This window comes from Mustela putorius, unplaced genomic scaffold (genome assembly GCF_011764305.1).
Source record: "Mustela putorius furo isolate JIRA1106 unplaced genomic scaffold, ASM1176430v1.1 tig00003845_pilon_pilon_pilon, whole genome shotgun sequence".
Taxonomy (NCBI): Eukaryota; Metazoa; Chordata; class Mammalia; order Carnivora; family Mustelidae; genus Mustela; species Mustela putorius.
Window position 1 is genome coordinate 36,928,210 of NW_025421998.1, and position 71,860 is coordinate 37,000,069.

At 38.4% G+C, this 71,860-nt stretch overlaps 3 protein-coding genes, 1 long non-coding RNA gene and 1 pseudogene across 7 annotated transcripts; 3 read left to right on the plus strand and 2 right to left on the minus strand.

Moving 5' to 3' along the window:
• Positions 1-4,863: 4,863 nt before the first annotated feature.
• LOC123387008 lies at positions 4,864-8,224 on the minus strand (annotated as a pseudogene).
• A 3,553-nt stretch (positions 8,225-11,777) lies between these two features.
• GNGT1 (G protein subunit gamma transducin 1) lies at positions 11,778-32,214 on the plus strand. Of its 3 annotated transcripts, none has more exons than XM_045062706.1 (3): positions 11,778-11,852; positions 27,971-28,076; positions 31,701-32,214. In XM_045062706.1, exons 2-3 carry the CDS (start codon positions 27,981-27,983, stop codon positions 31,827-31,829), a joined length of 225 nt encoding a protein of 74 aa, XP_044918641.1. In that variant the 5' UTR covers positions 11,778-11,852; positions 27,971-27,980; the 3' UTR covers positions 31,830-32,214. The 3 variants fall into 3 exon arrangements, with proteins under 3 accessions (XP_044918641.1, XP_044918642.1, XP_004767922.1); XM_045062707.1 differs by having other exon boundaries at positions 27,974-28,076; XM_004767865.3 differs by lacking the exon at positions 11,778-11,852 and adding an exon at positions 27,712-27,880.
• LOC123386962 (tissue factor pathway inhibitor 2-like) lies at positions 11,854-16,237 on the minus strand. 2 transcript variants are annotated; one of them, XM_045062705.1, is made up of 5 exons: positions 15,943-16,237; positions 15,451-15,636; positions 14,307-14,486; positions 12,556-12,726; positions 11,854-12,194 (listed from the first exon to the last, which is right to left on the minus strand). In XM_045062705.1, exons 1-5 carry the CDS (start codon positions 16,220-16,222, stop codon positions 12,133-12,135), a joined length of 879 nt encoding a protein of 292 aa, XP_044918640.1. In that variant the 5' UTR covers positions 16,223-16,237; the 3' UTR covers positions 11,854-12,132. The 2 variants fall into 2 exon arrangements, with proteins under 2 accessions (XP_044918640.1, XP_044918639.1); XM_045062704.1 differs by having other exon boundaries at positions 15,451-15,657.
• A 5,772-nt stretch (positions 32,215-37,986) lies between the features above and the next one.
• On the plus strand, positions 37,987-42,670 carry GNG11 (G protein subunit gamma 11). Its single transcript, XM_004767864.3, has 2 exons — positions 37,987-38,521; positions 42,246-42,670. Exons 1-2 carry the CDS (start codon positions 38,426-38,428, stop codon positions 42,369-42,371), a joined length of 222 nt encoding a protein of 73 aa, XP_004767921.1. The 5' UTR covers positions 37,987-38,425; the 3' UTR covers positions 42,372-42,670.
• Positions 42,671-42,707: 37 nt separating this feature from the next.
• On the plus strand, positions 42,708-44,510 carry LOC106007341. Its single transcript, XR_001182049.1, has 2 exons — positions 42,708-44,043; positions 44,235-44,510. It is a non-coding gene; the product is annotated as an uncharacterized LOC106007341 (long non-coding RNA).
• Positions 44,511-71,860: the final 27,350 nt, after the last annotated feature.

Here is a 71,860-nt window from a genome sequence, read left to right on the forward strand (position 1 = left end):
AGCCCTTGGAATCGGTTCTAACTTCTCATCTTGCAAATCTCAAGTTTGAATGCTTTTTGAAACTGAGTTTTAACACACAGTGAAGTACAAAAAAGTCATTTTTTACTAATTTATTTCCCTACATAACCACCATCCAGATTGAGATATAGACTATTATCACCAGCCCAGAAGTCTACCTCATTTCTTTTTAAGGTCAATACACTTTCTTCTGACCTTTATCAAAATAAAGAGTAACTACACTTCTGATCTTTATCACAATAGATTCGTTTAGCCTATTCTTGACCATGAATAAATGAAACTAGACAATATATATTTTTTTTTGCCTCAATATTATATCTGCTAGATATAATGTGTTTAGTAGTTGTGTTGGGGTTTTTTTTCCCCCATTACTAGGTACCATCTATATACCATTAGACAGTTTGGTATTATTTATTCACTATCAAGTTGGACAATTGAAATGTTTCTAGATTCGTACTATTATGAATAAATGTAAAATGACCACTTTTTACACAGCTTTTGATAGGCATATGCAATATTTCTGTTGCATGCATACTTAGAAGTATAATTGCTGGGTAATATGGGTACACACATGAGCAGCATTAGTAGATTCTGCCAAAGAATTGCCCAAAATGATTCTATCAGTTTACACTCCTTCCAGCAATATATGATAGCCAGAGTTCCAATACATCCTTGCCAACACTAGATATTCTTAGTTCTTTTAATTTTAGTCAGGCTTGTGGGTGTGTAGTAGTATTTTATTATGGCTTTCAAATGTATTCCTGATGGCTAATTCTGTTGATCGCCTTTTCATATGCTTACCTGCAATTTGTACATTCTTTTTTATACAGAGTCTGTTGATATTTCTGTCCCATTATTTTTTTATTGCTTTTTCCCTATTGATATGTTAGAATTTTTTTATAGCTTGCATATGTGTTGTTTGTGCGATATATGCACTAAAAATAACTTTTTCCAGTGTTCGGTTTACTTTTTATTTGTAAAATCTCTTTTGATGAATAGAACATCTTAATTTTTATAAAGTTCACCAATTCACCACTTATCTTTTATAGTGTGTTTTCATTCCTATATCCTTTAACTACCCCAAGGTCCTGATGGTATTCTCCTACATTTTTTCCTGAGAGCTTTATAGCTTACCATTCACATTTCAGTGTATGCCCTATTTCCAGTTGATTTTTGTTTACAGCATAAGATAGGGGTTCAGATTCATTTTTCCCCCCAATGGGTATCCAATTGATTCATCACTGTTTATTTAGGTCTTCTTTAATTTTTCTTAGCAATGGCTGTAGTTTTCAGTCGTGTTACATTTATTCCTAAGCATCTAATTTCTTGGAAACTCCTATATGTAACTCTATATCTCATTTTCTAATTCCTTATTCCTGGAATGTAGAAATACAATTTATTTTTAATATTGATCTTGTATCCAGTGACCTTGTTAACTTCACTTATAAATTCTAATCATTTGTAGGCTCCTTTATATTTTCTAGATACTCAAATATGTTACTGAAAATTATGATGGTTTTACTTTTTTCTATCCAGTCTTTATAGAATTTATGTTCTTCTCTTGAGTTTTTACAGTGTTTGGGAGTTCCAATAAAACTTGAATAGACTTGATGGCATTGGACCAATTTGTCTTATTCCACCCTCATAGGGAAAATGTTCAATATTTCGTTATTAGTTACCATGTTAACCATAGGTTTTTGTAGACATGCTTTGCAGATGAAAGAGGATCTCTTCTATTCCTATTTGTTGAGATTATTTTTTTTCATCATTGTCATTGAATTGACATTCAATTTTATCAAATGCCTTCTCTGCATCTCTTTAGATGATTGTATGATTTTCGTCACTTATTTTGTTAATGTGGTCAGTTACAATTATTGATTTTTCTTATGTTGAAAACTATCTTATGCCACTGAAATACACTTCACTTAGTCATGTATTATATATTGCTGGATTTGATTTGATAATATATGTTCAAGTTTTGTGCATCTATTCACAAGGAAGAAATTGGCTTGTAATTTTTCTTCTTTGCAATGCAATACCAATTATTACCTATTGAGAAACAAAAAATATGAAGTGTTCTATTTTAATTATTTGCTGGAAGTGATTTTGCTAATTGAGATTATTCCATGTTAAATCTCTGGAAAGCTGAGAATTGTGGCTTTAGTTTCTTTAATGGGTATAGGAATGATCAGAATTTCTATTTTTATGCCAGTTTTGGAAGCAAGGCCAGCTTCATGGGCATAGAGCCTATGAAGTCATATCCACTTATAAATGTCTTACACATAATTTAATGCTTTATTGTCACCATCTTTAAATTTTTTATTAATGTTTGAACAAAGAAACTCCTCATTTTGCCCTGGACTCCTCAAATGATAGAGTTATTCATGTTTTGTCATACGTGGTTTTAAAGGTATTTGCTTATTTTATCTAACTTATAAAATTTATTAGTATTAATTTGTTAATAAACATTAATTCTGTTTTCAGTATCTTTAGGATTTGTAATATCTGGGTTTTATTACTTATGATATTGATAATTTCTATCCTTTATCTTTCTTTACTATCTTGCTATTAACAAAATACTTCATTAATCTTTATTGAGAAAAAATTTTTCCTGTGTTTATTTTCTTTAAAATTATGTCTGCTTTTTGGGGTGCCTTGGTGGCTCAAACAGTTAAGTGTCTGTCTTTAGCTCAGGTTATGACCCCAGGGTCCTGGGATCTAGCCCCGCATCTGCTTTGGGCTCTGCTGCTTCTCCCTCTCCCTCTGCCATTCCCCCTGCTGGTACGTGCTTTCTCTCTCTCTCTCATTCTCTCATTCTTGCTCTTGTTCTCTTTCAAATAAATAAATAAATAAATAGAATATTTTTTTAAAAATTATGTCTGCCTTTTGAAATTTTAATTACTGTCATCTTTATTAACTTCCTTCTACTTTTAAAGGAATATTTAAATATGTTTAATTCATAGTTAATTTTCTAGTTTCTCGAGATAGTAGATTGGAACCTTGATTTTCAACCCTTGTTCTCAATATACTAATTTAGAGCTAAAAATTTCCCTTTGGCCACCATTTTAAATGCATCTCAGAATTTCTGATATGTCAGATTTTTTTCATTCAATTTAAAATATAATTCATTGTGATTTTTTTGACACATCTGTTATATAGTAGTGTGTGTGTTTAATTTCAAAACACTTAGAGACTTTCCAATAATCTTATGTTGATTTCTAGTTTTTCTCTTGTATTCAAAGAATATACTCCTTAGGATTCCAATTCCTTGGAATGTACCTATGTACATTACCTACTTAGATTAGCAAATGGTCCATTTGTTAAATATTTCAAATGCACTTGAAAATGTTTATTCTGATTAGGTTGGGTGTAGTGTTCATTCAGTTGTTTAAATTTCCTAGGTCTTGTATTTTTTCTTGTTCATTTACTAAAAAGTTTTAAAATATCAAATTACAAGATTTGTATTTCTCTTTTTAGTTATGCTTTTTCTTCAAAGTATTAAGCTTTTTAATAGATGTGTAAACATTTATAATTGTTATTTCCTCCTGTTGATTAAGTTAACCTTTTATTACTGTGAAATGTTCCTCATACACTTTGTTTACTCTTGTCAGTCTTCTTTCTCTTCTATTGATAAGCTACAACAGCTTTATTTTGATTTTTCATTGCATGTTACGTGTTTTCACCTTTTTCTGCTTTCAGATATTTGTAACTATATATAAAGTATGTCTCCTGTAAATAGTATTGCATTAGATTTTAAATTTTTATTTGATTTTTTTTGTTTGTTTGTTAATCTAATCTGGCCATTCTCCCTTTAACTGGAGTACTTAGTCATTTACTGTGACTGAGATGTTTGAGATTAAGTCAACCATCTTATCATGGTTTTCTAATTGTTTCATTTTTTGTTTCTTCATTTCTCTTTTCTGGCCTTCCTTTGGATTAATCATCGTTCCGTTTTTTATTCCTTCTTTCCTCTATTGGTTTTTATATATATATATATATATATATATATATATATATATATATACATATATTTGTTATTTCATTGATTACTCTTAATATCACCATATGAATTCTACATGGTGAGTTATAATACTTCCCAAAGCATACAAGAAACTAAAATAGTTTAATTCCATTAACCAAAACACCTTTGGTGCCATCAATTTCCTATATTTTAAATATAAGATTTTATATGCATAAGATATAATAGTTAATGGTTTTAAACAGAATGTTCATTTATAATTTTGTAGGTTTTTGTTTTGTTCTGTTATTTACTGGAAAAAACAAACTACAGGAAACTGAAAAAGGAGTAGAGTAAGAATTCCTTAAAATAAAAATAAAAAGAACATATACGATTGTATCTTTAAGAATTTTATGGAACATTATGAACCATCAGGTTAAGGAATCTCCATTCTCTAACAAAAACAAACTGAGAAAGGGCAGTATGAAAATATTCTAATGCAGTGCTGCCCAACACAACTTTCTGTGATGATGGAAATGTTCAATTAGGTCTGTGTTGTCTAATATAGAATCTACTAACCACATAAGTGGTTAACACTAGCTAATGTAGTTGAAGGACTGAACTTTTAATATAGTTTAAATATGCCATGGGTGGCCAGTGGTTACCAGTTGAACAGCACAGTTAATGCCTCATGGCTCAAAACCAATGGTTTTTCTGGGTGATTTCTCTAATCACGCTGAAGGGTGTAGAGGGTTGGGGGTGGAAAGAGAGGAAAGTTCTTAACAGATCTACTTAGTTACTTAGACAAGTTCTGAAACTCTCCACAGCTTTCAACTTTTTTTTTTTTAAGATTTTATTTATTTATTTGACAGAAAGAGACACAGCAAGAGAAAGAACACAAGCAAGGGGAGTGGGAGAGGGATAAGCAGGCTTCCTGCCACACAGTAGGGAGCCCGATGCAGGTCTCTATCCCAGGACCCTGGGCTCATGCCCTAAGCCAAAGGCAGGCATTTAATGACTAAGCCAACGAGGTGCCCCTCTCCACAGTTTTCAGAGGCAGGGGCTGGGAAAGGATAAGGGAGACCTGACTATGCCCTTGAACTCCTGGCTAATGACAGTGGGAGTAAAAGGCCTAGGATTTGGCTTCACTTATATAGGAAAAGGCCTGTGGTGCCACATGCAGAATCTGAGGCTTGGGCCATCTGTCCATGGAAATCATCACCGTGGGGCTGGTGGGGATGCTCATTTTTGGACAGGGTTTCCAGGGCTAAAAGAGGATTTAGAGGAGGAGGGAGGACCTGAGGGCCCTTTCTGGCCACCTGCAGGCTGGATAAGCCCTTTGTTTTTAGGGAGTAAGGTGTTTTTCTTGCTTTTGAATACTTTTCTGGGATCCAGCTTGTTCGCAAAGGAATTGGTCCCTTCTGCAAGGAGGTTTGGGTTGCAGGTGATAGGTTTATACATGTTGAACCAATTTTTGGCCTGTGAACTAATGCCATAGCTGGGGAAGGCATATTACCACTGCGGCAAGCCCAGGTGCATGATAATAAGGCGAGAGTAAGTGGTAAAGGTATTTGTGAGAAAATGCAGGATAATGCTCTATCCAGGAACCAGATCTCAGGGTCTCATGAATGTTAGTTTTCCTCTTTTGTAGATGAGGCAAACCTCCTCATTCATATTGCAAGGATCCTGCTCAAAAGCCACACTGGGAGAATCAAAGTGAGTTTTTTCTCGCTGGTTCTCACCAGCTTCAGGTGCATCAACTTCCAGGTCTGCCAGAGTTGGTGCACTAGGGGGTTGAATACTCAGAAGACTGGTTGGGTTGAGTCAGGTTTGCGATGCAGTCACTTGCCATGCTGCCCAGTGGAATAGTGTGCTCATCTGGCTTCACATTCCATGTCATGTGCAGGCCACTGGTCATCAGATAAATATGCATCACATTCTCAGGTAGCACATGGTTATTGTTTTTGTTCCCCTGAGGAAATCCTATGACACTTGGCAGGTGGCTTTTCTATAGTAGTGACTTCTGTCACACCTGGGGAAGATTCTAGGCAGCGGGTCATCCCCAAGGTCACCTTCTGGTGCAGCTCACTGCAACCTGGCGGCAGCATACCATCCATGGGTCACGTTCCCACTCCAGGCTCATTTCTAGTTTTCCATGTTTACATCTTCAAGTGCTCTCATTCCATTTTGCAGTTATGTGCTTCCATCTGGGATCATTTTCCTTCAGAACTCCCAGAAATGTTTCTTGTAGTGGAGATCTGCTGGCAACAAGTTCTCTCAGCTGTGTTTAACTGTAAACATCTTTACTTCTCCTTCGATTTTGAGGGATTTTTTACTGGATATAAACTATCAGTTTGCAGGGTTTGTTTGTTTTCCTTTAGTGCTTTCAAATGTTAATCTTTCATTTTCTGACTTCCATAGTTCCTGTTGAAATGTCCATCATTAGTCTTTTTGATGCTTATTTGGAAGTATTATGTCTGTTTTTCTAGGTATACAAAGATTGTCAGTCTGTTTTTAGCTTGCAGAAGATTGCCTATGATGTGCCCAGTTGTGTTTTGTTTGTTTAGCTTTCTGTTCTGTTTGGGATATATAGAGCTTTTTGAATGTATAGTCATATGTATTTTAATGAGTTTGGATAAATTCTTAGCCAATATTTCTTCTAATACTGCTTTTTATATTCAATATAATATTTATTATTGCACATAAAACCTTTCTTACCTCTTTGTTCAAATGTTACTGTGTTTTACTGAGGAAGTATCTCCTGATCTACTGGACTTTGCCACAACTATCATACTCTGAGCTTTCCTGTAACAAGGTCACATAATCAATTTAAGAGTTGAGAAACTACTAAATTAATGCGGCTTTCTCACATTTCATGCAATAATGTAAGATCATAATCCAACAGGCAGAGGAAAAACCAAATAACATCACTTTTTCCACAAACTGGAAGAAAGTATCTGTAAATCATATAACTAACAAGGAATTCTTACTCAGGATGCCTAAAAAAATACGTAAGTTAACAATAAAAGACACAGAGCCAAATGGAAAAGTGAGAAAGGAGTATAAAGTGGCAATTTATATAAGAAGGAGAATAGCCAAGAAAACATTAAAAAAAAAATCTCAATCCCATTACTAATCAAGAAAGTAAAAATGAGAGCAGTAATGAAGTACAAATTCTCACTTATATGAATGGCAATAAAGACCTGAGTAATGCACAATGTTGTGAAAAACTTGAAATATAAATTCTTAGACATTGATGACTACAAATATTTGGAGAGCAATTTGGCAAAATATAGTAGCTCTAATGAATCCGTCTTTAGCAATTTCACTTTCACATACACATATATGTTCAATGAGCAATGTATATAAATATTATTATTTGTTATAACCAAAATTTGGGACTAAATTAAATATCCATCAACAGGGAAATGAACGCACTGTGCTATATTTATGTAATGGAATACCAGAAAATAAATGTGGCAGATCTTCATGAAACAAGATAGATTTATAGAGTATGTCCAAAACTTAAGAGTGAAAAGGCATGATGGCAATGGATACACACGGTTTGACACCATATAAGTAACTTTAAAACACATAGAATAATACTTCATATTGCTCTGGGTTATTATATTTATAATACAAGCATTAAAATATGCACAGAAAGTATACACTCCAACATCAGGAAAGCAGTTGCTTCTCATGAAAGTGAGGGGAAATAAGAAAGAGGTGCATTTTGAGTCTTGAGCTCTGTTAAAATAGAAAAAGCACCTGAAACAGACTTGGGAAACTCCTATCATGTTTTTTTAAAGTAGGTTGATTATATAGTTTTCTGTACTTTTCTGTATATTTGAAAACTTTCATGATTAAAATTAAATTGTATAATGTAAGCTCTATTTTTATGTTAAAAATTTTAAGCTAAGTTTAAAGGGAAGTATTAACATTTAGTGAAAGAAAACATAAAATTTTTAAAGGTTCAACCTTAGCAACAATCCTGGAAATATCAATTACAGTAATGATGAGATACCATTTTATTATGACAAAGAGGGATTTGTTTTTCTGTTCATTTAAAACCCAGTGTGTTGGGCATTTGCATATATTCTTAGATTCTTAGATGGTGATAAACTGATATAATTTTGTAATGTAATTGGTAAGTATATACTGAGACCATTAGCATGTTTATACCTCTTGACTAAGCTACTTCCACTTCAAAGAAACAGAAATGTGGTTGATAATCACCTAGTGCTGAAATTCTGGATCATTAATTTTTATCCTTTTATATACTTTTAATTTTTTATATAGTATACAATATGTATAATGACACATTTTAAAATCAAAATATAATCTACTAATTTTGCATGAAAAACTTGAACATCCTAACAATAAAACTCCTTGGAAAATAACTATATGCTGTATTAGTGCAACCAGGAAGCTGTACTAGATACAGCCAAGCCCACAGGGCAAATGATTAAACCTACTTGAGGTAGGTCCAGAAGATTCAGCTTGTCAAGAGGTTAGGAAGGAAAGATATTTTTTTCAAAGGAAAAGGAAAAAAAAACTTACAAGGGCATAAAATAGTGTTCCTCAAAGTATGACACATGTATACCTCCTCATCAGCTGGAGTCATTGTAATGTACATCTTTGCCAACTCAAACCAACTAAATCAAAACTCCTGGGCATGAGGCATAGTAACCTGCCATATGCCTGACTCCCTGGATTGTTCTCATGCAAAATTTGTTCGCTACGATACAAAAAACAAAAAAAAAAACAACAACAAACAACAACAACAAAAACCCCAAAATAATATGACATACTTTGGAAATTGACCATAATTTAGTTCAACTGAATTGTAGCTTATAGGTGATGGTAGAATGGGGGAGATAAATCTGGAGAGGAATGTCATGGTCCACTTGTAAGAAGTCTTAAATGGCACACTAGGAGCTTGGACAGTTAACATGAAGATTCAGTGGGAACCACTGAAGAGTTTTAAAAGGAGTAACCTGATACTGTGGCATCAGTGTGGATGACTGGATAGGGAGCAAAGAGGCAGAAGGGCAACTTGGGACAATGTTTTAATTTTCCTGGAATAAGATAGCAGCATTACCGTAGACTTGAATACATATACTTGGTGACAAATTGAATACAGAGTGAAGGGAGAAATGCTTTGGGATGATTCCAATTCCTTCATTTGCTTGCCTCCATTCTAGTCTTAAAACAGAATATCTAGACAAAGAATATCTTAAAACTATAAGCTGTACTTTTCTACCTTTGCTTGTTTTCTCACTTTTCTACCTTTGCTTGTTTTCTCACAAGACCTATATTTTACTAGGAATATGAAGCCTATAAAGATAAGCTTGTGCAGCCACTATAATAATACATGGGCAGACACTCTAGAGGACATTCTCTTACTGAATAATATCATTAAATAAATGTCTCCAAGATTGTTGGCAGAGAGCATGTATACTTGGAGATACTGTGATCCAAGCAATCTGAAAGGCTCCATTGCAGTTTCTGGGTTTCAACATGTGACAGTGTGTGTGCCTAGAGGAGGAATGAGTGGTGGTCCAGAGTAATTTTTTTTTCTCAATAAAAGGCTATTTTATTAAAAGCCAGCCCATTTTTGTGTGTCTTTTTTTGTGTCCCACAATGAGACATTCCTTTTAATCAGTCTGTCTGGTGAAACCACAGCAGTGACTTGTCTTCAGACTGGCTGTGGCAAGAAGGAATTTCCCTTAGATGGCAGGATGACCTATGCCAGGTTTATATATTTCCTCATTAAAATAAAATGGCAGACATTTGGGGTATTAAAAAGTTGTTTTCTGAAGGCTCGAATTCCTACCCAACCTGAACAGAGAGCTACAGCTGTACGCTGAATGTAGGGTGAGCAATCCCCCTGAGGGCTTTGGCTGCAGGGAAGTTAAAGGCAGCAAATACCAAATCAAACTTCCCTATAAACCAAGAACCCCCAGAATTCTCAAAGGCTCCGAATCACTCACTGGACAGTCCCCGAGCACATAAGATCCTTCGGCTACGATCATTCTCAAAACCCACCAAAAGTAGTCCAAATGCAGGCCTTACTCAACAAAAACCTTTTAATGTTAATGCTGCTTTTTGGTTACATCCCATATAAAAGCTATAAAAGCATTCCTCCTCCCACTCCTTTTAAAAATGTCAGTAGTTTCTTGGAGAACCTAACGTATCTGTCCTATACAGTGTCCAACATTATGGATTTGGCTGATTGACCTTCCCTGGTTTCTTGTAAATTGTGCCTTCATCCCCAGTATCACCTCATGATCTGGCAATATGATAGTAAGATCTAAAGGTTTGGTTAACTTCATTGTTTTCCTTTTTCTTTCTTCAAGAGTCCTTCATGGGGAGTAGGTGTGTAATACTTACTGCATCATATCAAGAAGTAAATAATATCTGGTGGCACATTTTTATTAATGTTAAAATTATCCATGGATTCAGAGACATAGCCTAATTCCTGCATCAACCTTTCATGTCTTGATTTCAGCATCCAAGGATGATCATTGCCCAGATGTACACTTTCATGAGAGCTCCCTTCTAACATTTCAGTGTGTGTGTGTGATTGAGATTCTCTGTGAATGACTTTCATACACTATTTAGTTTCCTGGCAAAATTTTAAGGATAAACAAAATAGAATAAATGCTTTATTCTTTCTTTTAATTTATCATTTTTCAAAGTAATGAGAGAGTTCCCTAACAACCTCCAAAAGTGACCAAGGAGGTGTGTAATTTGTGTAATTATTAACTCATTCTGTATTCATTTTAATATATTCATATATATTCCAGTCATTATTTGTTTTTATGTTCATATCACCCTATTTTAGATCACTGAAAGGCCCTTAATGTTACTCTCCTGTTTTTGTGACATGATTCAAATAGCTTCCTTATTCTCTGGAATAAGATGGCCCAGGTTCATCTTATGTATTTCCTCTTCCAGACCTGGATTCAGTGATTTCTCCTAAGAACCCTGGTTCCCTGGTTCCTTCTACTGAGAAATCATATTTAGAGACCACCGTGTGAATGGGAGGTACACTTACTGCTACTGAATTGTCATTGCTTCAAGGATATTTCAGTGGGAGGGTGCAAAATACTTTTTTTTTTCCCAAAGAGAAAATAAATTTTGATTTCATGCTAATACTTATATTCCAATTTAAAATCGAAAGAGATTAATTTCTTAATTTCCATACTTTTTCACTTAACACTAAAAATCTTCTAAGGAAATAAATTCTTATATTTTCATACAGAATATATAGTAAAATGTAGCATTCTGTGTTAAGTTCAAAATAAAAATATCAGTGTTAATAACAAGACTACTAAATGCAGGGATGCTTGGGTGGCTCAGTTGGTTAAGTGTCGGTCCTGGGATGGAGCCCCATATCGGGCTCCCTGCTCAGCGGGAAGCCTGCTTCTCCCTCTCCCACTTCCCCTGCTTGTGTTCCCTCTCTCACTGTGTCTCTCTCTGCCAAATAAATAAAATCTTTAAAAAAAAATTACTAAATGCATTTCCAGATTTCTTCAGAATTTACTTGACCCTTAGATTATATCCCTTAAAAGAGAGTCAAAATACTGGCTTTGAAAGTCACCAGAAATAATTACAGATTTCTGCAGTTAGGCCATTATTTGTTATTCATTTGGGTTGAGTTGTTTTGGTTTATTTCCAGTTGTACAAGGAATGCTTTCTATTCTTTATATTTTGTTTTATTTATTTATTAATAATCCAACCTTTAAATGCAGAATAAAATGTATTTGCTGGTCCTTTTTATGATCATATGTGTTAAGAGAACATGACTATATCGTCTTTTTTTTCAGTTATGATCACTGCTGAAATCAGGAAGAACAACTCCAAGAAATGAGTGAGTCATTATTTGCTTTTATATCTTAGGTACAGCAGCAATTCAACTACATTAAAATATAGGTGAATGGTAAATTAAAAATAATCGATTCACATTTGAATAGCAGCTGGTTATGTGTAAAACTACATGAAAAAGTAACCTGTAGCAATAAAAACTGATATATAAATCATTAATGATTCATTTTCCTGTATCACCATATTATTCTTCAGATATAACCACAGAGCCAGTAGCATCCACAAGATGACATACAGGGGAAAAGGTTAAAATTACTCCTTCCAAGTTAGTTATCTTCCATGGGCAAAATAGTGTCCGGTATCTTCTCATTCTTTTCCTTCTTCACAGCTAAAGTCAACAAAATAAAAATATCACATATCTCCAGTCCATAGACTCACTTTAAATCAACATTTCCAATATGCTTACACACTCACCTCAACTATTTTTAATGATTATAAAGTCAGTTTTACTTACTATCCACTCAAGTTAATAACTTTCTACCTTTAAAATGCAAGGATACAGCTACTACCTGTTGAAGCTAGCCACTACAAGTATTTAACAAAACTGACTGGTACTAAAGTGCCATTTACGTAGAAATGGTCTAGAAATGGCAATGTGCTTTTAGGACAACGGATACATAAAAATATAATTTTGCTTATGAATTATTTATAAAGTTAATTTAAAAATTGAATAAGAAAAAATCTACTACCTTTTAGGCAAACACGTGTGCAGTCCTCTATGTTATCAAAGTTATTGTCATTCCCTCCACAGCCAGTATAGGTGAAGGCCTCACAGGCTTTGTGTCTTGGATTAAAATAATAGCGAGTTACATTACCAGAGCATTCGCCCCCATCTTTTGGACTGTAGCAAAATGATGGACCTTGATGAAAGGGAAAACAAAATTAGAAATGTAATAATACCAAAATTAATTACTGAAACTTCATTCTGAATTCAGAATATCATACCAAACCATTTAAAAAGTGTGTCTCAATTTTCAAGAAAGCTTGCATGCTCTAGTTTGTTAATTCTAAAATTTTTATAAACTGGAGAGAATTTCTTCTGAAGTTATGTCCTTGTATCATTGAATGTGTTAAGAAATTAAACCCAAAAAGCAGATACGGTCAAGTAGAAACTGGTTGTGTTTCAAGGGTTGATGTATGACATGCTTTAGTAAACTTCCTTGTGTTGGTAGATTTATTTTAAACATTTTCATCAGTTCTCCTTCCATCATTAATTAAGTATACATTTATGTAATTCCCAAGTAGTCATTGGAACATTTTTCTTTATATAAAACATTTAAGGAAACACAAGCAACAAAACCATCTTCTCATTAACTCGAGATTCTGTGTACAGGACAATTATAGAGCTTCCTCAAATCTCTTCCAGAGCAAGTTTTCCTTGTTTGTTAAATTTATGTGTCTTTCTGTATGTGTGTCTCTGCTATGCCTAGGGAGAATGCCTGTATTGCCTCTCTCTACAGAAATATTGCCCAAGTAACCTGTTATTTCAGGGACTGAGGAGGTGGGGGGGGGGATGTAGGTAAGAAATAGGAGCAGAAAAAAGAAGGATGGAGAGGTCTTTGTCCTACACTTTGCAATTACTAAAGGTTACAGAAATCTAACCAAAAACTTTAGACAGAAATTTTCAAGATTCACCATCTGAGGTCTGGATATGTTCTACTACATCCTATACACAAGTGATTCCATATAAACCTGAATTCATGGCATTCAGAATACTGTGATTTCTTTTTTAAGATTTCTCCTTTTTTTTTTTAAGATTTTATTTGTTTATTTGAGAGAGAGGCATTGAAAGAGAGTATGAGAGGGAAGAAGGTCAGAGGGAGAAGCAGACTCCTTGGGGAGCTGGGAGCCCGATGCAGGATTCTGGGATCAAAACCTGAGCCAAACTGAGCCACCCAGGTTCCCTAACGGTATTATTTATTTTGAGAGAGAGAGCAAGAGAGAGTGAAGAGGGCAGAGGGAAAGGGAGAGAGAAAACTTAATCTCCATGCTTGGGGCTTGATCCCAGGAGCCTGAGATCATGACCTGACCCTAAATCAAGAGTTGAATGCTTAACAGACTGAGCCACCCAGGCGCCCCCAGAATACTGTAATTTTTATATGTAAACTGAGAAGATGAGAAATAATCCTAAAGAAACAATCCCGAACAGGAAGCAAAAACTTAAATCATGCACAGCTTTGTGACTTTCTAGCCCTGAGAACTTGGCAAGTCATTAACTTCTGGCAGTCTGTACTCTCATATATAAATGGGGGAATAATAATAATACTACCTCACAGGAGATATATATATATATATATATATATATATATATAGTAGGTTTGATACCCTACTATATGTGAAATCATCAGAACACAAGGCATGTAATTACACATCAAAGTATTACTTTTCTTCCATCCTAAAATCTTAAATGAAACAGAAACCCCATAAAAATAGTATTTACTTTTCTTTGGTGCACAGTAGGCCATACAAGTATCCTTGTCCGGGAAACTGTTCTTATTGTTGGGACACTCGCCAGATATGAATTTTTCACATGTCATGGAAATTAGGTTGAAGAAGTACTTTCCTGTGCGTACTCCACACTGCCCCTTACTGACTTCCAACCTGCATCTATGAGGAACTTCTAGGAAAAGGAGGGCATAAAAAATGCTAGTCAAAAATTAGCTTTAGTAATACTTAGTATTACTTACTTTCAGTATTACTAATTACTAAGTTACTGAAGTAATTAGTAAGTAATACTTCCTTAGCATTACTTCAGAACTTTACTGCATTTTCAGAAACAACTGGGGAGAAAACGGTATCACATTTAGTACCGGGATAGTAAATCCCCAGAAGACTTTTCTTTCATCCAGTTATTTAGCTCTTTTTTTTTTTTTTTTTTTTTTAAGTAGCAGCCCCAGACCCGAGTCAGCCAAATACAGTGGAAACTCTCTCTGTTCTCTCAGGGTGTTCTGATTTTTCTACATAGGAACTTAATCAGACTCATTCATAGGAATACATACACATTTTTCTTTGGCTTAGTTCCTTGAATGGTGAAGTCCCATGTTTTGTTACTGGCCTTACCAGATATAATAAATATGATTAAAATGAAATAGAAACCATGATCATGGATCTCTACTATATCCCTGTACTAACCCAAAACAAGTTTGGGTGTCAGGGGACAAAAGGAAAAGTTACAGTTAGCTAAATCACACCTTAACAATAAAATCTGCTGAAAAGTTTGTCAGATTGATGGATAACCGACAGGAGGAAACAGGGCTCTCCAGGAGGCATAAAAAAAAACACATGGGTTTAGAACTAAGGAAAAAGAAAAGTACTTATGTGGTACCCAATACATCACACCCCTGCATTATTATGCCCTACGATGAACTCTTGCACTGACTCTGCACAGACCCTGAATTATGATAAATGCCACTTAGGAGAGAAATTTGTTAGCCAGTGTAAACTTGGGATTACTTTCTGGAAATAATAAGCGAGCCTTACTTAATGTTTGAGAAAATAAAGGCTAAAACTTACTGTAGAAAATGGCATCTAGGAAATGAATTTACTAGCAGCCAGGAGATCTGAGCTTGAGCAAGGCCACTTACTTTCTATCCTCCCGCAAGCTTCATCGCAGTCCTCCAAAGTTCTGAAATTGTTGGCATTGCCCTCGCAGCCTCCATAGAAGAACTGGCGGCAGCTCTGTGTGAACCTGTCGTAGTAGTAACGGGGAAGCAGGGCTCGGCAGGGCCCCACATAGGGCATCTGGAGGCAGATGTCAGCATTGTTTCCTTCTGGAGGAGCAGAAGGAGAGCCTGAGAGAGGGAAGGAGGCCTGCCACGTCTCCGGGAAGGTAGAGGCTTCCCGAGGACTTCTGTCCCTCTGCTTCCCCGCACAAGGGGAGTTGCAGAGAGAAAAGTACAAACTTCTGCAGGAGTATATCTTCCCGCGGCTCCCAGACGTCCTGTGCGACAGGGGTCTGGGGAGAGCGGGCAGAGAGAGCGGGTGCAGTCCGGAACCCAACAGTTGCAGCACCACCCCTGCTTACCCCAGGGCAAAAGCCCAGCGCAAAGAGGAGGGGTCCCTGGAACGGGCAGTACCTGGAGAGCTCTGAGCATTGACTCCCCGCCCGCTCATCAACAGGACCAACCACAGAAGTGTAACCCCTATGCCGGTCATAAAGTCCATGCTGTCCCGTTTGAGTGGCCCTCGGGGCGAGGCGTTTCTTGAATGTGCAGGCGGGAAGAGGGTGCACAAGGTCCAGTCTCCAGGCAGCCTGGGTGCCGATGCGGTGGGTGCCTGCTTTATGTAGGGTGATTGTCCTTCAGACCCCAGACAGGGGCGGAGCATGCCTGCGTGAAGCCCGGGAGGCTGATTCATGCCCCACAGGCTGTGACCTATCACAGCCCTGTGTAGGAAAGTGCGGGGGTGGGGGATGGGCGGGGGGAATCCCCACCAGGTTGAACCTGCCTCCCAAACTTTCTCCTAGCTTTGCAGGAGTGACTAGACTGGACATTATGTGAGTGATAGGAAGTTGGCAAGCTAGAGGGAAATGACCTGGGGGTGATTGCACAAGGTTCCAACTTGCAGCATCACAGGGAAGCCTGAATCTCCATGATGAAAGCACAGTGTCCAAGTATTTGAAGGCAGAGAGCAAGTGTGAAATTCAGCTGAGGAGAGCCTAATTCCTTGCAACGAATTATTAGATTAGATTCGATTAGAAAGATTAGAAAGTCAATTATGTGTATTTATTTACATTTATGCATACGTACTTCTTTCAGTCAAGATTTAATTTACATTTAATAAAAGGCTCATGATAGATCTTAAGTGTACAGCACTATTCCAGACAAGAATTAGAACTCTTGCAGCACCCCAGAACATTCTCTCATACCCTCTCCCAGTCAGTCCTTCTGATCCCAGGCAGGGGCAACCACCTACCACCAGAGTCTTGCCTGTTCTTGAAAAATGGAATCATAAAGTGTGTGTTGTTTGTACTTCTTTTGCTCCACTACTGTTTTCAAGACGCACCATGTTATTGAATAGTTCATTTCTTTTAAATGCTGAGTCCAACGTATGAATACTACAAATGTCCTGTTACTGGTCATTGCGTTGTTTCTAGTTGGAGACTGTTATGAATAAAGCTGCTTAGTCCGTACATACTTGTTTAAGCTTTAATTACTTGTGGGTAAAATATATATAAATGTTAAAAAAACTGCCACTTCTCCAAAATGATTGTATCATTTTATATCCTCCCCACCCCTCATCAGCCCTGTGTTAGTATTTGTGGCTGTGTTTTTTGAGCTGGAACTTGAAACTCCATAGGAAGGTGGCTGTAGGGGATCCCTTCCTGCCCATTCCTAATCGTCAGTGCATGAACGTTCATTGCTCCTCTGACATATTAGCCTGGGTCTGATTTTTTCTTCATACAAAACAAACTATTTATGCTTGGATTTCACATGAAATACTGAAGATACTTTTGGTGAACATTTTAATGGATTCTCTTGATGAATGTGTCTTCTTCCCCCTTTTCCTCTTGTTGTATTTAATATTCTCCAGAGAACAATTATTCCTGGCTTCTCCTGAGGACCTGGAAGGAGTTTTCAGGAGTTCCCCGTCAAAGTTTCTGAGAAACCCTATGCTCACAGAGAGTTAATAGTCCGGGACATTTTGCACACTAGATCCCTTGTGCCAGTTTTCAGTTATTCTGATGTCATGCCGTAGAATCCTATTCCTAAGAAAACTAGCCTGTCCCGGAAATATTCAGTGTTCACTGATGCTGTCAGGTTACCAGATATCTATGATTAACAGTCCAAGATGTGAGGACAAATGTTTAACAACCAGCTCTCAGGAGGGGAACTTAGAAGTGTTTGCTGATTTGTATAGTCTACTGATTTCCATGGTTTGTCAGTACTCCCGATACGGCCAATTTCAAACAACCAGAACTGGAAATAGATAGGTACAATCAGTTCACTGGAGCTGGCATGCACTGGCTTTAGCATGTGAGCCACTGCAACAGCCAGCTGTTTTGGAAAGACACATTCATAGGAGAATCAGATGAGCCCTTCCCAAACGTTAAGAGAGAAGGAAAGTTTTACCAAACAGCCAGTATCACTTTCAGGAGAAAAGTTAATTCAGCTTCAAATTTTCATTCTTCTGAATATGATTTTCATTCTTCTGAATATGACTAAATATATCTCCCATGTGGACTAAAATAAATTCAAGGACTGATTCAAACTTGCCATTCAGCATTGACTATTGTCATTTTTGTTCTTTGTTCTCATGTGCTGGTACTTTTTAATCATCTTTAAGCTTCATATAAAAAGAAGAATCTTATATTAGAGGAGGTGATTTTGGAAAATTGCAGGATGCAATGGGAAAATGAATTTTATCCCTTGCTCCTTTGGACAGTCACATAAACTCTCTAAGCCTTGGTTTCCTTATCTGTAAAATGGATAATGAGTGTATTTTTACATGCGTGTTGTGAGGATTAAAGGACAAGGGCCTCAGCACTCAAAAAGATAGGCTTCAGTGCCTTATACACAGGCACAGGATCCAGACAGATTGTCCATGTTTTGAGTCCAATTGAGAGTCTTGGCCCAAAACATTAAGATGGAACTACAGCCAGGAAAGAGCAACATGAACTGGCCTCGTAGGATGAAAGCCTGTGACATTGCTCTCATCAGCTCTCCTCTTTGGCTGAGCTCTGTGGTGCCATCTCTGCCTAGGAAGGTGTCACACAATCATATATAACTTTGGGATGGTTTCTTCTGGGGGAAATGAGCTTAGGGTTCTTTGAATCAGAGCAGAGGCCTTAGTCCTAGTAAGGACACAGGATGCTGCATTCCCATGGAGGGGAAGGAGAATGGGGAAAGGGCCAAAATCAGGCCGTTCACCCCCCAGGTGTAGAGTCTATGGACACAGGGAAAATTCATGTTCAGAGGCACTCAAGAAATGTTAATTACCTTCCTTTATTCTATGCCAAATCAGGTGCATCTTTCACATCCCTGTGACCACTGAGCAGAGACAGGGAAGAAGAATTCAATAAATGGGGCCAGTTAGAAGTTTGAGATGATCAGGCCAAGTTATCAGGAAGGAAATTATGCCTCTTAATTGCAAACCACTTGAGTATCTTTATATCCATGAAAAACATATCTTCCAATGTAAGGGGAATCTAAGTTTTCTGGGATTATTTTAAATTACTGAATTCATCTTTAGCATCATGTGGAAGGAGCCATGTGATCTCAGCAACCAGCCTCCATAAGGATGTCACAGTACTTCCATATCCTTAAACCAGTATCTAGGCCAAAAGTTTACCACATAGCAAAGGAAAAGAAGTCCTTTACCCAAAGTCAACAGGAAGTGGAAGGCTGGAGGGAACCACAAAGAACAGTCACCCAGATTGATTTGTCATTGTTACACCAAGTATTAACTTTAGTGGCTGTGGCTAAAAATAGAGTTTCAAAATAGTTCGGAGTTCTGTGAAATAAGGCATGGAGTTCTTATAATCTGAATGTTGAAGGAACTATAAATATTCTCCATTCCACTATTTTCATTTTACAGAATTCTGTATTGAGATCTTGCCATGTTTCCTTACCTTCGTTGTTGACAGAGCTGAAGACTAGTTCTTGGTATTCAGCCCTGTATTCTTCCTTACATCCCCGTACCTGGACTCCTTTTACTGCACGGAGACCTCAGAGTGGAACGTTAAATATCAGAATGAAAACACACGGAAGCTTCAGGAACACCTGTGCGTGTGTCAGATCCTTGCTTCTAGGTCTTTCTCACCATCTCCCACATGCCCTCCCCCAAAATGGAGACTAAGTTGATTTGGAACACATTAGTTCCTAGAAGTCCCAAGTCTCAAGTAAGATGTTCTATCTTCTGAGAGCCACACAGGCTTGGACGGTGATTATGAGTTTAACAAGAGGATTAAGACAGATGGTCTTCCTCCCTGTCAGACACCTCAGAGAGAAGTGGCATGTCTAGCTCATAAATGAATGAGGTGAATTAACTGAACCGGTGATTTGGGGATATATATTATATATCATAGTCACTTATTGATTAACTCCTCAATAAGCAAAATTCTTGCTGCATGTTAGCGAAGTCCCGTCAAAATAAAATCTGAAGTGAGTCCATCTGGCACGAACAAGAATTTTACACGTTTGATAAGAAAGGCAGTTCATCTCTTCTGAGAGATTAGGGATCACGAGGATTTTGTTCAAGTTTAGGCAACTCTTTCACCTGCAAGGTGTTTTTCTAGCGAGTTGGGTCACGTAGGAAATGTTTACTCTAGTGCGCCCTCTGTCGTATAGAGAGTGCATCTGTGAGCAGTGTATAATAAGGTGGAACAGGTTAAGAGGATGAGACATTCCCTGTGCCTAATTTTATTATTCTTGTTCTCCTTAGGGGAACGAGATAATAGGGTATTTAATGTGTCTCTTACCGTGATCATTTCTTCATCCATATATTTTAAAAATAAGCAGAATTACTATTTAATACGTGCCAAACCTTCTGCTAGGCGTTTTGGAATTCAAAGACAAATACATATAGGGATCTCCTAGTATAATAGAGTAGAAGAGTAGACATCACAACCCAACTGCAATATCGCATTTTCAGTACAATATTAAAGATATGTACTAGGTTTTATGGGATTATAGAGGAGGAAATAAAATTTTGGTAAGAGCTCAGTTCAAAACAAAAGCCAATCCACACAAACATATCTAACATTGTAACTTTTATGCCTGCGGGACAGAGACTCATTCCTTAAAACAGCTGCTTGCTTAGGTCAGTTGTTTTTTTTTTTTTTTTTTTAGGTGTTGTGATTCTAGCAAAGCATTGCCTTCTGTAGAAAGGCAGAATCTCAAAAAAAAACCCCTTTCTCTTCTACCTAGATGTATGTTCATCCAGCTATCATGCCTACTTAAGAGGCAAACCATCTTTTCGCTTACTCACACTGCTGCATACTTAACTATGTAGGGCACCCAAAATGTTGGGACAAAGTTTGGACTATTTTATCCAAGACTTTCCTAGCACAGTATGGCTTCACCACCACCTGCCCAGAATTCTAGCCTGGGCTACTAATCCACCAGAGAGTGGCATGTCAAGAAGGGAGGAGAGACATAGAAAATTGCCCCTAACTCCTGTATATCATGTGGGAATAGCAAGCACTATAATAATGAATATGATGTTTATTGAGAGTTTACATCTCCCACAATCACCACTGAGGGTGATACTTTATGCTTCCCACTCTGCAAATGAGCACCGAAACTTAAGGTGAATATATGATGGCGCCATGTCTATACAGTTAGTTCAGGCCATTGGAATCCTGATCCACTGGTCTCATTCCCTGTACAAATGTATTTCTCTTACATATTAGTGGGGCCCGAAGTCGGGTTTATTATATATAACATGTGCTCATGACCTCAGTTCAGTACCTGGACAGCTAGATTACAGACTTCCTTTTCACTCAAACATGAAGTTTGTAATTGAGAACAAACAGATCACTGCAATTTAAATACATTGCTATAATGCTCTAAGAGAAACACCTGCCAAAGTTAATAATCAGATTAGAGGATTGAGAGAGTTAATCACTAAATCCTTATTTTCAGGGTTATATATAGCAGAAAGTAATGGAGCTTGACCTTTCAAGTATAAAGACACTCTTTCTTACAAAAATATTGTCCTTTCTTTATACCTTAGCCCAAATCTCATGTTAGTTATACAATACTTACTAACGTGTCTGTCATAAACCGTGCATATGCTCGTTTATTCTAGTTTTATATAGAAAAGCGTTCATCTCTTAAGTCAAACAGGAGGGGCGTCCAACCTACCATTTGGGGGCAGGGGGAGGCCATAGTTGCAGTTTGAAAGGGCAATGTATCTCCTAAGACTCTTACTATTTCTTTGGGGGTTCGGTGTATCTCTCTTGGCTACTAGCCAAGGAAGAAACTGAGTCAAACTAAAAGGTGTTATTGGAAGAGAGTTGACTACACTAGCATGGACTAGGTCTACTGAATGAGCCAGAGAAGTGTGAACTTCCTTTTGGTCAGCAGGATGTCTGGCACTCTCTTTCCTTCCCTTACAGTAGAAGGCATGCCCTGGTCGAACCAGACACCTACACTGTAGCTACTGCCCTAGGTCCTTTCACCTCTTGCCTTCTAGAGGACTTGACTCCTCTCACTCCTCTGTAACATCCGTTCTTTCAATAGTTTCCATTTCTATCTCTGATTTTTTTTCCCATCCCAAACTTAAAGTTCATATTTGACTTTCCACCCCTTTCTTGTTAGAGCCTTATTTCATTGCTCCCTTTCCCAGCAGAAATCTTATCTTCACTATCTGCCTCCACTTCCTCATCTCCCCCCACCCCATTGCACTCTGATTCAACTTCCACATTGGGAAGAGGAAGAACAGGAAGTGCTCCCATCAAGGGCACCTCATCCTATTGCCACATCTTACTGGACCTCTCAATTCATACAACATCCAAAGCTGTTGCCACTGAGGTCACCAGGGACCATGTTTTTCCATTTCAGCAGTATTTAACCATTTCAGATTCTTCCTCACTCTTGGAATGCTTTTCTTTTAGTTTTTAGTTTTTCCACATTCTTCTGGTTTCCCCTACTTAGTTGACTATTCCTTCTCAATCTGTCCTTCTCCTCTACCTGCCCATTAAAAGTGGAATGACTCAAAGTTCAACCTTGAGAACTCCTTTCTAACTGAACTTTCTTCTTATGCGATTTTAAGTGTACACACACACACACACACACACACACATATTTGTGTATAGTCTTTACCTCAGCTCTGAATTCCAAATGCTTACATCTTCTAAATATCTCTACCTGGATATCCAATAGACATCTCAAATATTATATTTCTTTTTTTTTAAAGATTTTATTTATTTATTTGATTACAGAGATCACAAGTAGGGAGAGAGGCAAGCAGAAAGAGAGGAGGAAGCAGGCTCCCTGCTGAGCAGAGTGCCCGATGTAGGGCTGGATCCCAGGACACCGGGATCATGACGTGCGCCGAAGGCAGAGGCTTTACCCCACTGAGTCACTCAGGAGCCCCTCAAATATTATATGTCTTAAACTGAAATCTTGACCATATGCCCCAATCTTCCTTCTTTCTGTCAGTGACACTTCTACTTAGACTTTCAAGTCCAAAACTGTGGAATCACTCTTGACATCTCCCATCTTTTCATCACCCAATCCATCAATAGTCCTGTCAATTCTATCTGCAAATCACATTTTTAATCTGCCCTATTTCCTTATATCCGTGGCCACCAATATTGTTCAAATCCACCTGTTCTTAAGGGACTCTTCCGTTACGTTCTTCCATAAAATCCCAGTTTCCGCTGTAGTTACCCTTCAACCCCACACACCTCACTTTTTTCAAAGTAGAATCTGAACCCTTCATTGGCTCCTCACTTTATTCCTTACCACTCCTCTGAGTCACTCTACGTGACTTGGCTACTGTCTCCGTTCCTGACCTCACCCCATCACTCTCCTTCTATCTTACTCTACTTGTTACATAGTGTTTTCTGTTCTTGTACAACAAATTTGTTCCCACATCCTGCCCATTGCATGAGCTGTTCCCTCTGCTTAGCCCTCCTCCTTGCATGAAATGCTTGTCTACTGACCTTTACTGTCTCCTTCTGGACAGTCAGTCCCGCTGACTACTTCTAATCAGTCTAGATGATGTTGCTTCACATCCTAGTCCTCCTTATCACGAACTATAGCATTTATCAGTTTAAATCGCTATGTTTATTCATTTTGTTTCACTTGTCTGATCCTTTGACTATTACGTAAGCTCTGTGACAGCAGGAAGCTTTCCTGTTGTAGTCACCATTGTTTCCCAGTGCTGAGAGCTAGACTTATGGAAAGTAGAATCTTATAAGTGTCTGTGGAATAAACAAATTACTTATTATACCTCCCCTAGTACTTATCACAATTAATATATGTTACATTTTATCTTGTTTATTGCCTTTCCCCTTCATTAGAATGTATGTTCCTCATGAGTAACATTTTCTGTATTTTTTTTCTGTTCTACCCTCAAGCATCTAGAATAGAGTCTAGAACATAATAGTCCTCAGTAAATGTTTGTTGGATGAATGAATATGTTAGCTATTTTTATAGTCCTAAGTATAATGTAAGATGGAAAAGAATAGTACAAGATAAGAAAATTTATAGCCCTATGATTGCAAATTTACTGTAAATAATATAGTGGATTTGTTTCTGAAAACAATGTGTCAAATGGAATGTTTATAAATCAAAATATTTAAAGTGTGTTAGCAACATTTCTATTTCAAAGAATGTGTGATTTATCTTCTGTATAAAACAGGGGACTTCTAAAAATAATTTTAATAATTTCCACTAATACAGATTTTGTAAGTTCAATATTTTGTCGAGTTGCCTTACTTCAAAATATGCTTATCTATATAATGTGTAAAAACAAATAGAAAACAGGTAGCTTTTGATCTTTATACTAGCCCACTTTAATTCTTGAATAGATTAACAAGAAAACTATGGACAATATTAGTGAGACACTTAAGCTACTCTAAATCTTTCTATCTTCTCTACATCCCATACTCGCACCCACAAAACCCCTGAAAACCATAAACAACCTGACATATTTTCAAAAAGCCCTGGGAGGGGCGGTATTGCCTCCCACAGAGAACCCCTGCTCTATGAATGGGGTACAGCTCTGAGGTACTTTTTCCCCCTTCTTATCTCTTTACTTTGTTGGACCTTACCTCCTCTGATAGTAGGCAAGATGGAAGAAGTAAAAGGGCAAATATCTTCTACTTATAGGGGTAGGTAGCACCCCCCCCATGAATTAGCTATAATTGCGCCTTAGCTTGTTGGTCTGAGTCTTCAGTCCTTCTCTTTTATATTCTGGTGGAAGGGGGATAAGGATGCTTGGTAATAGTGCCAGTAATATGATCTAGCCCCTCTGAGAACTTCCCATGTAGAGGAGGCTCAGTTGGAAGCTTTCAGCTGCCCAGAGATTAGGGCCAGGGGTGGGGGGGATAGGACAGAGAGGCTTAGTGCCCCTTTTTTTCAATTCTGTACTTTCTTCCTGTGTAATTCTAAAGTGTGACACAACAAATCTATGCTTTTACACTTATTTGGGAAGGGTAACAGAAGTGTGTTGGATTTGAAAACACCCCAGACCAAAAACCAAGCACCTGTGTTATAGCCCAGCTCTGTTGCCACCCCTTTTATGATTTGGGTCACTTCAACTGTCTGGACTGCCTTTACTTCATCTGTAAAATGGGTTTAAGGATGATTGGATGATGTCATATCTGAATTCATTTAAACCCTTCAATGCAACTCTGAGCCTTGGGACTCCATGCAGACAATATACACTGCCCTTTCTTTGGCTGGCTGTCTTTGAAGGAAGTTAGAGTTTTGATCCTCACTCTTTGAATTTTCTCATGTAAGTCCCATGGCATCAAGTTTGGCAAGCATTCCCTCATCTTCTAAGATTCGCCTCCACCAAATGAAATGTGTTTTGCTTAAAGTATTATTGAATTTTAGAGTTCAGAGATCATTTGTTAGTAAATTGGTGTTACATACTTTGTACTTTTTTCTATGGCTAGGTGAATATTTATGACATAGCTTGCTAGTGACTGTATCTACACCCCATGATTCTCTTTTATATATTGAACAATGGGCAGGAGTAAGGACATAAAAGTTGTGAAAGACTTAGATGCTCTTATAAAAGTCCTTATAACCTTTTGTGTCTTAGATTTGTCAGAATCAGTGCCTAAGACAGGGATCCTTGTCCAAGTGATTTACCAAGGATGAGCTCTCACAAGAAATCTCTGAAGGAAGGTAGAAAGCAAGATGAAGCAGAGGTTAAGCAAAGGTATAGTCTCAGATGTCTAGCATATCCTGACTCCATGGGGAGCTCTGGAAGGTTCTCAATTACAGGATTTTTCAGCCCAGAGGCACCCCCTGAACTGTTACAACCTCACTTCAGCTAGCCCTACACTAAAGGTCACTCACAGGGGCCAATTGAAACCATAATCTCCCAGACATCACCAGTCGAAGTCGTTGCCATCAGCCAAGAACAAATCCATGCAGAAGGCTTGCCCTTGGCAGTCAACATGTGCACCTCTGGGAAAATGAACACCCCACTCTGGAAAGGGAAATCTAGGAAGGGCACCAACAGCATCTGCTACCCATGATATTAAGGGACCCAAATCATGTCCACATGATATCCCTAAAGAGCACTTATAAAGCCACCTATCAGCGAGTGCCATGTAAGATATCCGATTTTGAAAGTCTAGAGGTGCAGAATAAGTGGGTAACCCAACTAACATGTACTGAGCACATATTCCGTGCCACATACCGTTATGTAATATTGATCCCTCCCAAGACATCTGCAACCTACATAATCATATTGCTCTAATTTCCTAGTGAACTGAGGCACAGAGAATTTAAGTAACTTGATCAGGGCCACACCCCTAGCAAGAGTCAAAGAGTGATCATTGTCAATAACATGGTAGGGATTCTCTAAAACAGAGAAAATTAAATTCTAAGCCCTATTCCAAATCAAAACCTCTTCAATTGGGCTCATATTTTAACAAGTTCCTAAAGCGATTCTTATACACACTGAAGTGTGAGAGTCATTGCCAGTGGAATTAGTTTTTCAAGATGGAGAAAAAATGTGCCAAGGATAATCTCAACCACTAAAAATGATCAGCAGATGTAGATTTGCTTGTGAATGGTTACAGATAGTCTGAATGCAGTTAAGAAGGAAGGGGAGAATGAATATCTCCCTCAAATACCAAACAACAATTACACAATTACACAGGTTGAAGAACAATCTTTTTGTGTCATATTGTTTGCTAAATTAAGAACAGAGAAGCAAAAATAAAAAGGTAAGAGAAACATTGACTTTGGGTCCTCATAGAGTGTTCTTTTCTATATCTGTGCTGGCATATTTAGGCATTTGCCCCTAAAAATATGTGAAAATGTCTGTTTCCCAAAGAAGAAGAGTCCATTATAAGATCGAGAAGGGAAATAGTATTTCCTCAAAGGTTTTGGAAATGATAACACTATATCACTATAAGGAAATAAGTTAATTGCTCATAAATTATTAGCAGAGTATTTGTATATAAATATGCAATGTTTTGTTCGCTGAAATAACATGTGACCTAAATATGTCTACTTTCATAAAAATATCTCATTATAAAAACTGGACCAGGGAGACAAAGTAGAAAAAAAGAATACAAAAAAAGGAGAGGTTTTAAGTGCGATGTCACTTAACTACAATGAAATACTTTCCATTTTGCATATGGGTACCACCAGCTACTGCACCATTTTCCCCCGTTGCCCATTGATCTAATTAAGGAAAAGAGATTGCTGAGAGTGCAGAAGATCCTTCTTTTATGATGTCCAACAGTATGCCCACTATGTCACCTTTAACCTGATATGTTTGGTCATGATTGCTTTCCAGTGCATTGTGACGGTTACACAGAACTTCCTGGTATTGTTTAGAGAGAAATTCTAAGTAACATGCTTGTTTCTGATTAATGAGGTTGTTTGCTATATCTCCACTCTATTGTTTCATATTACAACCTGCTATTTGTAAAGAACTTATAGTAACAGTTTGTGTATAGTTCTCTGTTAATACCAGATTACTCTAGCATTTTAGAGGATTAATCCAGTCCTCAGAATGACCTCAGGCTCATTTAAATGGTGTATATCATATAATGGAGAGTTTTGGTGTTGAAGATTGAGTGTTGGAAACACAAATATTTACACTATACAAAAAAAACAACAATAAAACAAAACAGAGAAAAGGAGGAGCTTTGGATGTTTAAGACTGTATGCTGACTAAACTGATCTCTCCCACATCCCTACAAACCTACTAGCAGGTGGTTAGAGTCAAATGCTTGGTTTAATCATATTAGTGAAGATTATAAAGAAGCTTTAAAATTGCAAGGCTAGTGTGCAGTGCTGGAATTGTTCAGAGAGCATTCGTAAGAAATCAGTTATCCTAGAAAGCTGAAACAAAGAAACAGTTCCCTTAGTAAGTTAAGAGCAGAGGGAGGGACTGGCTAATATTGACCTGAACCATGTCCAGAAATTTGGTGTATGTATGAACTGTCTCTTTTTTCAGCAGGCAAAAGATGCCAGTGATCAATATTGAAGACTTGACAGAAAAGGACAAATTGAAGATGGAAGTTGACCAGCTCAAGAAAGAAGTGACCCTGGAAAGAATGCTGGTAAACCATTGCTCCCTTTTGAATTTTATTTTAAACTATAGATATGGTAGGACTGCCAGGTGAGGACCTGTCACAGGGGAGCAGAATTTGCCACCCCAAACAAAATATATTTCCTTAACATAAGTATTGTTTTAGGCTGGTTATTTTTAAGAAATAGCAGGTAGGAGAATATCTGAAAACCAAGTAGAAGTCGTCCTTTTGTAAGAGACATTTACAGTTATAAGAGAAGTCTCCATTTATAAAGTCTCCCTCTCTGTACCAGGAAGAGAAGGATGACTCTAAAACTCTTATTAGGAGAGAAGGCAAGGACTTAAATGCACTTGAATTAAGTGGGCTTTTGATGACTGCTTTTCCTGAAAACCTCCCATAACTGGCCTTTCTGTCCCCAAACCCCAACATTTTTTGTCTTCAGCTGGAGATGGTATTTAAGGGGGTGTCCTGGGCCATTTTGGTTTTCCTGGATCTCTCCCATGTACAAAGGAGGTATACATGCTATTAAATTTTGGTGTGTTTTTCTCCTGTTAATCTGCCTTTTTCATTAGCAGGAGTGTCTCAATTAAGAACCTTAAAGAGTAGAGGGAAAATGATTTGTCCTCCCCCACACCATTCACTAGAGAGTCTCAATGTAGCTAGAAATGAATTGTTCAGGTAAAAATGCATTAGAGAATAAGAAAATTAATAATCATAATTATCTCTTGATTCAGACTTTAAATGGAAGGTTTCGCAAACTATTTTCCATGGGCCAAATCCTTAGACTGTTTTTGTATGACCACAAAACTAAAAATGTTTTTCTGTTTTCATAGAATTGTTTTAAAAAAGAAGGAAAGAGAGGGAAAGAAAAAGGAAACAAAGAAAATGAGACAGAGACCATGTTTTAGTTCAGCAGTAAAATGAAGCAATGCATACATAGGCATTTTATTTTTCTTTTTCTAAATTGATGTTTCTTTTTATTTAATGTAATACTTTGATGTTTAAATACTTTTAGCCAAGACCTCATTTCCGCCAGCACTGTCATGGCTGGTAATGAATGAGTACACGCTATTCCTTCTTTGCAAATAAAAATGAGTTCAAGCACAAGAATTTGCTCATTCCTCCTAAAAACATCTGACAGATCTTGGAAATGGTTACCAAGAGTTCTCTGCCATTAAAAGGAGAGGCGTGGCAAAGGAGTAAAAGTTTCCTCCAAACAAACAGTGACTAAAGCTTGGAAAATGTAGATATGTATTTTAGATTTTTTCATTTTAGGAAAGTAAGTAGAATAAAACTCCTCTATGAGTGATAAGAGTATATTTTATATTTTTTCCAAAACACATTTTATCAAGCCAAAGCAGAAAAGGAATTTGTATTATCTTCATACTTTGCTCAAGACCCTTATTCCCAATAAATATTGGAATTTTGGCTTCTTTGACATTTATAATAGTCTCAAACTTCTCTTTTGCCCTTTCCGTACAGGCAAAACATATTTTTCTATAAAAATAAAATTAAATATATACACAGCACAAAAAGCTTGGAACATACAACAGAACAGTTAAAATCTTTATATTTGGGGGAAAATAAAGGAAATTTATTTTTTCTTCTTGACTTGAAACATCCAAATGCTGTTTCATTATTTATTTCCTTAGAATTGTTGTTTGAAAGGCAGTTGGATCATATTCATGTTTATTATTCGTTTGTGGCCAGCTTATCTGGGATTTTTTATTTTGGGTGAACATCACATACATCACCATCTAGCAGGTTTGGGGGTTCCTTTTCCCTGCTACTCAAAATCTCCTTGCTTTTGGAAGTCAAACTAACATAATACCAGACTGCCAAAACTAAACACACACACACACACACACACACACACACACACACACACACACACATTTTAGATACCAAACCTATAGTTTTGACACAGGCTGGCATAAAGTCCTTCTCAAACGGTTCCAGGGGATAGACACTGGAACCACATCCCTGGTTCAGATTCTGGCTCTACAACTTTCTCCCTGTGGAATACTCACCTGAAATATTGTCTATAAAATGGGAATAGTAACAGCATCTAATTCAGAGGGCAGCTGGGAAGCATAAATGTGATAATGTATTTAAATCTCTGAGAGCAATACCTAGGACATACCAAATGCTTTCTACTAATTTTTATTACTTTTTAAATAATTATTTGATGTCTGTGAATCAGAATAGTTCATACTATTCTGCTATCAAGGTGCTAGTATTGTCAGAAGACACAACTCTTTGCACCCAGTTTTTAAAGCTGACAGATTTGCAATTGAGCACATACACTCACATAGGATTTTTAGGTAATTTATTGCTCTTTATAGCCTCAGATCCTAGTTAGACATTGTCAAAACCAACCCTTCGCTGACTCTAGAATTACAATACCTCTATTCCTGACACCCAGTTGGGGCCAAAATAGCTGGTGTTTGGAGGAACGGGGGGAAAAGTGAACCTAAATCTTAATTTTGAATTTTGAAAAGAAAAAAATGTGAATCTAAATTACTGCATATTTCAGAATTGTGTATAAACTACGAGTATCCTCATATGAAGGAGACATCTGACCAAGGCCTTGCCCCAGTTAGAAATGATGTTTCCTAATATGTAGATAATGAACTTGCAGAGTTATAAAGTAATCTTAAGTCTTATGTTTAGTGTTGCTGGAAATTTGCATACAAAAATGATATAAATATTTTATTTAAAAAAACAGTGAATTAGTTAGAGAAGTTATGGAATGGCCACCTAATGGACTGCCAGAAATGAAGTAGTTTCATGTTAATGTCATGAACAGTAGAATAAGTGAAAAGGAAATAAGTTGAACATTAAAAGAAATATTTTGAGCTTGTGTGGATATGCATGTTTATATGTGTATACACAGATGCACACATTTATATTTCTATGTGTTATAGAACATTGACTCTTTCTAAAAGGTGTATTAAATGGCACATGGACCATTTAAGCTCTGGCTGAATCCATTAAGTTACTAAAGCCTGATTTTTCATAAAGCCATTGCTATAATGGTAGATGAGTGAAGGGCAAGCTCATAAACAAAAATAATGATTTAGTTCAACAAATACATGTTTACTGAGCACCACCTAAATCCAGTCTCTGTTCTGGATGCCAGTGATACACGTGAACAAGTCAGCCAAAGGTCCTTGACTGGAGCTCATGATCAATCATTGTAAATGAGTTTAAAATAAAATTATATGTGTATACTTCTGAGAATTCAGGAGTGGTGATAAGCCTAGAATTTAAAAATTATTCATTCCCTTCCACCTTTACAGGTCACATTTCTGGAATGAGGAAACAGATTTAATCAATCTTTACTCTGGTGACCCTGGTGATCTCTGTGGCCAGCTGTTTTCTGATCCCTGTTCTGATCTCCTTTAGAGAAGCTGGAGGCAGTATCTCCTGAGAACCCTTAGCTGAATCATGGCCAAATGGTTCTCCTTTACCTGAAGATATCCAGGACAGGAAAAAAGAGCAGCTATTTTTTTTCTTCTCTCCTAGAAAATACATATGCAGTGGTGGAAAGCAGAACACATCAAAAAGAACACAGAAATTATAATACATTCTTGGATTCTGCAGTATTCTGTATTAAACAAAATGTGTCATTTCTTTCTCCTTCCCTTTAAGGTCTCCAAATGTTGTGAAGAAGTAAGGGATTATGTTGAAGAAAGATCTGGGGAAGATCCACTAGTAAAGGGTATCCCAGAGGACAAAAACCCCTTCAAGGAACTCAAAGGAGGCTGTGTGATTTCATAAGAAAAAAAAAAAAAATTCCATGGAATAACTTGAGCTTTAATGACAGTACTAATTTTTGGTCATCTATAATAATACTGTTAAGCATGTACATAACCTTTTGATTTGTAAGTACAAACTTTTAATAAAAAGTGGGATGTGATAATGCATAAATCTGTTTTTCTTAAGGTATTTAACACAGAGTTTAGCACATAACTGGCAATAACTATTGATTGACCCCTTTCTTTAACAATGACTGCTATGGAGACAACTGGTTGGCTCAGTCAGTTAAGTGTCTGAATTTTTTATTTTGGCTCAGGGTCATGCTCTCAGGGTCGTGAACTTGAGCCCTACCTTGGGCCCCACTGTGGGCATGGAACCTGCTTGGGATTCTCTCTCTCCTTCTCCCTCTTCCCATTCACACTCTCTCTCTCTCTCTCTTTCAAAAACAAACAAACAAAAACAAAAAACCCAAACAAGCAAAAAACAAACAAACAAAAATACTATGTTTCATGAATGAGTCTATATTATTCTGGTTGCCAATATATAGTTTTCTGTTTCTTAACTTCTCTTTCAACACTACTAATATTTTAACAGGAGGAAATTTTATGCTTAGCCTTATATGCTTTCCAACCTTTCTCTTCCTTTGTAGAGTTAGGAACTCTATTCTTTTGATTCTATCTTGAAGATCTATCTTGACAGAATGTGTACTCTGAAGATTTTCACTGTGGATGTTTCATTTTCTGTTTCTTTTGCTCTCTCAACCCCCAGGCAGCAGTGATGGTTTTAACATAACCTCTTCCTACATTCTTACCATTTTTACTTGTTACCAGTGATGTAACTTTTTACCACAATACCAAATGGATCAAAAGGCATTCTGTGGTCATGGAGACAGCAGATTTAACCAGCACCAGAGTAAAGGTTATAAGAAGACAGAGAGTTCGGACTCTGGCATTTTACTGCCTGACTTTGGATGAATTACTTACTCTTTCTAAATCTCAGTTTCTTCTCCTGTAGGATAGGAATAATATGGTCCTATCACCTTTTTCATGGGGAGCTACATATTACATTTGGGGGATAAGGGCACTCAGCATAGTACCTGGCACATAGTAGCAACATCCAGTAAGTATTAACTAGTCGTGTTGCTGAGAAAGAAACTAGATAAATATCCAGAACCCTTTGAGAGCCAAGCATTCCATTCCATCCTATCTTGAAGAAAACTCTCACCAGTATAGCCCTTTTTTCTATAACAGTCTTAAGAACAAAGTGATAGAAAAATAGCTGTCTTCTGTATCATCTTGCTAATCAGTTTCCTCCTGGCATCTCACCAAGTTGACATAAGCCAAATTTCACTACCTTTGTGCTAAAAACTGAGAGATAATTTGCCTCTCATCTGTAACAAATGATGAGTGCTGATTACTGCAACTTGGAAACTGTTTTTGTTGTGTTTCCTTGTTGCTATCTCACATTTACAGTGCTATTTTTGGGTTTGTCAGTGATCAGAATACAAGGGAATGCTAATTGATTGTCATCCTTTTTAAGAACAAGAATTATCTATTATTTGGTCTGGAAGGGAATCTTAAGGTGGTCCCAAGTTTAGCACCTAGCACTGTCCTTTCCACTCTGGCCGTAGTAAATGCTCAACAAGGATCAAGGTTGCACGCTTGTCCAACCCCTTCATTTTGAAATGGAGGAAATCCAGGCTCAGAGAAGTGAGTTGGCAAGTTTCTCGGGTCCAGACTCTGGATCTCTAGCTGAATGGTTAACACCACACTCTACCACATATCAAATATGCTTTGAGTATTAAGAGATTCCAGGATAAACTATTGGAGTTTATCTTTTTCCTCAGGAGACACTATTTTCCATTTAAAACTGCAGAACTCCTTTCCAGCCACACCCTTAGCCCTTCCTATCTCCCTGTTCCGCTCTCTTGTCTCCCATAGCACCCGTCACCATCTAGCATCCCATACACCTCATTGCATTATTTGTTTAATTGTGGTCTGTCTCAAAGGTATTTCTGTGTGCAATTTAGTGCTTATTACATGGTCCATTTATCTTTTTTCCCCCTGACTAAAAAAAGTATATAACAGAATCTTGGCTATGGCATTTAGTAACATGTATGGTCCTAACTACATCTCTAGTTTTATCTAACACTGGAAATGGATTTGGAAGGCAGGTGATTCTAAGTGAAAACCCTGGCTTGTTTAATTTCTACTTCAACTCTTTGAACATCACTTTTGTTTGTTTATTTGTTTGTTTTTTTGTTTCTTTTCAAAATAAAATGAGAAACTGGAATGGATTCTTATATGAAAATTTAAAGTCACTTAGAACAGATATAGATAAAAACCTAATCAATGTCCTTTATTACAATAGACCTGGAGACTTCCTGTGGTCAACAAACTTAAGTATTAAATGATTCCCAACATGACAACCCATTTCCCCACCTTCTGCAGTTCTATCAGACTGATCTCTCCACCTGAAATGTCCCTCCACTCTAACTCATTTCAGCCCTTGGAAATCCTTCTTCTCTGAGGCTCCCTATAAATTATCTCCTCTGTCCCTCACTCCAGCCCAAGAGAATTCTGCAAAATCTTTTAACTCACTTAACATTCCCTTGCTTTCTTTTAATATAGTCTGTATGGTTGTGTTACTCTCAAATCTGTGTTACAAATTTCCCAAGCCAGAAGCTCTGTTCATCTTTGAAACTGCTATAACAACTCTTAAATTGTCTCTACAATTTAATTGAGTTAATAAGTGTTCAATTAAAAGCAGGAAGGATGGTAGTTTTTATTTTGGAGAATTCAAAATTCTTATTAGCTTAACTAAGGAATGAATCAACAGTAGGGTAACATTTTTGTTGCTTTAAAATACAGACTGTCTGCAGGAGTTGGAATAAGATAAAATTCATAGAAAGGAATACAGAGAAAGATGGTCTAGGAAGAAGATTGTGAAGTCATGACTATCCCACAGGATACACAGTTGCAACAGTGAGTGATTTTTTTTTTCCCCCGGAATTTATTTCGGGGCCACAGATTATTAGGTTAAAATGAATGAGATAAGACTATAGGGAAACAAAAAATGTTCTAGGCATAGCCTTAACATTTGGCTCATCCACAGAATTTCCTGGTACCAGTAATGAGAATAGGTAAAGCATATATTACATACTTACTGTAATATATCATTTGAGATACTTGCACTTTGAAAGTATTTTGTACATATAGGTGAGTTTAAGCTTTAGCAAGGAAAGAAAAATGATTATTTTAATTTGCGTTGATTTGATTTTAGCCAGATTTCAAAACAAAGCTAATACTGAACTTCCTAAATTCCTAAAAGAATGTATTAACATAAGGAAAAGAGTAAACTGAATAATAAGAATGACCACTTACAATGGAAATTAAAGTCTTGTGAAAGCAAAATTGATAAAATAAATCATTTTTATATGAACTATAAGTAGTTAAGATGATCAGAGCATCAGACATAGGCCATCCTGTAACTTTACATTATCTCCATCTAGAAAAGGAAGCTTATGCATATAGTTACATGAAATGGGTGAGTTTATGAAATGTTCCATGTGATTTTTGTAATTAATTGAACTAAAACAAGTTAACTGGGTGGATCAAATATGCGTTAAATATGCTCCTTAGGAACCCATCATTTTAATGGCCTAAACAGTCACCATTAACTTTATAAATTCCAGAGGAGCAGAATTTGGGAAATAACCTAGTTTATTTCCAACAACAAAACAAAGGCAGAGAGTATCTATGTCTTGCCAAAAATCACAAGATAGAGTAAGACAAGAACACTTGTCTTTTTGAGTTCAGCCTAGCATTAAATCAACTCCAATATAACTGCCCTTGATTTTTTTTATACAGTTTCCTTTATATGGATTTTTTAACAACACATTTAATACATCAGAAAAGTAACCAAAGAGTTGTTTTTCCTTTTTTTTTGCAGGTCACAGTAGGTATTTCATGGCCTTTGCTCTTTTATAATTTAAAAGTAGAAATAACCACACAGTTAATTTTCTTAAACAGATATCTTTAAAACATTTGTCAAAAGACAGTGGGATAATAAAAGTTTCTAATTATACCTATTATCTTTCATTGCAGAGTAGTTTGTACATATACTATTTTGTAAAACAAATCTTATTAAAAGTAATATGTAAAATATAAGTAAAAAGCTAATATGACATTTGGCTATAACTCACTTGGATTTTAAACTTTGTTTATCCAATAAGTTTTGTTGATAGAACATTTCTGTGAGAATAGACAAGAAATTGTTTACCATGGTTGCTCTCTGAGAGGTAAATTCCATGCTTAGGGATGGGGGCTACATGCTCTTCTAAAAAGAAGTGTTGTATCCTTTTACCATTTAAAACCAAACAATAACAAGACATTTTTCAGAATGCTATGTCATCATAGGATTTCAGCATTTCCCAATTCACTTTAATCAGTCCACTTAATGTGATTTTAGTATCATGCATTATTCTGTAAGAGTAAAAACTAAATAAAATAAAATAAAAAGACTAATATGCATTTGCTCTCCAATTTAAGTTCTCTTAGTATGGGGAAGAAGTTAAATGGCCACTATGGATTTATATCTATTTATCACTGTCTGCAAGTAGGTGATTTCAAAAAGAAGAAATTTCCAGGCCAAAATAATTCTATTTTTATGATTTGGAAAAGACATGCATTAAGTTACTTAACTAGGTTATTTGATTTGGTGCTGAACTTATTTAATTTGGGCCATATTAACTACTTTCACTAACTTATTTATTTTTAACCAACCTTTTAAATCTGAGCAATGGGGAATCAAAAATCATTAATTGCTTTTGGAGACAGATGTGTTTTTTGTCTTGGCTCACCTTGCATACTAACGGTGGGTGGGGGGCCCTCTAGAAGCTTATTTAACTTCTTTGAGCCTGGGAGATCCTGGAATGTGTGGTAGTTAAAATATAGAAAAGCTCCCAAACAGTTTTCTTCATGAATGTGATTTATCAGATGTAGATACATAAATGCAATTAGAAATGTAACATACCTTAGCTAATTCACTGTTCCCCTGGCCCACTGTCTATTTTATAAATTAGAAAACCAAAATCCAGAAAAAAATAAATGACTTTTCCAGTGATAGCCAGTGGCAGAGCTGGGACTAGACCCAGAGTTCTTACCAAGTAGCTAATTGTTCCTGTCCCTCCAGTGTATTCATTGAGGACAAGGGGGTAGAACCTAGAGAGAAATTAGGAACAAACAAAAGCCTGTGCTTATAAAATAGGGAGTGGCTTGGGGTGTCTAAGCCCAGGTACCCTGAAATTCTCCATTCAGGCCACCACACTTAACTTGAATTTGACTCTCTAGGCAAGGAGGTCATCTCCAAAGAGAGAATTATCTAACTGCTTGGGAAGGTTTCTTATATTCGTGCTTTAGTTTTCTTCTAGGCTCTTGAGCATCTTTAACAAACCAAACATAAAGTTTTAGTTTATAGTCAAAGAGAAACTTTATATTGCAGGTAAACATGTCAGGCCCCACACCTTTCCTGGCTTTACAAAATGGCAGCAAGATGAATACTACTTTCCAGAGAGCGGAGAAGCCCAAGCTGAGTGAATCCGCTGCGGACCTCCAGGAAGTTTGCGGGAGCCAGGAATTCCTAACCCTTGGTGTCGACAGTCACCCAAACCGCGGTTGATGGGGATTGGGGAAACACTTCCTGGTAAGAACTTTCAGATTCCTTCTTCTGTCTTCTCTAGTATCATCCGTGTGTCGTCCATATCATTACAAAACATTCCCCTGAAGAAAGAGTAAGAGCTCTGCTGTGGAAGTTGCAGACAGTTCATTAATGTCCGAAAATGGCCCTGCAAATTGGAAACAATATTCACATCCCAAGGCCCCCTTGACCCCCCCAATGTGTCACTATGTTTCAGGCATTAAACAGACGGGATGGATACGCATCAACAGACATGGTGGGTGTTTCTGAGATTACAGCTCAGTTTTGTTCTCCTCCTGGGCCTTTTCCCACAACACGCATGTAACTGGGGAAAAGTAACACGCTGTATATTTTTGAAACTTGGAGAGGAGAAGGGCCGTTATTTCCTGCAGGCTAGTGTCCTCCTTTTCTGGCTTCGCAAACAAAACCCGGATGTGACTTGGGAACGGAAAAAAAAAAAAAAAAAAGGAACAAAAAGTAACACTTTAGTTGTTTCTCCAGGAGAGCCGGCTAGTGCAACCCCAACTGTCCGGCCACAGCCCTGGCGAGTCCCCCGCGGGCGTGGCAGGCTTGGGAGCCGGCAGGGGGCCAGCATCCCGCCGTGAGCTCCGGCAGCGCCCAGCTTCTCAGGCTCCGTCTCCACTCAACCCTCCGGGGCTCGCTAGAGCAGGCTTCCCGCAGTCGAGGGGGCCTGAGAAAGAGCCGAGGACGCGGGGCAGGGTCGGCTTGTGGGGCCGCCCCGCAGGCAGCCGAGCTCTAGGGGCTCTGGGGAGCACGGCGGGGAGGCGGTCCTGTCCGCCGCCGCCGGCCGGCGGGCGGGGTGCGCGGGCACCGCAGTTATTTTGGGGCGCGTCCTAATTTGCTGCACTTCCAGCCTCTCCGCTTCCAGAGCTATCCCCAGACCCGGTTCTGAGGCGAAAATGCCGGCCCTTCACATCGAAGATTTGCCAGAAAAGGAAAAGCTGAAGATGGAAGTTGAGCAACTTCGCAAAGAAGTGAAGTTGCAGAGGCAACAGGTAAATTGTCCCAGAGCATTTCCTTCTCTGAAATCAACCAAGGGCAGTTTTTCCTGGTTTGTTACAGTAAAGCAGTACTGCTTTTCTGGTTTTTGTTATCTCCCCCCCCCGCCCCCCCAGCTTCTCTTGAAGTAGGGCTTTTTGTTGGTACCTGGGAACTGCCAGTTGGTGTGGGGAAATCATCGGAGGTAAAGGAGAGCAAGGGTCGGCTGAGTAATTTAAAGCCAAATGTCAGAACATCTGAGCCTAGGACTGGGCAAATGGACAAAAAATTCTGCCTGCTGTTCCTTGGTTTTAAAAACTCAAAATGTAGGAAAAAGGCAGATGGCTATTTAGTTCCTTCATCTTTTTCATTATGGGAAAGAATGGTATTTTAGTGCTTTTTAATCACTATTTAATTCATATTTAATTTAGGTAATTTGAATTACATAATTTTGAATTTCACCAGGCCTCTCCAGAGGTATGCAATGAACAGCTCACTGGGGCTTGGGAACAAAACATTGCAATTTCTATTTTTATTCGTAACTCCCATCTCTTTATACCTTCCACTTGGTTTATAGGTATACACAGTGAACCAGTACAGCAGTATCTGCATTTATTTATAAATAATTATACATATATTTGGGTACATACAAAAATTCTTTTTAGTGATCATGATGTAAAATTTGAGAGACCACTGAAGTGGATTACAAATTCAGTAAGAACGTATGTCTCAGTGTTCAGAAGTCTCCACCAAAACGTGCTGGAGATTTTGTACTTTTGACTTCTTACTGCTAGCTTGAGCATGCATTTCTTCCTTTTTTTCCTCAATCAGGCAACCTAAAGTTCTGGAATAGGTTTTTGGATAGTTTTTGTTGTTGTTGTTTTGTTTTTTTTTAGGAAATGATCCACTCCTTTCTCCACAGCAAGAAAAAAGTAAACTGATTTCATTTCTCTATGGTTTAATACTAGAAATTAAAAAAAAAAAAATAGAAAAGGGAAACAATGTAAGTTAAGCAGTTATAGTAAATAAGCTCTTTTACTTTCCTGCTCTAATTATGGTAAATCTACTCATGACAGAGTCCTGTTACTCAAGATGAACATTTGAGTGCTATCTGGAAGATGCGGATGTTTTTGAGTTTTACTTTATACACATTTCTTTTCTGAAATTTAATCTTTCACTTCCAAATCCCTATTCTTCCTAGATGTTTGAGTGCAAAGGTTGTTTCTCTCCATGTTGAAAGTTTTTGTACCTTTAAAAATACTGCTGTGCTTAAAGGAATAAGCAAAGCTACGGTACCCAAAGAATAGGGTAGTTTCTTGAAACTTTAAGGAACCCATTTTGTGGATGACAAAGTGCAGTCCGTGTTGGCCACTGAGACTTTTTCACACAAGGCATCTTAGAGGTGACATATCAAACATAGTTACATATACTGAAGCATAGCCTTGTACAAAGTTGGAATATCCTAATACCAGAGTGCACAGAACTTCTAGGAGAAAAAAAGAGACAAGTGTCTTCTAGGTATTTTAAGCTTCAAATTTGAAATTGGGCAGGGACCTGGATGCAACTGACTGTGTAGAAATTGAAGGTGTCATTCCTGAGCCATTCCTCCCAGCTAGCTCCCCACCTCCTCTCCTTAGGACACACCCTACTGCATCAGTTTCCAACTCCAAGTGTATGCTAATGGGAGAGAAACCTTCAGAGAGAGCCTTAGCAGATACAAGGAGAGGTATCTGAATCCTAATGATAATACTCAAACATGTTACCACACACTTCGGTTTATAGAGTGTTAGTGTTCTACAACCATTATGGCTCTTAGATCATTCAGTGCTCTCCCTTTTAAGGATCAAAAACTTGAATCCCAAGGAGGCTAAGTACCTCCTTATTTAAGACCTCATAGGTAATGATACAGACGTGTACTAAAACACATGTGTTCTGATAAACTAGTTCATTATTCTGTCAATAAATTGTTCATGTCTGAGCTGTGTGCTCTGCTCAGGCCAAGGACACAGAATCCACAGGCTGAATTCTGGCTCCAGCTAACTGTTGCTCAAACACATCTTCTTGATCATGGAAGGAAATGCTCAGAGGAGTAATTATGTACTTTTGGAGGTTACAGATCTCTTTGGAAACCTAGTGAAGAAGCCTCTATAGAAACAGATACAATTTGGGGGAGCTCTAATCTTACCCACAATTATCTGTGGGAAGACAGACCCCAGGTTGTGGTTACTTGCGTCTGTACTTCTGACAATTCCCATAAAATGTGTGCACTATGAACGTCAGCAACAAATAAGAGCAGTTGTTATCCAAGAGAATGGCACTTGAAAAGATTTTTATTTTACCACACTTTAAATCATCTAACTCCATCACCTAGTTCTATTATTTTATTTTTTTTTAAGATTTTTTATTTATTTATGTGACAGGCAGAGATCACAGGCAGGCAGAGAGGCAAGCAGATTGAGAGAGGGGGAAGCAGGCTCCCCGATGCCGGGCTTCATTCCAGGACACCAGGATCATGACCTGAACCAAATGCAGAGGCTTTAACCACTGAGCCACCCAGGTGCCCCTCGTTCTAAATTTTAGAACAGTGGTCTTCACTTTGTGTGCAAAAAGTATGTGGGGTATGGGAGTATAATATTAAAAATATCTGATTTTGGTTAGATTTAAATCTCTTCTGAGATTTTCAGTTTATGTTTTATAATTACACATTAAGTATAACACAGTAGCATTTATACTTATTTATAAAATAAGTAAATTAGATATCATTACATAATTATGTACATTTTGGAATATATATATATCTAATATATATATGCAAGCATGTTTTTGTGATCACCATTAAGACAATTTGAAGATTATTAATCTAGATTACAAATTCAATGGGACAGTTTCCCAGGGTTAAGAGATCTCTATTAGAATTTACTGGAGCTTCTGTAATTTTTACTAATTTCTTCTTAACAATGCAGGCCTTCATTAACACACTAATCCTTTTATTTTCTTCCTTTTTTCATCCTTTTTCTTTTTTAAATTCACACTTGTGATCTGTCTCTGAAGGATAGAAATTTTGAAAACACTATTCAGTCCTTTCTTCATTACAGAAAAAGTTCCAACTAATTACATAAACACAAGGATCTCATATAAGCCCAATAAACCTCAGATAAATTTTTTGTTATGATCATTGCCCTCAAGCAATGGGAAGGAATCCTGAATAGAGACACAAATGGTATGACTGGGCAACCTCAGCCTCTCCAGGCATCAGACTTTCTCCAATGTTTCTATCATTTTGTAAAATTGCAGAACATGGCACACACCCATAAGTGAGAATTTTGGCAGGACATAGCCCAAAACATTTGGGGATTATCTCTTACTGCACCTGATCATTAGCATGGGAAATTGAAAGTGCGGTATATTTGGTTTGTAAAATATTATGAATAGATCATAATTATATTTCAGCAGAGGAGAGAATTCACATGAGCCACAATGGATAGAAATTGCTGGGATGAGCTATTTAATACAATGACTTTCAAGCTTTTTGACCCTCACCAGACTGAGAAATATATTTTACATAGATTGTGCCATTCATATATATAACATATATATATGTTATACATGCTTTGTACAACTATTTTTATACTATTTTATTTTTTTAAATGCTAGTTGTGCTCAATTATGTTGATTTCACTAAAGGGTGCTAATGAAGTGTAGACAATCCTGACCTAATTCATTCTTTTTTTTTCTCTTAAGGTATCTAAATGTTCTGAAGAAATCAAGAACTACATTGAAGAACGTTCTGGAGAGGATCCGCTGGTGAAAGGAATTCCAGAAGACAAGAATCCTTTTAAAGAGAAAGGCAGCTGTATTATTTCATAAATAACTCTGGAGAGAAATTTCATCCTCAGTAGAAGAACTAGTTTGTTTTGTTTTTCTGAACTAAAACCGAAATTCCTTTCAAAGAAGGAAAACAAAATTTAAAGACTTTCTTAAACACTTATATTGATATGGTTACGTATCAAAGCTGTGTGCTTCTTATCTTTGCTCACTACACCTCCTTCTTAAGAGGGCAGAGAGGATCAAATGTACAATTATGGAAATAAGGACATTACTTGTGCATGACTCACCTCTTTCAGTATATTGCTTGATGCCTTAAATAAAGTTTTATCTCTGGAAAATGAGTGTTGGCAATTTTTAAAAGCAGTTTGTTGCTGGGCGGGGGGTTGGTGTTTTTTGTTTGTTTGTTTTGCATTTACTTTTATATTTTTCCCATAACCATTCACGTTTTTGGGACACATACATATCAAAGGATTAGGGGATTTGATAGATCAGTTCTCCAATCTAGCTCTCTCCTTCAAATCTCAGTTGGTTTACGATGCTGAGTTCTGACTTCTGGAATGTTTCTGATCTAATTTTAACTATGAGGGAACCAAGGGAGTAGAATTCCTCCCATTGATGGAGTAGCTGAGTCAGGAACCACATTAGCACTCGAAACCCGCATTACCAGTCACCATACAGATTTTGGTCAAAGTGTTGCTGCAGTGGTGCTGTGGGGAAGGGCCACATGTGGGGCCTGCGAGAAGCCCCCAGGAGGTCAGCCCCAATATGTTCATCCTCAGGGAGCTTCATCTCTCACAGGATGCATGTATTGGCACTGTGACCCTCTGGCCCTGTGGCATTGGCAGAGACACTGGGCTCCGACCTACTCTTACACAGTGTCTTTCAGCAAGCCCAGGCAAACCACACCACCTTTCCAGGGTCCTTCTCCTCCAAAGGGACCAGTTAATCTTTTGCCCATTTCTAAAATCAGCTTGTTTTATTCTCCCCTCATTAATTTGTAGGCATTCTTCATATATTTTGGCCATCATCAGTGATAGGTGTCACCAATACCTTCTCCAATCCATGGCTTAACATTTCATGGCAGAATGGTAGCTGCCGCGGCTTTAGCCCCAAGGTGGAACGCACCAAGGTACAGGGCCCACTCACACTCGGAGAGTTCTTTATGAAGGCAACTGCAGCAGCGACCTCAAAGAAAGCGACCTTTCTTCTTCTTCTCTTGAAGCATTTTTCCCTGTTTCCCTCTGACTTTTGAATGTCAGTTGTTCAATGTTTGAGCCAAAAGAAAGATGAGAAAACCCTTCCAGGCAAGTTCCAGTTCAAATGGGCTTAGTCACTAATGCACCCCGCAATTTTAAATGTGACACCAGAAACCCAGGCTTGATTAGGTTCTTTTCTCCTGTTTAGACCAAGATGTTAGCCAGAGATGTGCCGGTGACTTCTAGCAGCTTCCTAAAGCATACCAGCATAACCAAGATGTTAGCCAGAGATGTGCCGGTGACTTCTAGCAGCTTCCTAAAGCATACCAGCCTCCTCCTCTGAAACTGCTTTCCCTTCCCTCTCTGAGAGGGAACAGGATGCCCCAAGCAGGTTACAGCAAAGGAAGAGCAGAGACTATTTCCTTCAGTTTCCTGACATTTTCCAAGTGTTGACGTCAATTGGGATTACTGAGAGCCCAGGGATAATTTTAGCCCAAAGCACACTCTACTCCAAGGTGAGATTTAAGAAAAGTAAAGGCATAATTTTACCAACTGCCATAGAATAATTTGTATTGGGATGTGTTGCTACTATCAGTCATTTCACATTTAAGGTGGCCTGGGATTTTACTACTTTGGGGCCTGTGAAGTTTTGACTTTAACGCACTGTTTCGTGTCTCTCAAGTCACGGAGTTTTCTTGTTTTGCAGGAGGAAGGAAGCATCTCGTTCTTGCTAAGGCAGATCAGATGACCTGCTTTCTTCATGGAGGGCCAAGTCAACATGTTTATCCTGTAACTTCTTCAGAGTTATGGCTTCGAAGGCTGTGCCCTGAGTTTCTGTTAGCCACGTTCAGCTATCCGTTCATGTACACCTCCAAGTCCTAACCTCTGCTTTTCATGTACTTTCAGCCAAATGACAACTTAGCCCACTTCTGCTTTTTCCTTAATAAATTCCCAATCTTGTAGATGTTTCTACCAAATCTAATTCTGTTCTTATTTTCTTACTGTTTTCATCATAGTAATTTGGCAAATATGCGGAAGTGTAATAAAATCCTCTTGATTTTCAAGTGTTCAGCTGCTAAAAACTTATTAGCTTACATTAGGAAGAAAATGAAAAATATGGTAACTACATATTTGGGTGTATTATAAAAGTAACCTTTAGTAAATGGGAATTTGTTAAGTAGAATTTAAATCATGTATTCAATTTCTTCCAAGTATATAGTTGTGTTAACCATTTGGCATCTGATTAAATAGTTGCTATCCTTTGTGTATTGAGACTTAGGTTCATAGAACTCATTAAATTAGCAAAATTGACTTTCCTATTTCCAGCCAGAATCTACATTACGAGCTCCCTCATACTTGGTATTTTAAGAGTTTATCTTACATGTTGGATGCACACTGGTATCTCATTATTTTCTAAATTTGTATTTCCTTGATTTCCCGTATATTTAATAGTCAGATTCCTTGTGACTTTCGATGACCTTCACCCATTTCAACCCTCCCAACCCCCACCACTGACAACTACCCTTATACCCAAGAGTATAAGCTTGGTTTATTTGGGATGTTGTTGTTATTGTTGTTTTAGATTCCACAAAAAAAGATTATATACAGTGTTTGTCTTTCTCTGTCTGACTTAGTTCATTTGCCCTCAAGATCCATCCATGTTGTTGCAAATGGCCAAGATTTCCTTCTTTCATTATGGCTGAATAATATTCCAGTTTGTATAGATATTCCATCTAATTACAATATATTCTTTATCCATTCACCACCCATCATTGGGCATTTAGGTTGTTTCCATATCTTGGTTATTATAAATAATGTTGCAGTGAACAAATTAATGTTTTCATTTTCTTCAGATAAATAGCCAGAAGTGGAATTGTTGAATCTTAGAGTAGTTCTAGTAGTACTTTTTTTGAGGAAACTGCATACAGTTTTCCAAAGTGGCTGCACCAGTTGGCATTCCCACCAACAATGTGCAGTTGTTCCCTATTCTCCACATCCTTGCCAACACTGATTATTTCTTGTCTTCTTGAGAAAAGCCACTTGGACAGGTAGGAAGTGATATCTCATTATGGTTTTGATTTGTATTTCCTTGATAATTAGTGATGTTGAGCACCTTTTCATGTACCTATTTTTATCTGCTTTTATATGCTGTTTCAAGGAATATTGGAAGGTTATTACAGGAAACCAATAATGGCTACCTATTAGGGTCAAAGTTGGGGACAACTATGTAGGAAAGGATGAGATTGAGGCTTCTCAAGGAATATTCTTTTTATAAAGTTTTGATTTGTGTAACCTGTAAGTGTATTATCCAGTTTAAAAAGTAAAATTAATTTAAAAATTAAAAAATAGAAGAAGTTTTGTATTACTATGCTTGGGCTTTGGAGACTAAGTATGTATTGGTATTAACATCTTTATGAATCAGAAATGAGTCTGTTTCGTCAACATGATCTGATTAATAGTACATTTATATCTATTCAGCTCATCCCACTGAGTTAGAAAAATTAAGTCAGTAATAGTTATAATCTACCCTTATCCCCTCTAACTGAGTCTTAGAAGGATGACAACAAATGAAAAATAAGTTCCTATTTCTAGTATTACAGTCTAGGAGAGTAGGGACCAGTCAGAAGATAATTGGATTTCATAGAATGGTCACAGAAGGAAAGTGCTGTGGGCTCTCCGTTAAAATAAACTCTGGGGCATCTGGGTGGCTCAGTGGGTTAAGCCTCTACCTTTGTCTCAGGTTGTGATCTCAGGGTCCTGGGATCGAGCCCCACATCGCGTTCTCTGCTCGGTGGGTAGCCTGTTCCCCCCCGCAACCCCACCTGCCTTCTTGTGATCTATCTCTTTCTCTCTCTGTGTCAAATAAATAAAGAGGTTAAAAAACAGAAGAAGAAGAAGAAACCCTGATACCTTAGTCTGTATGTCTGTGGTCCTAACCAGGGAAGATCAGGGCATCATCAGCAACTTTTCCACTTGGGCTACCTTCAGTCTGAGGTGATGAATCCACAGACCATTGAAAACCATCCACTGGCACTAGGAGAATGTAGAGACATACTGATGCCATTTCTTCCTTTTTCTTTTGGTTTGCACACATATTAAATGATGACCTTTTTTTTTTTAATCAACCTGATATTAAAGAGTACTTAAAGAGCAATTTCATTGAACATAAAAAGACACAAATGGTTAAAATAGGTGGACTATAAAGTTCAGAAAATGACCTCGAAGTTATTGTGCAAAAATTACACTAAAAATGAAAGGAGGGGCGCCTGGGTGGCTCAGAAGTTAAGCATCTGCCTTCAGCTCAGGTCATGGTCCCAGGGTCCTGGGATCAAGCCCCGTGTAGGGCTCCCCGCTCAGTGGGAAGCCTGCTTCTCCCTCTGCTCCTCCCCCTGCTTATGTTCCCTCTCTTCTTGTCTCTCTCTCGGTCAAATAAATAAATAAAATTGTTTTTTAAAAAAGATGAAAAGAAAAAATGAACAGATAAGGTCCTCGTAAAATTAACAGTCATGAAAAATAATTCACATTGGCATATATAAAAATGTATGCATTTATTTATCCAAAACCAAAAATATTTGGAGCTCTGTGTACTAGGCACTGGTTTAGGCCCAAGGGATATAGTGGTGAATTAGACAAAGTCCTTAGCATCATGAAATTTACAGGAATCATAATTAATCAGATGTAGGTGGGAATTACAGAGCATATTATAATGTATAGGTTAGGATAAATAGGAGAGTGGTTTTTCTACTTTTTGTTTTGATTTGTTTTAAAGATTTTATTTATTTATTTGACAGACAGAGATCACAAGTAGGCAGAGAGGCAGGCAGAGAGAGCGAGAGGGAAGCAGGCTCCCTGCTGAGCAGAGAGCCCAATGCAGGACTCGATCCCAGGACCCTGAGATCATGACCTGAGCTGAAGGCAGCGTCTTAAATGGCATCATGATGACATTGATGATGATAGCAGTAGCTTACACATGTGAAATGCTTAATATCCATTGGGCACTGGAATAAGCCTTTTTACATAGATTATGTCTTTTAAATCTCACAAGTGCCTTATATACCGGAGAAATAATTTACACAAAGTCATATAGCTACTTAACTGTCAACACAGAGACTGTGTCCTAAACAACATGCAGCACCACGTCTCTTGCAGAAGTCAATATAGATGCAGACTGAAAGGAACCATTAACTCAGTCGTTTTCTGAAGTGGTTTTGGCACATATCTAGCCAGCTGCTATAGCCTCAGAAATGGTTAGCCCTTGTGTGTGACAGCATTTTTTTTTAAAGAATTTATTTATTTACTTGACAGACAGAGATTACAAGCAGACAGAGAGGCAGACAGAGAGAGGAAGGGAAGCAGGCTCCCCGCTGAGTGGAGAGCCCAACATGGGGCTCTATCCCAAGACCCTGGGATCATGACCTGAGCCGAAGGCAGAGGCTTTAACCTACTGAGCCACCCAGGCGCCCCGTGACATAGCATTTTATAGTAGCTTATTTTAGTTGTTTCTACTGCTTGGTTGGTAGGTTGGTTAGTTGGCTGATTGGTTTTCTATAATCACAGTCTAATACGAAAATTTTAACCTATACAAGGGAGTGAATTTTGCTTTCTTAGTAAAAATCATATCACAACCTAAATTTTTGGAACAGTGATAACCTCCAATTATATACTAAATAGCACTTGCTCATATGCTGAATAATATAATATCTCAGTTTAGTACGAGAATTTAGTCTGATAAAAGCTACATGAGTTATGGTAGAGTGTCTAGAAAAAATAAATCATATTCTGTAAGGACTTTCTTTACCAAAATTATTACATTGTAGTTAGCCCTAGAGAATTACGTATAGGTACCAAAGAATCTTTTCTAAGAAGTGACTGAGCTCATTCTCTCTAAAAACTTATATGCTTTCCCTAATAATGTTACCCATTGGCTTTAACTTATGTCATCTCAGCCTCTTCTTAGAGCCAGCCTGAGACACAATGTGAATGACCTACTTCCCAGAGTTGGTTTGGGAATTATTGGGCCTGATTCTCTAGGCTATGAGTAGAGTTCTTTAAATCCATAAAAAGGTCCTCATATTTTTAGCATTGACTTGTATTTATCAGTAAATACTTCCAAATCCCTTTTGGAAGTAACCAGATTAAATACAAATATATTAAAAATATATTTATTCTACAGAATTAGTGCATTCATTCAAACTTTCACAGCTCTGTTTGGTACAGGAATAGGGAAGGAAAGAAAGGGAGTTGGTCTCGCCTTACTGAGTGTTTTGAAATAGCACTGAAACCTGTATGTGTCTCAACCTAAGAAGGAAAGATGAAGAGGAGAAGAGAGAAACATTTTAACCTATAATAATAATTTGAAACATAATCTAAAAAATCTTATAAATATTAACATAGTTCACTGATTGCTTAAGAACAGTTCAAAGGCCATTGTTGCTAAATGTTTCATCTTTATAACTGAAGTAATATGTTAGCAAGGAACACCACAATATGGATGTAGGTGCTGTTTAATTGCTAATACTGAGGCTTGCCTTTATTTCTTTGGATTTTAAGCTGATTCTTATTTACATACATTAATATAAAAGCAGGTATCAGGTGAGTGCTGTGAAGTATGTAAACCAGGCGATTCACAGACCTGTACCCCTGGGGCTAATAATTCATTATATGTTAATAAAAAATAAATTTAAAAAAAGCAAGTATCAGGTAGAATAAATTAATATTTATTAACATTTGGATTTTGCAATTTGGGGCAGGGAATAATTTAGACATTTAAAAACAATATTTTAAAATTTGATTCAACAAATAGATTAAGGACCTATAAACATGACACTCTTGGACAAGTTCAGACAATATTTTTCTTGCGTTCTAGGAATTGGCAGTCAAAACAAATGGTAGTGACATTTATCAAGTCCAATTAAATCAATTTATGTACAAAATGTAAGTGGATTAAGTGCTTGAGAAAAAGAGGATAATAAGTGAATGATTAGTAGAATAAGATCAGGACATTTTCTATCTTTTGGAGGAATACTTCATGGAAGAAGACATAATAGCTTAAATGAAGGAAAAGAATTTGGAAAGTATGAAACTAAGAGGAAGAAATTTCACTTGTTGAGTGCAGAGCTTAGCGGACTAAGAAAGCATTTGCCAAGTGTATAGAATAAGAACAGAAGGAACCTATAGCTAATTGGATACACTGTCTTTGGTTAAAAAAAAAAAAGTCTTTGAAATTCTTGTTTCAGTTATTGTGGGAAACAAATTACACCAAATTCAATTACTTAAAACAGTACATTTATTATTGTTTGTGAGTCTACCAGTCAGTGTAGCTGGGCCTTGCTCTGTTGATGGTGCCTGGTTTCGTTGGTTGGTGTGCAATCAGCGGATGCATCAGTGGGGGCCCAACTGGTTAGCTGGTTGTTGGCCAGGAGTTGGCTAGGGCAAAGTTGGTGACTGGGTTATATGTCATTCATCCTTTAACAGACTTGCCTAGGCTTGTTCTCGGCATGGCAGAATTCTAAAAAGAGGAGAAGCGTAAGAGGTATCTTAAGGCCAAGAAAAAGAACAAGGGCATCATCCCTTCCACTGCATTCAGTTGTACAAAGGAAGACACAAGACAAACACAGATGCAAAGCGCAGGAAAACAGATGCCCCCTCTTGAGTGAAGGCATGGCAATGCCATATGGCCAAAGCATAGATAGTAGGAAGCGTAAAATATTAGGGACAGTTTACAACTTATCCATCACCTTGGGGGAGGATCTTGGCTCTAAACTTGGGCAACGGAAAGCCAGTAGGAATAACCTAGGGCTATGTGGGCAAAGATGCTTGGTTAGGATAAGAGCCAGAAGGTTCTGATGATAAAGGCAAAACATGGGGATGGTCAGGGCACACACTTAGTAATTCAAAAAGTTGGGAAGAAATGGGTTAGAAATCTGTTGTGAGAGGGGAAACATGACAATGAATTTGCCACTTGACCAATTCTCACAGCTACTGTGGCAAACCCAAATTACATGCAGGAGAAAATGATCAGCCTCTCAAAAAGTAATTACACTAACTCAACTTACAAAAACATCAGTTTCTAGAAAGCAGAAGACGACAGGTTCTGATTTTGCCCATTTTTTCTTTTTACAGAACAGAAAAGACTCCTGCAACTTGATGACCCCTTTGTGCAGAGGGACTCGTTTTCAATAGAGTCAACCTCCAAGAAGTCACAAGATGTGTTCCCAGCACTGCCAGCCAATCTGGTGAGTGGAAGGGCTATAATATGCCAATCCTGCCAGTATTTCAGAAACTGATGATAACATGCCACTCTTGGTTTACCCCCTGGCAGTCTGCATTTCTTTCTAGTCTTTTCCAAATATTCAAACTTAGATGGAGACAGTGAGAGAGATGTCTAGAGAATTCAGTTTGCTGTTCAATTTAGAGCTTACCTCCCAAATTTGCTCTTGTCTTAATTCATCTGTTGGAGGCTACAGTGTGGTTGGAGTCGAGGACCAAACCAGGCCCTGACTTGTGTCTCCTTTAAAGTCCGGACACCTTGACAAGGTTAAGGACGGGAAAGTTGAATAACAGGGAGAAAAGGGTCTGTGCTATGTGTTGTGGGCTCACCTACGTGACTTCCCACACACTCTCCCTACGGAAGGGAACAAGTGGTCAGGGTCATGAATTCTTAGTGGGTCCTTGATGTTCTGTACCTCCCATAACCCACTCCCTGGTTGATTGTCTTGCTGATGGCTTTAGCCGAAACTACCTGGCATCACGAGATTTGCCTGTAGTTAATGTAAACTTGTTATAGGAACTGCGATCATCTGACTAGGTACTGATGTATTTATTACTCCTCCTATTGTGGTCTGCCTTATAAATGCTTGTAAGATGTGGAATAAAATCGGCACTGTTGGACATCCTCCTCAGTGTTCCTCCTGCCCCCATCTCTTTGTCTCTTAGTTTCTTTTCACCATCCTCTTACCCTCACGTTTTCCTGGTCGATTTGTTGCGCCAGCTGCGACATTCTTCTGCACACTCCATTTGAATCTGGACTTGAGAGGGACATCTACTGATATTTGTTTCAGTATTTGTCTATGTTGGACTTTTTTTTTTTTTGCATAACACTTATCTTACTGAAGTTGAACTTCTCTTTAATCCTAATCAGTGTTTTCTGAGGCTTCTGCTTTCTTTTGTTATGCCAGAAGTTTCTCATAATTCCTCATACTTTCCTGTAGTTGAAAGAGTGCAGTTTATCTGGAAGGGAAGGAGTTTGAAAATACTTTTTGATTAATGAGTAACACAATCACAAGTTTGAGGGCACACAAATCACGAGCTTAAAGTATTAGACTGTCTTGGTGCCTGGAAACAAGTGTTTCTTTTATTCTTTTAGAAGGACATTTCCTAAAGCAATGCTAGAGACTCTCCCTCACAAAATTTACTTGGGTACCTGTAATCTGAACTTTGTGTCGCCATCTTGCATCTGTATAAACTAAAAAACTGGGCATAGGGTTATGCATTTGTCGCATATGAGAAGGGCTATAAGGCAATATTATGAATGTATTTTCTTGGAGTGTTAAGTCATATTGGTACACTAGAGCAGAGGCTGTCAAATTTTTTCTGTAACAGGCCAGATAGTAACTAATTTAGCTTTTGCAAGCCATGTAATCTCTGTGGTAACGACTCCAATATGGAGGCAGCTACACACAGTAGAACAGATAACTGAATGGGTGGGGCTGTGTTCCCATAAAACCCTTTTTATACCAAGCGGCCACAGGCTGGATTTGGCCTACAGGGCCTAGCTCTAGATCATTGTCTCACTTAGTGATCAATTTAGTGGAATGGTACCAATGATTTAATAAAATAAAATATCGGGACACATTCCATATTGTAAAAGGGTAAGTATTTATCTTTTAAAACATAGTTGTCCAAGTCACCATGTAAAAATTCATCTCTTATTGTAGGTTCCAGGTAATGAAAGTCTGAAAACCATTAGTCCAGAGTGTTAGAGCTGAAGTCTGGCTTTTGATAGTATACAGTAATGACTTAAAACTTGCCCAAAGAGAAGCCTGGCTTTTTACTACTCACCCCCAGTCCCAAGCTGATCTCTGAGCCCTTTGCATGTCCTGCTTGCTAAGAGTGTCTTTGTTTACCTGGGGACTTTGAACTATGCCAGGAAGAATAACAATATGACTCAAGGTGAGTCTTTGAATCTTGTGTGAGTCAGTTTGATCTCTGGGGAGGCTAGAGATGGGACCTAAGCATGTGGGTAGTTGAGTATGGAGCCCCCATAAACACTCTGGATGCCAAGCTTTGGTGGATTTTCCTGTTTAACAATCCCCTATGCATATTGTCACACATCATCTCTGAGAGAAAGAGGAACATGTTGTCCATAATTCCACTGGGAGAAGGCAACTGGAAACTCCATCTTTGGAACTTTCCTGAACTTGGCTCCATGCATCACTTCCCTTGGCTGATTTTCTCTGTCTCTTTCAGCTGTAATGAACATGCAACCCTGACTATAATAGCTTTCAGTGAGCCCTGTGAGTTCTCCTAGCAAATTATTGACTCTAAGAGTGGTCTTGGGTACCCCTGAACTTGTAACTGGTATCAGAAGTGAAAGGGGGTACTGTGGACTATGTCCTGTGAGTTTCTAAGCTGTGGTAGCTGTGGGTCAGTGATATTTATAAAGGTCTTGTAGCAAATTAGGGCAGCAAAACCACAACAAGCATATGCAGTCTGCAGACTCCTTATTTGGAGGCTTCTTCCTATTCCTGTGCCTATTCCTGATGCTTGTTGACATTTGTTGAGTTTATCTGACTTTGTCCCAAAGGCTTTGTACACATTAACCTATTTTATCCTCAGAAGGACCCTATAAGATTCATACCAGTGATGCAGGCTGGCCCCATCCAAGGACCCAGAGGTGATTCCACAGGACCAGCCAACAGGGTCCTTGGCTTCATGCAGATCAAATGTGAGCCCAGAGGAAGTGGGAGGATAGTTTACTGAAATTTACTGAAGAGAGGAAGCAGATATAGACACATCACATGAGAGTCTCTGAGGGGAAAGGAGAGAGCGTCTCATCTCTGCTTGGGGATCTAAGGCTTTTATATGGGAGTGGTCAGCAGTGTGTGTCCTCTCGAGCTTCAAAGCGAGGATGAAAGCTCAGGTCGCCTGCATAAGTCACTTATGCCCTGGAGCCGGGGATTTGGACATCCAGGTGGCGGGAGTGTATAGTCTTGGAAGATAGACTTGATGACCCCATAGTCACTCCTTAGATGTTATCAACTATTCTGGAAAACTCCAAAGAAATCATTAACTGCTTGACTTTTCATGGAAGACATTATCAGTACTCTAAACCATGTATAAGGTCAGGATGCACATCCTAGCAAGAATAGAAGGAGGAAAAGGAGCAAGAAAGCAGGGGTCTTTTGGTTTTTTGGTTTTTCATGAGGTCCCTCAGTTTTCCTATCTCAGTAGGATTACACCCATTTACAGCAAGAGAACTGAGGTTTGGAGAGCTCAGGTAAATTTCCCAGGGTTGTACAGGTTTTAAATGGCGAAACCAGGATTCAAAGCCAGAAAGCTTGTTTCCACGGGAATCTTATACTGTATCATTGCTTAATATTGTTTCCTTGGATGTTGTACATTGTATTCTCTAGAGAAGCTGATTTTATTTATTTCACATGAAACCATCAGGTTATCTTGGACGTATGTATATAACAAAGACCTGGGTCATACACATCTTTTGTATTCCCTTTAGTACCTGGCATAATTAACCAGTAACAAATAAAGGGTGAAAAAAAAGAATGAGGATAAAAAAATAAAGGCCATTGGGTTAGATTCTCATGTATCTTCTTGGTTTTCCACATTGTTGAGACACTGGTTTTCTTTCTCTGCCTCTTTTCCTTCTTTTGCTCTTCTCTCTCCCCCACTTTCCTCTCCCCTTTCTCTTGCTTCCTATACTTTTCATCCTCCATCTGTACGGTTTTTATTATTATTGGCAAATTCTGATTAGACTAATCTAAACCTCTTAATTGCTTAAAAAAATGAGTTAAGCCAAAATTGCAGCTGACTGGGGTATTTGGTTGGATGTTCTCTAACAGTGTTTTCCTGCTACTTAGTACATAATGGAGCCCAAACTTTCCCTTTCTCCCCGTCTCAGGCATTTAGGTTAAGGATACCCAGAAAAGGAAATCTGAGAGCAGCAATGGAAAAATAGGGACTGTATAGTATCTCTGAAATGCTCTGAAGTCAAGAAGACTGTTCTAACCATCTAATTCATAATTCAGGCCACTTAACAAATCTAAAGGAAATCTCCCTTTTGAAAGATATTTAATTTAATTTATTTTCCCAGTCCTAATCCCAGAGTAGAGATGGAGAGATTTAACCATTTATTCACTAGTAGGAGGAAAAAAAGATGTTTTCCTGCTCCTCATGTCGTCAATATTCTAGGAAGAGCTAGATTCTTGGGATGAATAAACCAACAAGCAATAAATAAGTATAACACTAAGAGTGACTTCTGTCTATTTGTATGGTCTTTTGACACTTTCTGGGCACCATCTATTATTTCATTTGATCCTGAGAGGGAGACAGTGTAGGTATTAAACCCCATGGGATTTTGTGATTTATAAGTTGATACATATTTGGTCTTCCTCCCATTTCTGACACAGAGCTTCCATAACCCTTGGCACTTCCTCTGTGATGAGAGCAACAAAGGTATCTGTTGCTATGTGACTGAGGTGACTTTTGGAAAACACCTAAGGGTGGGGGCTTGTTGACAGGAGAACCAACCATGTGAGTAGAGGATTTGAAGTTTTAGTCCCACCCCCTGACCTGGGGAAGGGGAGAAGAGCGGGACTAGAGGGTGAATCAATTGCAAAGGCCAATGATCCAATCGTGCCTTTATAATGAAGCCTCCTTAAAAAATCAAAAGGACGGGGCACCTGAGGGGCTCCATTGGTTAAGCGACTGCCTCAACTCAGATCATCATCTTGGAGTCCCAGGATCGAGCCCCACACTGGGCTCCCTGCTCAGAGGGAGTCTGTTTCTCCCTCTGCCCCTCCTCCCACTTGTGCTCTCTCTCTCTGATAAATAAACGATTTTTTAAAAAATCAAAAGGACAGGGTTGGGAGAGCTTCTCATTGCTATTTAAGTGGAGACTGGGGAAATGTGTTCCAGGAGAGAATGCTGCCTTTCCTCGAGCCTTGCTGTGTGCCTCTCTTCCACCTGGCTGTACCTGAGTTCTATCCTTTCGTAATAAGCCCGCTATCTAGTAAGGAATGCTTCTCTGAGTTCTGTGAGCCTTTGCAGCAAATGAATCCCACCCAAGGAGGAGGACATGGGAACCTCTCATTTATAGCCAGTTGGTCAGAAGCAAAGGTAACAATCTGGACTTACAGTCAGCATCTTAAGTGGGAGGTGGTGTTTGGGGAGCATCAGTCTGGGAGCACTGGGAGCTTAACCTATGGGATCTGAGGCTGTCTCAGGTGGGTAGTGTCAGGATTGCGTTGAATTCAGACATACCCAGCTGATGTCCAAGAATTGTTTGGTGTTGTGGGGGACCCCTCCCCCCACCACACATACACCCCCAACACTGAAATGCCTCAGAACATCTAAAGACCTCATGACTTATTTTCATCCTAGAGATGACAAGATTAAGTGTTTCGTGCCTCCCCCTGCTCCCTCCCCTCCCAAGTCAAGGAGTTTCCAAAGGTCATATGTCTAAGTCAGGACTTCTGACTTTCCTTTGTTTAAATAAATATCCTCAGTTGGCGAACTTTTCTTTCAAACACTCATTTTTATTTTTTAAAAACCGGGAGCTCTTAAGCTGTACTATGTATGCATGATTATATGTGAGTGGGTTTCAGGAGCGAGCTAACCTCCTGAAATTCCATTTGACATGCTGTGTACATATGCTCAACACCCTCCCTCAACCCCCAGGGTAAGTCAGCCCGCTTTTTAAAAATTAATTAATTAATTAATTGAGAAAGATTTCATTTACTTATTTATTTGAGAGAGGGGGAGAGGGAGAATCAGACTTCCCACTATGCAGAGAGCCTGAGCAAGACTCAATCCCAGGACCCCAGGATCATGACCTGAGCCGAAGGCAGACACTTAACAGACTGAGTCACCCAGGTGCCCCCAAACAGTCTATTTCTTTTTAAGATTTTATTTATTTATTAGACAGAAAGAGAGATCACAAGTAGGCAGAGAGGCAGGCAAAGAGAGAGGGGGAAGCAGGTTCCCTGCTGAGCAGGGAGCCTGATGCGGGGCTCGACCCCAGCACCCTGACATCATGACCTGAGTCGAAGGCAGTGGCTTAACTCACTGAGCCACCCAGGCACCCCAAACAGTCTATTTTAATCTCAAATGGGTCAATAAGTATTTACCTTAAGAAGTAGATTGCCTACATAATCCACATGGAAGAGGTTGTGTTGGGCTTTTAGTCCAGACCAGGTACCCTCTCACTACAGTGAGGGCTTCTGGGAGACTTAGAGCACAAGCCCCGCGTACACCCTCCTCTGTGGCGGCCCTCTCCCATTCCACAGTAATGAAACTGACCCATGTTCCAGGTTATCTCCTTCCATGAGCTTTTCCTATTATCCCAGTCATTCCAAGACACTGCCCTTTCTTCCACATTTTCCTTCACGCGCTGAGGGGCCTCCACTGCCATATCCTGACCATGACGTTACTGCTCTCACGTCATGTTTGAAGTTCAGGCTGCTCCGTTTTGCCCTTCTCTCGCATGGCAATCAGTTACCTGCCTTCCTTGCTTCTTCCTTGATGACATCAGAGACCTCGACTCCTCCTGTCTCCCTCACCTGCTAACTTCTAAGACCATGACCCTCTTTATACTTCAAACTTAGAATTTCTCATCTCCTTCACCCAAGGGATTACAGTGCTGGTTTTGTACATCCCACTTTTCCATTATCTTGTGCTACCTCAATGTATGAAAGTACTAGTATTTTTGTTGGCATATCGCCCATCTGAGATATTAATAATTTCTATCTGGAGCTATGCCCAGAGTGTATTAAAAACATGAGCAAATGATGGTGAACTTTTTACTTTTTTATTTCTGTGTCATTGTTTTGATTTGTGGTTCTTTAATCATGAGCAAGTTGCATATCTTTTTTGTCTTTTGGCAGTGTTTTTTTTTTTTTAAGATTTTATTTATTTATTTGATAGAGAGAGAGAGACAATGAGAGAGGGAACACAACCAGGGGAAGTGGGAGAGGCAGGCTTCCCACAGAGCAGGGAGCCCCATGTGGGGCTTGATTCTAGGATCATGACCTGAGCTGAAAGCAGACACTTAAGGACTGGGCAACCCAGGTGCCCCGTGGCAGTGAAATTTTTTAATGTAAAACTAATAGATGGGGTAAGAAGTCAAGATTATGGTTGCTTTTAGGCGTAGAGTGTGACTGAGTGCAAACAAAGGGGAGGGATTTTCTGGGAGGCTGGTAATGTAGGGTGAGTGAGGACCTTCATTTCATACTTACGTTCACTTTGTGAAATATTTCTTTGTGCTGTACTTTCTGATGCGATAGGCACTGTTTGCCATCACAGAAAATATTCAGAGGTCCTTTCTCCTCTTTGAAGCTATCTAAGAGATAATGTTCTGGTTTTAATTCAGACTCCCCAGGTTACCATTGAATTTGCGAATCTTATGTTTTAATCATTTGTAGTTCTCCCCAAGCCAGTTTGCCCTGCACTTTCTGGGATCCATAAGAGGATCTTAAAAATCGGGGGCCAGGGGAGTGACAACAGGGAGATCAGGAGGGTGTGCGGTAGGGGGCTCTGGGAGCAGAGGAGAGCAGTGGAGGGTGGGAGGTCATACCTCGGCCAATCCCCAGGCCAGCCAGGAAGGCTGATTACGGATGCACTTCACTCTCCTTCTCTCCTTATTCGAAGCCTGGTAAATTGTCAGGGGCCTGACCCCTGGTGCTCTTAGATGATTTATTTAAACCAGGATTTTTTTTCATCAATCATTTGAGCCAGAAGGTCAAAGGCATCTCAGGCCTGGACCCTGACCCCCTTTCAGGGGGAGCAGCACCTCGGGCAGAATATAGAATCTGATGACAACTGCGTCCTGCTTCATGATAAATCACCAACTTAAATATCAAAATACCAGCATTGTCCTCGCGCTTTCCCGTTGCAGGGGCCACTCCATTTCTGTTCCCTTCTCTTCCCCTTTGTCTCTGCCAGCACAGGTTTACGTGAAAGCACGTTCGTCTTCAATCCCAAACCGGTGAGTTTTCGGGGACTTCATCTCTCCCTCTTCTTTACAGAACCACAGAGGCTTGTCCACATCCTCGTTCTGTAGCTGCTTTACTTTCCTCCATTTTCCCCACCATCTGGGTTTCACTGCCCCCATCCAACCTGGCAGCTGGCCATTTTCACACCATTCCTGTATCGCTCCAGCATCAGATGAATTTCATACCATCCTTTAAGAGTTTGACAGAGCTCACTCAGCTCTTGCGTGGCAAGTCCTGTGGGAACCCGTGGCCCATGGATGTGAATTCCTGAGACTTACTTTCTCAGTGTCTCCTGTGGTCCAGAATCCCACCCCACTCACGCCCCCCAGATCCCTTTGATTTCACCTCCTGCCACTGTGCTCTGCTCTGAGTCTTTTCTTCATCTCCCCCAAGTGCTGTCCCAAGGCAGTTTCGTGTGTAGCAAATACCATTGACGATTTCAATGAAGAGGAAGTTCCAAGATAAAATTCAACCTTAAGTTGAATCATCTTCCTGCCATCCTTCTTGGCGAGCCTCACTATCCAGTCGTCTTTCTACGTATCCCCTACCCTCCGCTCTCTCTCACCTCCAAATTCCAGGTAATTTCTAGTGAAAATCCATCTCTCCACCATCATCATCTGAAGTTTCTTCTGCTTTCAGGCTATTAATTAGGTATGGAGAAAACCTGGTTAACCTCGGCTAGCCCCCTTGCTGCCTGGCATTCTGTTACTTTTCATTTGAATTCGCCACCGTATCCATCACCAACTCTCTCTCTTCTCTTCAAGAGTCCCGCCTTGCTTTAGCCCACCATTTTGCTGGTACTTGTCCTCCTCTTTTACTCAGGAGAAAAGTTTGAGAACTTCACATGTATACTCTCCTACTTTTCCTCCTTCCTGTATGAAAATGTCTCAAATGTTCCTCTTTCTTTCTTGTTCCATTTCTTTTCTGATGGACAAGCAAGCATTTTCCTTTTCTGTTGCCAAGCCTATCTTTCTGAGCTCTTGTATCCCTGGATCTCCTGGAACTTATATAAGTTATGCTGTCTCCCTTAGATTTTTTAATTCTTAACCTCAATGGGCTTCCTCTTTTCTACCTAAAAATGTAACTTGCCCCCTCCCACCCCAATCAATAATAATCACAACAATTATAATGATAAAAGAAAGAGTAAACTTTCCCTTGTTCTGCTTCCTGTGTGAGCAATACCTTCCATGCTTTTATTCAGTTTCGACTGTTGAGAGCATTTTCTGTACCATTTGCCTGACTCTGTCCCTTACTAATTACTCATTCTTCTGCAATCTTGCAATTCCACTTCCATTCTTACTACCGACATTTTGCACATGACTCTCTGTCAAATCCAGTGCCTTTAAATTCTCATTCACTGGTGACCTTCTTGATGCTGGAAGCTTCTCTCTATTCAAAGCCCCTTCCTCCTTCCACTTCGGAACCTTCTACCATGATTCTCTGACTGCTTCTGCCTCTTGGAGCTTTTCCAGCCTATTGATAGCCATTCTTTCCAGGCTCTTATACAAAGGCATGCCATGACTTCTGCCCTTCACACTTTTCTCTTTACCCCTCTTCATGAAGAATCTCAATAGCAATTGTATAAAATATTTCCTTCAGAAACTTTTCATGGCCTTATTTTGCCTGCTTGAGGATGTAGGTATAAATGACTCAGCTTGACTTCAAAGTTCCACTCCAAACATTTTGAATCTGCCATTGTCTTCCCATTGCTTTCTGAATATACCTGTCCAGGGGACTGCTGGCTGATAGCTAAGTAAGCCTAAGTAAGTTTTTCTGCAACCCAATTTTTGCAGATGCCATTTACTCAGTGTGAAAACCTGTCTTCCCTCCCCACCTCACCCCTTGCCCACGTGGCATCAACATTAGCATGCCTGCTCAGCAAGGGAACTACAACTAGTTCTAGGTTATTCAAATAAGAATCTTGCTTCGATACTAGCCTTTCTTAATATATTATTCTTAAACAACAGGTTAACTTTTTCTCTGCCTAATCTCTTAAATAATGTCCTACTTTCAAAAGAGAAAAAATATAAATTCTATTCTATTTATGGAAGTGTTACTTGATATTAGAAAGCAAGTCTATTCCTTTTTTGGATTAAGAATTCGAATATGACTACAGCGTTTTCTTTTGGTTAGAAAGGTAAAGTAATATTAGGATGATGGTCCTCATTTTTTGTTTTTTGTTTTATGTTTTAAACTTTTAAAAGCTGTACATTTTGCTGGGAGTTAAAGCACTGGACTCTGTATTATAGGGTGGCTGTGGGTGATGTGATAGTTCACAACTGTGTCAGAGAAAGCATGATCATACTGTTGACTGGTTTGGCTTAGACAGTAGGAAACATCTGGTAGTTTCCTGATATTTATCAAGACAGAGCTGTGTTTCCTTTAAAAACAGCTTCACATGAACAATGCACTACATAACAGCAGAGGAATTTTATAACACAAGTATAGCAACAAGAATGTAACCATTAAACATAGAAATTAGTTTTCAACAATGTTATTCAAAAAGTTAATTATACTTAAGAAACATTTCAATATATATATTCTTAGTAAAATGTCTTTAATGAAACGATAGCCCTTCTGATTTGCTTTTCTGTAGCCACTTTCTATATCCAGTTTAAATTGGGGTATTGAAGCAGATGAAGAGGACTGCTACGCCGTCAACCAAGTCCCTGACCAACATTTACATCTTTGATAGGAGATGACACTACAGAACGTGCTTTGCCACAGGGATCCCACCTACCCCACCATTTCTGTAGGAACTTCTCTATGTATAGAGAGATGCTGTGCTGTTCCTCTCCTCCCTCCCTACCGTCCTCTCTCTCTCTTCATCTTGCTAAAAAGAGTACAAATTGAAAGCAATTTGATTCAGAATAGTGTTTCCTTCCACTAGGGAAAAAAATCAAGACAACCGATCTTGGATAGTGGTGCAAATTTCAGTCATACTTTCTTTAATGTAAAGTTCAAATGTGTTTCCACCCCAGTCCCAGATGAACTTGGAAGGAAAGGAAGGAACGAGTGAACAAGAAATCAGAAAACAGTTTGGAGAAATGAGAGGGGCCTGGTATTTCTGCTTTAACTCTGTAGTTTCAGAACTTGGGTTCCAAAATCCAAATCTTTCAGTTAAGGAATCTTAAATTTGGGTGGCTTTGCCTGACATTTCTACTTTTATAAAAACCTGTGATGAATATCTAAATGCTGTCTTGCTCCTGATCTGTATATCAGAAATTGGACTAAATAACTTACAGTTATGATTCCAGAGTTAGCAAATACATCAACCCTCTATGCTTGGCCCAAAGTAGACATGGCTGATCAATCACAAGGGGCTCTCCTGCCGAGCTAGAACAGGTCTCATAGTCCTTTTCAATAGCACTGCAGGCTCACTAATCAATTGGAGTTGACATGACAGATTAAACCCATTTGCTTTCTCAGGTTTAGACTTTTCTAAATATAACAGATACAACAATTATTTGGGCAAAACTTACCATTAATCACTTTTCAAAAAAAAAATGCTGGAAGACTATCTTGGCAGTCCCTCTTTTCTATTTTGTACATGGCCATTTTAGGAGATGAATGACTGTGGGTGATCCGATTCCTCCCTTATCTTTCTTTTCCAACAGTGCCTTAAAACTTGATCTCATCCATTTTGAATAGACTTCTGAACACATCATTCTCAGGTCCTCACAACTGATCTATTTTCAGCAATGTTTGGAAGGACAAGGCGTCCTTCCTTTTTTCTGGAACTTACCTTTCCCTGTTCCTTAAATTCCATTAGTTTCTCCCATCCTCTAAACCGTTTTTCACTTCATCATTTCCTTATCATGTTATGTCTCCTCTCTCCAGTAATTGTCCTTCCACACTGTATAAATATGCTGTCAGCTTTTTCTTTGCCTAAAATAAGCAAAAATACCAACTTTTCAGCAATCCCACTCCCTCCTTAAACTAACATAACTTTTTTACCCTTTAACCACAACATTTCTTCAAAGGCTGGGCTGCTTTCATCAAAACCTTCCTAATCCTCTACAAGGATTAAAAACACTCAGAACTTGCCAAGTGCTTTTTCTCTCCCCCTCGTGTCTCGGAACATTCCTGACATGCTTCTTTTCCTTGGCTTCTCTGGCCCTGCACAAATTAAATTTCTTCTTCCTTTGTCCTTTCTTCATTTCCTTCCTTAACATTTTCTGTACCTTCTAAAGTCCTATCCTCAACCTTCTTCTCTTCCTTTTTTTCTACATCCTCCTCTTTGGAAAACTCAACTTTGAATATTCTGCAATCATCTCTTTGAGTGTGACTTTTAAATAAATATGAATACCCCAGGCTTCTTTCCTAGAGGCTAGGTTCACATTTTGAAATCCCCTTCTGAATATTGAAGAGTGACTCTTTTTCCAATTACTTTCAACCTTCACAAGACTTTTCACCTGAATTTTCATTTGCTATATATCCTGCACGTCAAATTTAGTGTCTGTCTTTTACTGTGTTTTTTAGCCCATTCTTTCTTCTAGTTCTCATTGCCATCCTGATTAAGGTCTTTATTACCCCAAAAAAGAAGCCTAAAATAGTTATATTCCAACTTCGTGTTCTAGATTCTATTGTCTCTTTCCATAGAGCCACTTCGCATAAGGACCCAAGTTGAGTTTTGTCATCTTAAAGCACTGTTTTGATACCCTTTATCCCTTGTTGAAAACCATCATGGAATTACTATTATTGGTTGGGTGGGGCCTGAGCTCCTTATCTGCTTTATGACCCAGGCTCAACCTATTTGTAAAGCTTATATTCATATAAGCAGGTAACTTCCTGATTCCAAAATTCAACTTCATCTTTTCTTCTTATGAATTTTGCCTTTGTTTTGCCATTTTTGATATCTGGGATAATTTTCTCTACTTCTATACATCATCTCAGAAAAGTCTCCCCAACCTTTAATACTCAAATTAAACAATCCCAGTATTCGCCATGCAAGAGAGGTATGCCCAGGTCTAGGTGGGGTGCTGAGCAAGAACGTAAGAAGGAGGCAATTGAGGGACATCTTAGGAGGTACACAAGATTTATGTCCAATAGGGACATTGATGCTGATTAAAACCATGTAGTTGCTTTGAGAGAGAAGTGAAAGCAGAAAGAAGCCTGGACCTGGCCTAGAGGACAGCTATCCATTACCTCCTGGGTAGAAGAGAATGAGCATGAAAAGGACACCAAGAAGCTATGGCCAAATATAGGAGAAAAGCTAGGAGAGTACGATATGACACATCAATAGAAAAAAGTGTCTTAAGAAGGGGACAGTGTTCCACATTGTAAAATGCTACTGAGAAATCAAATAAGATTAAAACTTAAATCATAAAAAAGATAATTGTACTTAGTGACATGGAGGCTGCTAGGGACCTTGCAAAAGCTGTTTTGGTGAAATGGTGGGGGTAAGCCACATAGAAGATTGATCAGGAAATAAGCAACTAGAAACAATAAAATAGGTACAATGTTTTTGACAAGTTTGTTGTTGCTAAAGGGGAATGAAGGATCAGGTAAACATTTAATTTTTTCGTTAGGACAGGCTTCAAAAAGCTTAAAAGCAATTGAAAATACTCAAGTTTAAAGAGAAAATTAGAAAATATTGCAGAGAGAAAGAAATATTTGATTTTCTAAAGTTTCTGAGAAGTTGGGAGATGTTGGGCTATAGGTCACAGCTGGGGAGATTTTGAATTTTAGAGGGAGGAGGACCACTTCCTCTCTTGCAAAGAGAGGGTGCAGATGGAGGAAGAGAAAGGGAATGTGTTTGGTGATTTTGGGGTTAACGAAGTGCCCAGCTGATGGTTGTGTATTTTCTCTCTGAGATGGTAAGTAATGTCACATGCTGACACCAAGGAAGAAGTGGAAAGTAGCAGAGATGAAAATTTCAGGAGAATAGAAAAGGTTTTAAATTGTCACCACTGAGTAATGTGACTACAGAGTAATGAAAAAAAAAAAAAAAGTTATCGGAGTGCCAATAAGGAATACAAGGAAGAGATGGTCAGTCAGTGGGTTTGTCCAGGAATGGTATTTTACAAAACCAATGAGACCAAATGTAGGGACATACATATATTTAGAGTGAGACCAAGAGTGTTATGGAAATGTTGAATAATAGAATACATGTGTTCTGGTTCAGAGGAAGGTAAAGAAAAACAGAAGACTAGTCTGTTTTGTTTTGGTTTTTAAAGATGTTGTAACTGGATTGGTGGTCCTGATGTGAGTTGAAAAGAGTCTCAGACGCCTTATCTCATTACGCCAGCTGGAAGTTCTGGATAAAGATCTAGCCTCTCTTACTACAGTTGTTTGAACTGCTTATCTGCTTATCACTCCTTTTTTTTTTTTTAAGATTTTTATCTATTTATTTGACAGAGAGAGAGAGCACAAGCAGGGGGAGTGCAGACAGAGGGAGAGGAAGAAGCAGACTTCCCACTGAATAAGGAGCCCCCATAGCCCACAGAGGTGGGGCTTGATCCCAGGACCCTGGAATCATGACCTGAGCCAAAGGCAGATGCTTAACAACTGAGCCACGCAGGCGCCCCGCTTATCCCTCCTTCTAATGTGGTCTACCACATGCTGCCGTATTTCCATGTAATGTCCTGCTTTCTCAAGTGTGCTGGCTACACAACATCCATGTCCACGCTCAGTGTTCCTCATGATAGGTGCTCCAACCGTATTTGTTGAATGGATGAGTGAATAAGGGAAGTGAGGAAGGAAAGAAGGCATAAAAGTAAGGACAGTGTACTTCAGTTTGTTTTTTACTCACAGGTTTTTGTCATCCCATGTCTTACTGATGCCTTTGCCTTTTCTGGCTACTTTCAGAGTTAGTGGAAAGTATTTTAGTCTTTTATTGATCAAAAGATTGAAGCATTAGATTAAGTCACTCAAACCAACAAAACAAATGTTTTATTTGTTCATTAAACATAACACTTGTGCTTTCTTATTATTCACATCATGAGGCAGAAAATTGTGAAATTTTCCAGTAATTGTGATTCTATTCAGAGGGCAAGTCTGGGGATGACTCACCAGCCTGTCTGGACAGCAACAGACCATTATTTACGTGGACAGACCCCGTGGCAATGCTTGCAGCTGACCCTGAATGGTAGCAAACTGCTTTTCCAATTCCTTTTTAGTTTCCTTCTTTAAGAAACAATTGTATATAACAAGATAGAACCACACTGAACGTCAGTGTTAAGATAATGGCTTTCTGACTTTGTTACCATGGACAAGAAGTCTGCTCCTATTAAAACTAATAATTAGTTATCTGCTAAAATGTGAATTTTTCCATTTTTACCTCTGAATCTGTAGAGAATACAAGCAAATCTGATTTACTTCCTTTATATTTTTTATTATGATTGTATTGCTGTCTTTCGTCTAACGTCGCTTACATTCATTTTGCCATTTTCCTGTTTGAACACATATTATATGGTGTCAAAGATGCAGTTAAAAACTAAAAAGTTTAAAACAATTTTTTAAATAAATAACTGTGAACTGGATTGTGCAGTGTTATCTTAATGACAGTATTGAATCAATATCTGATGTTTTATTACTGAATTGTGTGAATTTTTCACTTGCCCAGATAATGTCTGACCATTAAATAACAGATATATCTGACAGAACACATCACAATTTTATGTTCTAGGAGTAGAACATTGGCCTCTCCCCCCACTTTTTTCCTAATTCTTCATCATTGTCATCATCATCAAGTACCTCAAGGCCATTGCCATCACCAGAAGGTGATTTTGAGTACCTCCTTTTATAAAGGGCTCATGCCCAAAATGATTTCATATGTAATCCTAAAAGGGCCAAATTCTTTCCAGTGCCTTTTTGCTGTCTATTAATTTGCTGGAGATGCCCAGATATCTAAAGAGGAGTTAGAATGGCATGCTTTAAGAGGAATGAGAAAGATTCAGAGTCAGTGGTCCGGGTTCAATTTTGGATGTACTATCTACTTGTTTGACTCTGCGTAGACTGCTTTGGCTTCTTTAATCTATGTTTCTTCATCAGTAGATCAGGGATAAGAATAGCTACCCGATAAGGTTCATTCATTTAACATGTATCTATTTCTTAGATATTTACCATGTGTGAAGCCCTATGAGCAAGGTAAGTAGTTGGTGGCTTTATGAATTCTACGGTTTAATGATGGCTTGAAGGAAATGGCTAATGTGAGTGGCAGTATATGCATTAAAAGCTGGAAGTCCAGAGCCAGTCTACCTGGGTTCAAAACTTAACTCTGCCCCTTGCTAGTCAGAGCACTGTAAGTTGTTGAATCTCCCTTTGGCTCAGTGTCCTTATCTATAGAATGAGGATAATATGAATACCTCTCATGGGACTGCAGTGGGGATGTGAGTTATTATGGATAAAGTTGGGGCTTTTTTTTCTGAGGAGACAATGGAAATTCACAGAGCTTGAAATAAGGAGTTAGGAGTAGTTCATATCTCTAAAGGCAGCTTTTTAAGGAAGAAAACCTCTTATTCTGCAGAAACCTAAAGAAAAGTAGAAATACTATACTTCCATAAATGGGTTTCTGATTTTTAAGGTTTGTATATTGGGAAACATTCCTGGGACACAGAGATCCAGCTGGAATCACTGAGCCACACCTAAATGTATGTGCTTTGGTGATGTGTGATGCTAAAAGCAGAGTCCAGGCCTCATGCAGATGGACATATAATGGAGATAAAAAGGGACCCCAATAGGGGTGCTTGGGTGGCTCAAATGGTTAAGCATCTGCCTTGGCTCAGGTCATGATCCTGGGATCCTAGGATCCAGCTCATGTCAGGTTCCTGGGTCAGCAGGGAGTCTGCTTCCCCCTCTACTCCTGCTCATGCTCTCTTTCTCTGTATCTCTCTATCTCAAATGAATAAATAAAATCTTAAAAACCAACCAACCAACCAATAAATAAATAAAACCTCTATTAAATTAAAAAAAAAGGGGGGGGGGACCCGATGAACTGACAGGTCAGATACATACACTCAAGCTTTCTCAGAAACTCTCTCTCTTTCTCTCTCTTTCTCTCTCTCTCTCTCTCTCTCTCTCACACACACACACACACACTATGAGAAACTTGTATTTTTGCTACAAAGCTTTTAGTCTATGAAAATATGAAGGCATTACTCGTTCTTTGGAGAAGGAGAAAATAGTAAAAGTATTTAAAATTAATTTTATGAGTCAACGTCTCTCTTTTCCTGTACTGAAGTATTCATAAGATCATTAAATTTCAAAACTAAGTATAAACACAATTTCTTAAAAAATGTAGAGATCCAAGGGAAAACATAAAAGAACATCTGTTAAACATCTACTTTCTGCCAGGATGAAAGTTAATATTGTATCATAAATTTTCACAACATGTAGTTACTTGTAGCATTTCTGAAAAGATAGATTAAAAATGTGTGAATTTTCTTGTTTTGCAAATACTTCTTAGTGTTTACTTTTGTACCAGGCACTATTCTGAAAGTTTTAATGCATAGTGTTTCACATGTAAGTAGGAAGTTAGCTGTCCTTTGATCAGATTGAGGATTTTTTCTTCTACTCCTACTTTGATGGGAAATTCTTAACATAAATGGCTGTTGAGTTTTGTCAAATGGTTTGTCTGCATCTATTAAATGGGCCATATGATATTTCTCTTTCATTTTGTTAGTATCAATTGCATGGTTGATTTTTTTCATTGTCAACCCAACTTGGCATTTCTGGAATAAATCTCATTGGTCATGATGTATTATCATTTTATATATTATTAGGTTAATTTATCTAAAAGTTTTAAGAAATATTTCGAATATGAGTTCTTCAGGGATATTCGTCCCTAGTGCTCTTTCCCTGTAATGTCTTCATCAGGTTGGTATCCGAATTATGCTGGTTTCCTGCAATGAATTCAAAACTGTTCCACTTTCTGAGAACTTTTGTGTTGCACTGCTATTTTGAGTCTTGTGTTTATTGATGGTAGTGAATTCAATTTCTTTAGTAGAGTGGTTCATAAGTTTTAGTAGGTATAACAGTCACCTGGCTGACTTATTAAAACACAAATGGCTGGGCCCCCTCCCAGGATTCGGTAGTTATGGTGCAAGGTCCCAAATCTGCATTCCCAAAAAGCTCCCAGGACATGCTCTTGGCGGTGGTCTTCCAGACACACACTTGGAGAAGCACTTTTGGCACAGCTTGAGAGCTATTGATGTTCTGTTGCTGCTGGTCTACAGTGAGAGTTATTTTAAAGTCTCAGTCTGATCGTTTTTACATCTGTGCCATGCCTGGATTCTCGATTATTGACTCTTCATTCCTGATGATGTAACTTTTTTGTTTTTTTCATGTATATTGAACTTTTTTAATTTAATGCAGGTCATTGTGTATAAAAGGTGTACATAGCAGAAGGTAGGGAGTACTGAGGAGTCCTTGTAGGTTCTCCTCCAGCCCCAGACAGAAAAGGTTCTCCATTTTGTGCACCTCATTTCAGCCCCTCCCTGCAGGGCTGCTTCTCCCTCTGAGGTAGACCACCACTGCCCTGTATTTAGAGCAAGACCAGGCCAAAAGAAAGTTGTTTCTTGGTTCTCCTGCTCTGCCTTGGTTGTAGGCAAACCCCCAGCCTCCCGTGGTGAGGGTGAGGATGTCTCTCTCAGCAGTTCTTTATGTCCTGAATGTTGCCTTGGGTTGATCATGGCAGTGATTTATGTGAGGAATAATGAGCAAAGCTTTTTTCACAAGAAGGCGCTAAGGCAATACAAAGGAATGAATATATGCCTGGGATTCATTTTAAATGCCCAAGTTATTGCAATATTGGGAAACAGCCCCCAATTAAGAAGAATACCCCCTTACAGGAAACATGAGAGAGGGAAGAGGAAGAGATTTTTAGCTGTGTATAGAATTGAAAAAGTTAATCAGGGGAGGGAGTGGCTTCAGTGGGTTATATAGGAGCCTGACCTTGGGGCTATTCAAATGAGGTAAACTCTGGAGTCTCCCCCTGGGAGAGAAATTGGAAACTGGATAGAGAGGGGAGGGCAAGTTCTTGGGGTGGAGTGTGCCTTTAGAAGGTATAGGGTTGCTGGACCAGGTAAAGTTTTTTGTTTAATTTAATACTGTGGGTCATGGCCCTGTTCACGAGAGGTCCCAGAGAGTACTATGATCCAATCTACTTGAGAGTTTTAAAAGAACAATAAGGAAGCTCTATGTCCGTGAAGGGCAGTGCCCACCATAACATTTTATGACATAGTTTTCCTGTTCAAAGATGCTTCAAGAAGGTAACAAATACCTTACATTTGATCATTCTTGGGAGTTTCTAGAAAAGTTAGCATCCAAAACTTTAATTCTGTAACTGGTTGTAAAGTAGGAGTTACTGAGCACATTTTACACATTGAAACAAATACACTGAAGCAGAGATGGAGGACGTGCAGATTACACGCTAGAGCCGAGTACACACATCCCGTATGAGGCAAGGCAAATGGAAGACTTTCAATCAAGGCAAGTTGAACTTGCGTCTCATGGCGTTGCTCCTTTGCCACCACAGTTTCTCTATAGTCTTTAGATAGCCTAGATTGGACACTGCCACTTTATAATGCATTTTATTTTTATGTTTTTCATTTCCTTTGTTTACTTTCGTGTTGCTTCTTAGAACAGTTTCTTTTGGAAATTACATCCTGGCTCGACCGCATTGAAGAGAAAAAGGAAAAGGAGCAGACTTGTCCATGTTGTGCCCACAGGGACCCCTGGTTTCCAAGGCTGTGGCCAAGCAGAGGTGGGAAGACCCCCAGGGCTAGGGCATTTATTATTAAGTTCTCCCTGGAGAAAGGATGGGAAAAAAAAAAAAAAAAAAAAAAACCTGTTCTTTTCTCACCTACCCAGGGCAATATTCCTGCAAAAACACAGGTGAAAATGGTTGAAAAGGACAAAATACTATTTAAGTGTGCCAGATATGACATTTTTAGTGCAGTTGACTGTGGGTAGATTGAGTCTAAAAGAACATAATGGTGGTTTATACACAACAAAGAATCCCCTAAAAACAACACGAAATTGGGACTATAGAAGAAAAAAAACCTAAATATTGTGCATTTAATGCAGTTTAGACTCTGGAAGATGTACTTTAGGCTCTTGGTGATGGAAATAATTTTATTTTTTTTAATTCTTTTATTTGAGCATAGTTGACACACAAGAAAAAATTTTATTTTCATAGTTATAATACTTAAGTATATCGTTCTCTAAAAGAGAAAAAAAAAAGTAGAAAGCTTTTTTCTGTTTCAAGTACATCCTCCTAAGCCATTCTTACTCCTAAACTTACAGTACACTTTTAACCCTTTGTGTAATTATAAACTTCAGTTCCCCCCTAAATTAAATATACCTCTTGAAAGACTGTTCGCGTTCATCTCAATTTTGCTGATTGCTTGACACCTTATAATTTCCTTGAGACTTACATTTTTGGTTCTTAATTCAAATGAGTTTTTCCATCACTCTTAGTTTACTGATAAGATGATTATGTATTCTGCATCTAAGTATGCTTTCTGGTAATAAATTATATTATAATTGTCCCTGCCAGATCTGCTTTAGTTAAGTGCCCGGTAGCATTTTCATGATATAAGTCATTTTCCTGCCAAAGGGTTTATAACTTTACCCCTCTAAACTATGTTTTTGTTATTCAGTTACTAATAGAATATGTATATTGGAGCAGGGCAAAAACAGATATCCCTAATATTTAGACTGACTCTCAAAGGAGAACTTTGATGATTAGAACTTTTACAATGAAAAGGAAGACATTTCCTTCTCCTTGTTGAAGATAGAGTGATGGACATTTCGTGTGCCATACCTGTAGCTGGTTGGAAAGCCATGGAGCAGGGCAGAGTTTACGCTGAGCCTGAATGTTCTCTCCCTCTTATACATGTACAAATGTGTAACCAGGAGCCTGCTTTCAGCTGTTTTCATGATGGTTCCACAGAGTTACACAGAGCACAAAGAGAGCCCCCAAGATGTTAAAACGTGGCCTACTCATCAACACAAGTTATTTTATGGACTGTCAGCATGGCATGATGAGGACATGGCACTTCTGTTGAAAACAAAATTGAGTGCACCCAAGGGGACTCAGAGGAGAGGAAGCAGTTCCTGGCAGGCTAGGTGGGAAACCACAGATGTATACTGGCAGGAA

Bases quoted from the DNA above. Each gene is read 5' to 3' on its own strand.
- LOC123386962 (XM_045062704.1), bottom strand. From the start codon at position 16,222: ATGAATCAGCCTCCCGGGCTTCACGCAGGCATGCTCCGCCCCTGTCTG. The intron at 12,727-14,306 runs GTAAATACTATT...CCTTTCATCAAG, and splicing joins CTACTGTGCACCAAAGAAAA to GTCCATCATTTTGCTACAGT. The intron at 12,195-12,555 runs GTAGTAGATTTT...TGTTGACTTTAG, and splicing joins CACACGTGTTTGCCTAAAAG to CTGTGAAGAAGGAAAAGAAT.
- GNGT1 (XM_045062706.1), top strand. From the start codon at position 27,981: ATGCCAGTGATCAATATTGAAGACTTGACAGAAAAGGACAAATTGAAG. The intron at 28,077-31,700 runs GTAAACCATTGC...CTTCCCTTTAAG, and splicing joins TGACCCTGGAAAGAATGCTG to GTCTCCAAATGTTGTGAAGA.
- GNG11 (XM_004767864.3), top strand. From the start codon at position 38,426: ATGCCGGCCCTTCACATCGAAGATTTGCCAGAAAAGGAAAAGCTGAAG. The intron at 38,522-42,245 runs GTAAATTGTCCC...TTTTCTCTTAAG, and splicing joins TGAAGTTGCAGAGGCAACAG to GTATCTAAATGTTCTGAAGA.